The following is a 72,089-nucleotide window of genomic DNA, read 5'->3' as shown; positions in this document are numbered from 1 at the left end:
TTCAAGGAAGTGATATTCATGAAAGCCTGCATTATCCTGGAATATCATTCTCCCGTTTTTCCTCCATTCCATACAATGAGGAAATCTAAGGCACATCTGTTTAGACCCCATTTGTTACCCCATCTTCTCTAAATATCTAAGATTTTTTTTTAGTTTGTCAGACTTTCTAATTTTGCTCTGTAAAACTGCCATTGCCCTCAATCATGTTTAACCTGACCTATCTCTCTGGGGAATCCAGTGGCTGGAAAATGAACTGTGCACAAAGGTTACTTTGTGAATATTTGTTGAATGAATGAATGAATAAACAGTGTATATGGCTTAAATTTACCATCTGTAACAAAGAGACACTGTTCACTGGGCCAGTAGTAATACCTCTTTAAGAATTTAGAAGAGTCTATATTTATTTAAGGCAAATGATCTAAATCAAGCTCATGTGCACCCTCTGTAATTCTTACTCAGAGAGGAAGCCTTCCACCTGCTCTTTAGTAGCTAATGGCATTAACAACCCAGCTGGAACCGCTTACCAAGAGAATGGGGGGAAAAGTAAAACACATTTTAAACCAATCAGGGCTCAAAGGGGAGAAATGGCGTCATGGTTGCTCTTACACGTGTAACTTATTCACGCCGGAAATGTTGAACAGAAGGAAGTGCTAGAATGCAACAAGAGTATGGCTGAACAAGTTAGAGATGCATAAAAAATTACAACCAAAGCATAACCAGGGGTCACATCCAACAGGGCCTTTCTGTCATAGGAAGGAAGGGAAGGGAGGAAAGACGGGGATGGGGAAGAGAAGGAGGAAATGGGGAGGAGAAGGGAATGGAGAGAGAAGAACTATTTTGGTGGGGAAAGTGGGAAGAACCCACTTTGGGCCTTACTTTGTTGTGTTCAAACGGCGAACATTTCTGAGAGGTTGTTGCCAAGGCTCACTGAGCACCAAATCTCTCAGGATCCTGCTCCTCATTGCGAAGTTGCTCACCAGTCTGCAAAAGGTCTCAACTTGGAAGCAACTCCTGCCCGTCCCATCCAAAGCTGTTGAGTCCAGGCAGATTTTCTTTTATAGCGACCCCACAGGTCTGGAGGGCAGGGTGGGAGTGCGTTCCAGCCCTGCACTCGGGGGAAAGCCAATGAAGAGACAGACGATTCCAACTCCCCAACCCGTGCCTCTTGAACCGCTCCAGGTAAAACAGTTGGATTTCGCAAATTAAATTACAGGACGCCCTGTGTGTTGCTTAGCAAACCTAGCCCAAGAAACTCAGAGATAAGGGGCGATAATCATACCGGGGAGTGGCGTGGGCATCCGAGAATGGAGGGGACCGTGGAGGGAGGGCCCGGAAAAAAAATTTTTTAAGCCAGTCCCCAACTCCGAGACCTGTCCCAGACAGGAAGCGGCAGGGAGACTTGGACGGCAGTGCACTTGAAGGTGAGGACGCAGAGCGGCCTGTAGGACTTGCGGCTAGTGTTCTCGGTCGTGCCCTGGACCCAGAAGTCATTGGTGAAGATGCCCCAGCGGAGTGCGGCGTCGGGGTTGTTCACAGTCGTCCACACGTTGTCACGCACGAACTCACCCCGCAGGGAGCCTTAGCAGAGGGAGCTCGCCATCAACACTTCCTCCTTACTCCGAATGCCCAGCTCCCCAAGACCCAACACATCCACGCCCCCCAAACACTGAGAATGCACGCGGGTGCCTTCTGATTACGGCAGCCGCGGGCGCTAGAGTCCCACATCGCGAGAGTTCGCGGTCAGATGGAGCGGGGATCCCAGCGCGCTGCTGCCCAAGAGCAGCGGAAAGGGCACCCCGGGGTCCCGCCTGCGATGCCCTGCTGTGCTCACCCCCACGCCCCCGTCCTCATCTTTCTCCCCCAAATGGGGCTCGGGAGGGACCCATCTGGCGGACCCCTCCCGGGAGAACCAGGACGGATTAGCAGGTGCGCAGCCTGGAACCCACACACCCACTTTCCAGGGAGAAAAGTGCCGCTGCTTCCCTGAAAGTTCTCGGCTTTTCAGCACCTGGGACAACAGCAGCCGCGCCGGGAGAGACGCTGTCCACCCGCCAGGCGCTCGCGTCCAGTAGCAGGCTCCGTGCTCTTCTACCCGGGTTTTCTCTCACCCGCCAGGCCCTGCGTCCCGTAGACCCAGCCTTCCGCAGGGACTGGAAGCACCTTCCCCAGAGCCAGGAAAAGGGGTCTCCCCGGACAAAGACATCCTGCTCGCCCTGCCCGGGTGTGTTCAGAGGCGCCACCTCTGTTTACAGTCCATTTCCTGACCCGCTCTTAAAACAATCCCAGGTTTGACTTTTGGTTTGGGCCTCAGAGCTGAATTGGCTTCTAAAACACTTCTTTCATTTGTATTTATTTCAACTCTTTAGGCCATCCGGGAGATGCCGAGCTAACTACTCTTATGCAAGGCAGTCACTTGGGTTTGATTGTTCATTTCTGGGCTTGCAGGTGTTTGAACTGCTTCTGCTCAGTCAGTATGCAAAGAGCTGGGTAAGGCCTTTGGTTTTGGCTCCTAAATGTCCGTGTCTTCTTCAAAGGTTGTTTTCTTTTTAAAATACTAGCTATAGCCTATCAATAATTATCTGAGAGTGCTGCACACAAAATAAGTTTCTGCATTTGAAAGTCTCCTCTTTTCAGGCCCCTTGCAAATTGTTGCATGTTAGTGGTGGGCCTCTGATGAGCTTTCCAGACACTTCTTCAAAACCAAAGGACTTATCCCAACTCTTGAGAGTTCTTGTTTTTCCAGGATTAGATTAAGTTTTAAATGTGTGTATATGTAAATTTCTATAGCCATTATATTGTGTATGAAACAAAAAATGAAAAACGTTCCAGTATTTTAAAAATTGTTGTTATTGCACTCTGCCAACAAGTCAGTTACATCACTGACAAAGGAGTGAGGTTCCAACGAACACCTTTGTTGTTTCACTTTTGTCTTACTCATTAAAATTGATAGATATAAAGCTATCAGTTGATATTATCAGAACTACATTCATTCATCAGTTGCAATCATAGGTTGGAAATGGATGCAAGAATTTGTCAAAAATCAACGAAAGCATTCTGTAAGAATTTATTGGTGATATGGAATTTTAAATAAATAATAGTTTATTTTATGTTATTTGTAAATAAATCATACATATCCTTCATATCAACAAAATTATAAACTTATGTATGTGCATATATATGTACACACACACACACACACACACTTATTTTGAGAACCAGTGGTTAAACTGGCTAAAGGAACTGTGGACCCTAATGTCATCCACCAATTTTGCACCAGAATTCCACCTGTTTTTCACACCTGTGGCCACTTGGAGGATCCATTTTTACCAAACCCAGAGCTTGGTTCATTCTGAATTATGTTTGGTAGGTAGGTGTCAGCATTACAGCCCCACTCATGAGCAGCTATAAATGAGCCCAAAAGCCTGGGCTTCAACTAATAAAGGTTGATCCAGCTACTGCCAACTCTGAATAGAAAACCTGACAGCAGCAAAGACCAAGGTAAGCTCCCAATATCATACTTCCTCTGGGAAGCCAACTGGCCACATGGTGGTGAGTTTATTGAGCCCCATCTTTCCTAGAAGAGCCCATAGCTTGTTCTTACAGGAATAAACAACTGTTCCACGTATGTGTTTGCCTTTGAAGGCCAAAGAACCTCATCCATCATTACTACCCAGAGGCCTACAGAGTGCTTGATTTCATACAACATAGCATCCAGCCATGTGTCCCATTTCCCCGTGAAGGAGGTGTGGGAATAAACCCATGATTATGGGGTACACTGGTTGCAGCCCATGACACACAATCTGGAATTAGCCAATGTGATAGTGCATTGCAGTGTCTTACTGAATGTGCAGCTCCAGTACCAGCTAAGAGGCCATTCTCTTCTTAAAGTATTAAGTTCTCTCCTCCAAAGACCCCTATAAGGTGCTGTATCTCCAAGAGAACAAACACATGGATTCAGGAAACAATGGGGGGAAGCACGAGTGGCTCCATAATTCCTCACACCCCTCAGGGAATTTTTTGCTTTCTGTCCCCCAAATCCTGGACTCTGCATGCCTAGAGATTTTCAACCTCGAAAGGGCCATACTGTAGCCAAGGGACGATATACAAGGGACCTACTGACCAATGACTGCTCCCTGGCACTTTGAACTCTTTGTGGTCCCAAGACTGGCAGATAAGAAATGGAATCCACCTCTAGTGAGGGGTAATTGACCTTAATTAGCAAGATGAGATAGGCCTTCTCTTAAATGAGGAGGCAGAGGAGAATATGTGTAAACTCAGGGGATCCACTGTAGTGCCTCCTGATATTCCCTTACCCAAATGTAACTAAGCATATGTGCACAGCAGCCCTGGCTTGCTAAGAGTATGATTACTAAGGACCCCAATGACTCAAAAATGAGGGTTTAAGGGTAAACTACCAAGACCTGCAGCAGTGACAGTTGAGGGTGAGAAGAATGGCAAGTGGTGGAGTAAAGATAAATACCAGTTGCAGTACTGAGAGTAGCTGCAAACAGGTGGTTGTTCATCCCACTCACCTTCCACTTTGCGCATTCTCTCAGGAAGATAGGCCAGTGGGAACCATGGAATCTGAATATGCATGGAGACGTGGACCTGCATGATGCAAAGGGTGGCCCTTAGACACTATGTAGGTGTGTTTCTCAGATCTTACTTCAAGCAAGAAATTGCGCTGAAGGATGCATTTGCTGAGGTGCCTCAGGAATCTGTGGCAGCATTCAAGTCAGAGACACATTCTTCCTGGGAAGCTGATGACCAAGCCCAGTTGAAGTTCTAAGGCCTGGCCACTTCTTTCCAGAAAGTCTAGCCTAGACTTTCTCTAGCTGTACAGTCATCTGAGGCTCTTATGCATTCCTCCTTGTTTCCCTCTCTCGATAGGTGGCAGATCATCACAAGGATGAAGGTTTTCCCTCCCTTTTTCTGTATCTTCTTCCATTTATCTCTCTTCCTTTTACCTTTTACCCTCTGTACATTTCTTTTACTTCTAATTCTATCTTGACATCTGCTTCCCAGACAATCAAACCAATTCATATAGTTAATTCATATAGACTAATTCATTGGATTGATGACAAAGATCAAACTGCATTATATGTTTGTTCAAAGAGTTTAAATGATCACTTTTTAAATAAATGGCACTGGGTCAATGAAATATAGGAAAGACATGACTCTTGGCCCCTGCTTCACCCTATACACAGAAATCAATTCTAGATGGATTTTGGACCTAAAAGCTAAAAGTAATAAAGTAAGTTGTTTTAAACAGAACCCCAAAAGCACCAATCAGAAATGAGAAGTCTGGTAAATTAGATTTCATTAAAATAAAGAATATCTATTGTGAAGGCACTGTTTGGGGAAGGAAAAGGCAAGGCCCCAAATATATATATTAGAGATTTTATGTCCAGAATATATAACAATCCCCTGTAAATTAATAAGAAAAAAGATAACCCAATTTTTGCAGAGGAAGTTTTTTAGGTTCCTATGGATACTGTAACAAATTACTACAAACTTAATGGCTTGAAATAAAGAAATTTACTCTCTCACATATTAGGGGGCTAAAGGTATGAAATAATTATCACTTGGCTGAAATCAAGGTGTTGTCAGGGGTTGCTCCAAAGATTGTAGAGGAGATTTCATTCCTTGCTTCTTCTGAAGGTTGCTGGCTTTCCTTGGTTGCGCCCATATTACTTCAATATCTGTTTTGTGGTCACATTGCCTTTTCTTCTGTCTGTGTCAAATCTCCGTCTTTCTCTTATAAAAAGGCATGTGAGCCCACCCAGATAATCCAGTGCTATCTCCCCATTGCAAGATCCTTGATCACATCTTTAAAACCCTATAAATAAGGTAATATTTAGGTTCCAGAGGTATTTTGGTGGGGGGCACAATGTAGCTCACTTTAGGGGAAAAGGGTTTGAATGGCACTTCACAACAAAGATATCCAAGTGGCTGACTGTGAAAACTCTCTAAAGTCCCTTAAAATTCAAAAATTCTATCATTCTGTAAAAGTATTCCTAGAGTTAGATATTGTAAGAAAAATGACATTCTTTCACTGTTATAGTTGTTATTATTGTTTGGGGGATAATGCAGAAAGTTTTAACAATAAAAGTTATTGTTAAAAACTGAGGCAAAGCAAAGAAATAAAAGAAGATTGGAATTAAAAAACATAGACACTCGGAATGAGTAACATAATATGGAATCAGGGGAGCAAGAAAAAGCAAACACAGGTAATATTTTAAAAATTTATACCGTGAGCTGAGATCTACAAGTTTTCTAAGATGGTACTGTGCGTAAATTTATTTCCCTGTGGAAAGTCTCAACACCATCACCCTAGTGTGATTAAGTCCTGAGTAACTGAGCCAGCAAATATAATCTCCCAGTTTTATCCAATGGATGAAGAAACATTCTACCGATCCCAATTAGGCCACTTACAAGGAATGCTTAATTTTATATGATCCCTCAAAACAAAGAACATATTACATGTAAGTTATTCTTAAATACAGGTATCCAGAGGAATACATATCTCTCCTCTGTCTTATTATTACACTGCTGACTTAGTGAAGGAACTGAACAGTTAATCCCAGGACAAGGCAATCTCTCTACCTTTGTAATGGAAAATGGCATATCTCCTTTCTACTTTCCAGCCCTGGTTTCACATGGGGCTATGAGGACTAAGGAAACAATGAACAGGACCTCCCTCGAGGCCCAATAAACTGAAAAAGCAAATTTTCAAATACCCACTGGGATACACTTGAAGGTACTCTAACCATATTTTTTGCACTCGGAAGCATCCTAACTATATAATTGAAGCTCTAGAAGTGTCTCACTTCCTAACAAAGAGAAGTGTAAGCCCAGGAGCATTAGAACATTATTAGAAAATGTGCCTGGTAAGATGGTTATTAAATAAAGTATGACTCATTTAGGTGGCTTTAATCTCTCCTATTATGTGCCAAATAGGGACTGAACGTGGTTTAGCACATAAATCCATTTAATCTAATTTGTAACATAAAACATCGGATTTCACTTCCATATTACCAGCGTGGCAGGAGGCATTTAGGTACAAGACTTCCAGCTGAGCAATGGGCCAATCACCAGAGGAGGAGCCACTCCCTCAAGTAGCATAAATTTTACTTGAGATAAAACACACATTGTTGTACAGGGAAAAAGTGTGTGATCCAGGCAAAAAGACATTGACCTTGGAGTTTGGGGACCCAGGCTCTGCTTCTGGAACTAGCACTAATGAACTGTCACCTCCCCTACTCTGTCCTTACATTTCTAAATCTGATGAGAGAACAGAATAGTACATTTTCTAAGAGCTCTTCCATTTCTAAAATTAAATCATTCTTTTCCATGAATATAAATCAGCTGCTGTAGATTAATCAAGAAAGAAGTAGTAGTAATAGCAACAGCTAATTTTTAGTAAGTTCATATCTACCTACGTGCCAGGCATTGAGGTAAGATCTTTACAGGCATTGAGCCATTTAAACCCTAAAACAACTATTTATGGCAGGCACTAAAACTGGCTCAATTGTTTCGTAGAACTGATGTTTCTGGTTTCTTTTGAATAAACATAGAAATTGGCCCTTAAAACTTGAGAAAGTTACATTTGTCTTTTCTGACTTCCTTTCTCAGAAAAACAACAATCAGGCCTCCCACATAGTATCAAAGAAATGAAAATTACCAGATCATTGCATCTGGACAATGAGGCACCAGATCCCTCACCCATCAGGCCCACCTGCTTCCTGTTGACCAACTCTTCTTCCTTACCCTGCCCTAATTCATGTTTTTCTGCATGTAGTTACAGTTCTTCCCTGATATATAAATCTTGGATTTCAGTTGGTCAAGGAGATAGATTTGAGACTGCTCTGCCATTTCCTCGGCTGCAGCACCTGATTAAACCCTTTTCCCTGGAAGTATTCATTTCTTAAAGCCTTTTTCCCTGGCAGTATTCATTGTCTAAATGATTGGCCTTTTGTGTAGCAAGCAGCAGGACCTAGACTGAACTCCTGGCATTTTGGTAGCAGCACTATTATTATATTGCTTTTATAAATGTCCAAAAGCAAATTTTAAAAAACTTTCTAAGGTAGCACAGCTGGAGTTGTGGGTCACATAACTAGAAAAAGGCCATTCAAGTGGGATTTTGAAACTAGCCCAGTTATCCCATAGAACTGATGTTTATAGTTTCTTTGAATAAACATTGAAATTGACCCTCCCAGTCTTAAAACTTGAGAATGTTACATTTGTCTTACCTGAGTTCCTTTCTCAAGACAGTAATCATCAGTTCCTTCAGATATTGAAACTTATCAGTTCACTGCATCTAGACCATGAAATGCCAAACTCCCCACCTATCATGACTGCCTAACTGACCACCTGCTTGACCACCTGGTCCTTTTGACCAGCTCCTCCTCCCTACACCTCCCTAATTTCTGTTTTCCCACACATGGTTACATTTCTTCCCTGCTGGATAAATAATCCCTAATTTTAGTCTGTCAGGGAGATGAGTTTGAAACTGATCTCCCATCTTGACTGAAGCACCCAGATAAAGCCTTCTTTCTTGGTAATATTTGTTGTCTCAATAGTTGTCCTTCTGTGAGACCTAGACTGAACCCTTGGTGATTGCGAACAATGTGAAGGTAAAAGGACTGGTATAAAAATTAGGGCCAATGTGTTCCTGGTAGGCACAGGGGAAACACAGCCTGTTAAATAGATTGCAAAACCATTTAGTTCACTTCATTTGCACTGCCAAGTTCCTGCTTAAAGTTGTTATCACCTCCCCATAAGGCCCTTGCATTGGCCTCAACAGAAAACTTCACGGCTTTTCTTGGCACACTCAGCCCTGATCCAGAATGATCTTTCCAAAACACTATCTGAAGTTGTCTTTTCCTGAATACATATTCTGACTGAATTCATTTCATTCACGTTAGACAATAAGTATTGAATATGGGTGAAAAGAAGAAAGAAGAGTAGTAGGGATTCCAAAGGCCAGTAGAAGAGTTGAGATTTACATAATAAAACAAGCCTTTATAGACTTTCCACTGAGGAAATGGCATGATAAAACCCATTTGAGAAAATTAGTTCTATCAGTGGATATAGAGCACACTAGCAAGAAAGAAAACAGAGGAGAGGCCAGCCAGGGTGCTGTGGCTGCCTTGCAGGAGGGGGCTGATGAGAGACCTGGATGGGCCTGTGGGCCTGTCAGAGGGAAATGGAGCTTGGGGTCACTCCCTAGAAACTATTGCAACAAAAGAGGGAAAAAAAATTAAGAATGGTTTCATTGGCTTCATGAGACAAGAAGAATGGGAGCCAAAAGGAAATAAAGTCTTTGGGGCTTACTACTTTAGTACCTTAAATATCTGGAGTTTCAAAGAAACTACATTTGTAATTGTATTGAGCTGTTACACATATGATGCTTTGAAAACCCAAATGTATAACTAGAAGTCTTTTCTAGCAACAACAACAAAAAAGAATTTCTTTTAAACTGATAGCTCACTGGTGATGAGCATCTTTAAATATCCATTTCTCTACTGCTTTATTATTCCAATAATGTCAGGTTACACATAACATTTTGTTGTTATATCACATATAGTCTTAGGTAAATATTTTGTGATATGGTAATTAACTCAGAGACCCAATTCTCAGTGTTTTGTCTATATTTTAACTTTCATAAAATTATAGCAATTATAAAATTATAGTTATACCAATACAAATGTTAACAACATCTTAATTTTAAAAGCAATTTTAACATATGAAACATATTCCCTTAATTCTTAACCTGTTCATTGTAAAAACATTATAATTTTTTTTCATTATTGCAATTCTAGGTCAGGACAGAGTTCAGAAACACAGCATTACTTGAATTTCCTATTTAATTTCCAGGAAATCCACACATTTTCCAGTATGTGTTGTTTTGGTTTAGTGAGTTTCATTTCAATTTCTTTTCTGCTGTGTCTGGTTTCACAGTATGATTAATGAACTAACTTGTTTTGGTCTCCCTGCAATTGTCTTGAGAATTTACAATACTGGATTTATCCACTTACTATACCCGCAAAGCAGAAATGCAATTTTCAATGTAAATGTTGCCCTTAAAACACACAGATATTTATCATTGACTGTTTTTTAATCAATTTCTTGGATTTTGCACACAGAAGTGTTCTGTAACCATTAACTTGTAAAAATAGAATACTGTATATGGAAAGTATCAGATTAACAACATTGCAAATTAAACTCCTTTTAACTAAAGAACATGATAGAATCCAGTCCTCACGCTGCATATTCTCTCTGAATTCTGCCTCGGAAAGACCACCTGTAAAACCAAAAATTATTTCCTGAGGGTGAAGAATATTAACTAGAATTTTAATAATAAAGTAGTGTATAAAGTGAATGCCATAAATAAATTGACATCCTGTTATTCCAAATGATCAACCTGAGAAACTAGACATTTCCCCTCTGAATTCTCTTACCAATCCACTGGAATTCAGTTCTCTGAATTGTATTACACAGGTTCCTGTCTAACACCACTGCCATTCCAGAGTGAACAGGATTCAAAACTCATTATCCTAAACTACAGGTCTGCACAGTGGTTCTGACCCCAGTGCCAGCACAGAGTGGCTCAAGTGGTTCCTCTCTGCCTCTAGCTCTGGATTCCAAATACACAAACATGTTTATCAGTTCCTCCTACCTGCCAAGGCCCTTCACACCTCCAAACCTGCTTACCTATTATTTACATTGGAATTCTCTTTTCTGGCTTGGCTAATCCTACTTGCTTTCCAAGTCCCAGCTGAGGGATCACTTATTTAGCAAGGATTTCAATGCCCCTTAGATTAGATTAGCTCTCCCTGATATATGTTTTCATAGTTCCCAGTCTTAGCATAACAACTGTCAGACTCTCCTAATGTCTGGTTTCCCCTTCAAAATGTAAGCTTCGTAACAGCTGGTAGACACTAGGTGACTTGCAGGACATTATAAAGATTAAATGAAATCAAGTATAGAGCACTTAGCCACATGCAGAGTAAAAGGATTTAGTAAGTGGAACCTATTTTTATTATAGCAGTTTACATGCTTGGTTTCAAAATGTTAACATAACAGCAATGCTATGAACCCACTGGAGTCAAACAAAAGCTACCTCAAAGTACCCCAACTTAGGAAGACTGGAGTGACTGTATCTCCAGAAAATCATCAAAGCCAAGCTCAGTTGTCTTGGCATGCACTGATCCTATGTTTGCAGTCACAGTGGTCCTTTAAGACCACTTTTCAAGTCTTACTGTAAATTTCTGCCATTCAATTAGAAAATTGTAAGAAACATAATCAAAATAAAATCAATAAAGATAAATCAGAAATGTTTTGTGTTTCAAAAGATTTAAAAAATGAGTAAATATGTCAATGTAGATGGGAAAGATAATTTTTACCATTGGAAGAATGAGATGCTTTTCAGCAATAAAATAGAACCAGCCACTAAAGACATGACAATACAGATGAATCTTAAAAACATTATGCAAAGTGAAAGAAGATAGACATAAAGTGCACAGTACATGATTCCATTTGTGTGAATTTCTAGATGAGACAAAACTAATCTATGATGACAAAGCCAACTGCTGGTTTTATGGGGCAAAGAGTGAGATAGAATACAAACAGGCATAAGGGAACATTTTGGGGTGATGCAAATATTCTATTTCTTTATTGTGATATGAACAGGAGGCAGGGAAATACTAGGTAGAAAAGGGTGGAAGAGGGTAGAAAAGGGTAGAAAAGCCCCCTGGAGAGGGCTTCACCCTCAAGCCTGCAACTGCCACCATAAGTCTGAACATGCATTCCTGTTTTCCCACCAGAATGTTACCTTTTCCAAAACCATTCTGGCCTACCCTACCCCCCACCCTGTACCCATAAAAACCCCAGGAGGTTCCCCTGACAGAAGGAAAATGGAGTGGCAGAGCAGCAGAGCAGCATGACAGAGAAGGAGAAAAGACAAGCCTCTGAGCGTGAAGAGAAGCAGTAGCTGGACATCAGAGACTACAGTTGGAGAGGATTTCAGCTGGGGACAGTTGGTTTGGCCAGGGATGGCCAAACTTCAGGGGAAGACCATTTTCCCACTCCATCCCCTTTTCAGCTCCTCATCTGAGAGGCACTTCCACCACTCAATAAAATCCTCCACATTCACCACCCTCCCATTTGTTTGCATGACCTCATTCCTCCTGGATGCCAGACAAGGACCTGGGTGTGGGTGCAAGAGGCTGTCACACTTACCCCTACTGAGCTGTTTAACACTTAAGCTGTCCACCAATGGCAAAGCTAAAGAAGCTCACTGTAACACATACCCTTTGGGGCTCCAGGGGTCACAGCAACCCCCAGAAGCTGCCGTGGGCAGGCAGTCCAGAGTTCTTCTCCTGCAGCTTTCAAACCCCTTGTGTAAGGGGCACATGCAAGTGAGGAGGTGCACTCGTCCAGGCATCTGAACCTCCTCACTTGTGTGTGCCTCTCCCACAGGGGTTTTGAGAGCTGCAGGCTGAGTAAATGAGCCACCCTTCACAAGTCCCACAAAGGGGTCAAGGGAACTATCCTGTCTTAATTGGAGTGGAGTTTACATGGGAATATGCACTGGTCAAAACTCACAGAACTGTACCTTTAAATAGATACATTTTATCATATGTAAATTATAAACCAAAAAGGCTGAAAATTATATTTAGTAAAGAAATTCTCTATGGTGCTGAAAGCATTAGAAAGATAAAAGTTTTTAGGAGCATAGAGGTACTACTAACTTGTATCTTTTAAACATTAATCAATGTGGAATGTTCCTTTTAAAAATTGTGTGTGTGTGTGTGTGTGTGTGTGTGAGTGTGTATGAGTGTATTACAGTTTGCTTTTATTCCCGAATTTCAAAAACCTTGCATCTTGTAAGAAATTAAAAATGAATTATCTCAGTAGGAAGCAAATGGGTTACCTTAATGATTTAGTATCTACTTGGCTGCTTGGATCAAACTCTATTTTAAATTGCAGACCAAGAGTTTCACTTGTTCTACTCTCATTGTTAGATGCATTTGCATGTGACATATGTAATTCATTTTATTATATTCACACTTGATATATTTAATAAATTAGCTTTATTTGTTATGCATATGAGATTAATATAAATGTGTACATATGTACATGATTCATTTTTCTTTGAGATAAATATTTCAGTCTTTAGTGTTGGTCTTAGTCTGAGAGGAGTGTAAGAACCTCAGACTGGTATAAACCATAGACTGGTATAAACCAGACTGTGTAAAATACCACAGACTGGTATAAACAATAGAAGTTTATATTCTCAGTTTTGGAAGCTAGAAGTCTGAGGTCAGGGTATGAGCATGGTGAGATTCTGGTGAAGGCTCTCTTCCTACCTTGCAGACTCTGCCTTCTCATTGTGTCTTCACAGGGCATTTTCTTGGTGCATGCAAGTGGACAGAGAGTGCCCACTCTTCCTCTTCTTTTTCATAAAGCCACCAATTTAGTCAGATTAGGACACCACCCTTCAAACCTCATTTGACATTAATTACTTACCTAAGAACACCGTCTCCAAATACAATATCATTGGGATTTAGAGCTTCAGCATACAAATTTTGGAGAGGGACACAATTCAGTCAATAGCTGCAGGTGGCTGATTCTGAGCAGGAAAATTCACTGGTTTGTGTCTCCAGCAAATATTTATTAAGTACATGGTGAATGGTAGGTTCTGGAGACCTAAAAGTTAAAGAAAACATAGCCCAAGCCCTCACCATATGCATAGCCTTTGAGCGACAGTTGATTATAACGGCAAAGGGAGAATAGCTTCTAAATTTGGAATGTGAGATAAATGAAATGAGCCTTCTGTTTCATTAGACCTCTAACTGAGTAAATGAGAAGGTTTTTTTGTTTTGTTTTGTTTTTTAAGACAGAGTCTCACTCTGTTGCCCTGGGTGGAGTGCAGTGGTGCAATCTTGGCTCACTACAAACTCTGCCTCCCAGGTCCAAGCACTTCTTATGCCTCAGCCTCCAAAGTAGCTGGAATTACAAGTGTGCACCACCACATTTTTGTATTTTTAGTAGAGGCAGGGTTTCATCATGTTGGTCAGGCTGGTCTCAAACTCCTGACCTCAATGATTCACCTGCTTCAGCCTCCCAAAGTGCTGGGATTACAAGCATGGGCCACCATGCCCTGCCACAGAGATTCTTCTGTTTATGCATACAAACATCTTTGACAAGTACTTCTAAATCTGAGACATTTTAAAGTCAGCCAGAAGTGAGGTCATTATTATAGTCAAGTCAGAAAGAAATTTGTGTCAAATTTATTTTTATACTGTGATGTCTTGATTATTTGAATCCACTCTATTTTCCAGTGGGCTTTCATTTCGCTTCCGGTTCTCAATATCCCCTCCTTTTACTATTCCAGGGAGCAGATCTCTCATGTATCTAGATCTTTTATACTTGGGTGTTTTGGAAGAGAAAATCATAAACTGAAACAGGTACACTTGTTTTCAGTATTAGCACTGCTTTTTGTCAGATACAAAGCACTACAGCTGTTGTGACTCATGAATTACTCTAAAACTCTTGTCTTCTGTTTTCATCTGTAATACTACTAGGATTTGATAGCTTCATATCCTTCTAGGGACGGCTGCCATCTTTTAAAACAAAGCAACTGATTGGGAGTTTTACTTAGGACACTGGTTTTAAGAAATGAATATGCACTACCCAACCCCTCCTTATATTAGCCATCTTTATCCAATGCTTTTAGCAAGGTAATTTTTTTAAAGCTAGGAGCTTCATCTCTTGCCCCACTGTCAGCAAGATCCATTAAAAGGAGAATGCTGGGCTTATTAACTGTCGGCACTTACTAATGTATGTAACTTTCACAACTTAATCCTCACAATACATGTTAAGTATTTTAGTACTCAATTTTAGTCCTCATGATGAAACTGAGGCTCAGAGACATAAAGTAATATGCTCAAGATCATACACCTATTATGTGGTAGGAACAAGATTCAAAACTAGGCCTGTGATTCCAAAATCATTGTTTTAAGTCCTATGCTATCTAGGTGCCATGCAGCTCTCTAGTATACTCTTATGCTATACTATACTATTCTAGACTATACCAGTCTATACCATTTCACTCTACAATATACTATGTGACACTACACTGTACCATGCTACACTATACTATATCATACTATATTATAGCACAATATGCCACACTAAATATAATATACTATTCTACAATATATTATTTATATAAACTATATTATATTACACTACACAGCATTACACTCACTATACTAGTTAGCAGATTTAAGTAAGCATCACTATATCTGGAACAGACATACAAGGTCATTATGGAGAAGATATCTAACATTCTGGAATGATTTACTGATCACATGGTATAGCCCACATGATACTTAGCATGCAGTGCTAGTGCAGTAGCTCTGTAGATTCTGTTATCTAGGAAATGTTTAACGGTTTTGCTCAGGCAATTCTACAATGTATGGCTGATGGTAGATCCATTTTCAGTTTAGACTGTAAGCAAAAGGAAAAATTTTTCCCTAAACAGATGTTTAAACACCTCTGATTTTCATAGTTTTGGAAAAACATATTGTAACATGAAACATATGAATATACTGCATAAATAACTTTGTTATGATGTTAAAGGAAATTATCCTAAAATAAAGGCCAGTTTATTCACAATTATTCTTCAACAAGTCAAGCTTTTCTTTTTTCTTTCAGTTAGTGTCCAAATGCTTATTTTCACATGTTAACATGATAGTGCAGATATAATTTTATATCCAGCTTTCATTATACTAAGCTTTTTTGAAAAAACATTTTAATAGGAAAAAGAAGGATACTTCCAGTGATCATGTCCAAGGAGACTGCATGGTAAAGATGAAAAAGTTGTTGATGAGGCTTGCCTGGAATATGAATACTTTCTGTACCTAGCAACCAAGAAATGGGGAAAAAAAGAAAACCAACCAACATCATCTAATGGATTATTTCCTTTTATTTAAACCACAAAATTAGAACCATATTTATACTGAGAGTAAGTGAAGGCCAGCAAGTAAAGCCCAGCAAGCAATCCCTGCTTTTCCTGCCATAAGACCTTTGGCTTGTCCAAAGTTAAATGTTAGCCATCTGTGTTAGATTCCCAGCCATTCAAATCTACTAATATTCATAAAATACCCCCACAGCTGGCCAAGACAGTAGGCTGAAATCAAAAGTTTCTCCCAAGTAGAAAAAGCATATCTGTAGACAAGGGTGATGTTGGAAGAACATAAACGTCACTGTTCTTTGATAAACAAAAGTTAATGAGTCCATCAGCCTGCACTGTGTACTTAGTAAAGGCTGGGATTTCATTTTTATTTAGGTTGTGTCTACACAGCATGTGGCCATCCACCCCTTCCATGCAAAATAGGAGCTGCTTGGGTAAACATTAATATCTGAAACACCCCCCAAAATGTTTAAAAGTGAGATAACAAAATGTGTGTTAAAACTGGCTTGTAATGTTGAAGGAATTTGAAGGGGAGTGAAAAATAACCTCCCATGGGAGCCGTCAGGGCAGCCTGCCCAACAAGCCATGGGAACTGATATTAGGTCCAGTCAGAATTTTGACATCTTCACTAACAATCTTGAAAAGCAAGTGAATGGCTCATTAATAAAATGCACAGATGAAGTGCAATGACATTGGATGCAAAAAAGCAGAAACATTAGTGATGTTAGCAAAATGAGATGCAACTTCAGGAAATGCTCTCATCTATTTAGACAGGAAAATCACCATCTGAAACTCATTTAATGGGAGCAGTCTGTCCGGAGAGCACCACTACCAGCAGAGGCCTGGAGGGGACCCCAGGAAAGTTAGACAGAGATGGAAGGCTGAGCCAACAGGATCAGAGCTTCTCTCTGGAAAAACATCACAATGTTTGGCTGGTGTTCTTGAGCATCCCACAGCTCCGGACACCCAGCCAGAGCCGCTAAAATCCACTCTGCTTCTGCCTGGTGGCCAGCCTGTGCTCTGACTTCTAGCTCCAGCTGGGAAGATGGCTCCAGATGGGCTTCCCATCTCTGCTCTGCACAAGGAGAGGTTGATGGTGATTAATGCTTCACTGCTTTGAGACCAATAACTCAGTCAAGGCCAAAGGTGTGAGTCCAGACCCAGGATCGAAGGCTGGGAGTATTCCTAAATAGGCCAAGGAATTGTGACATATCTCCAGCTTTTAGCTGATTACAAGTTTTCTGGAGTAAAGTTGGATGTAACCAAGACTCAAACCACTTTTTTTTCTGGCATTTATAGGAAGTAGATCATGGATACTCCGCAGTTCAATACTGTGGACTTCCATCAGTTGATAGGCAACTCCTAGTAATTCTAGATGAAATCTGCACTTAGATTCACACTTGCCTTACAACCTTAGGCTGACCGTGCTCTCCTTAGTTCCCTTCTTAGTGGTCACTCCTGCCAGGATCCTACAAATAATGGTTGCTCATTAAGTTACAACCATTTTAGCTATGAGTGGAGGAAGCTGGGAACAAAACTGCTGGTTCCTCATTAATTTGTATAAGTGTTCTCCTCAAAATATCAGTGCCAAAAAAATTATATATTTTGTTTGTTTGTTTGAGTCACCAAGCTGGAATACAGTGCCATGATCTTGGCTCACAGCAACCTCCAACTCCGTGATTTAAGCAATTCTCTCCTGCCTCAGCCTCCCAAGTGGCTAGGATTACAGGCACATGCCACCACACCCAGCTTATTTTTGTAATTTTAGTAGAGAGGGGGTTTCACCATGTTGGTCAGGATGGTCTTCATCTCCTGACCTCCTGATCCGTCCACTTCAGCCTCCCAAAGTGCTGGGATTACAGGTGTGAGCCCCTGCTCCCAGTCGTATTTCCTAATTTTTCTAAATCATGTTAAATCTGCATGCATTAAGAGAAAAGTTGATGTCTTAACTTACAAAAAGCTTGGAGGACATATTCAATTCAGAAAAATTGAAAGAGAGCTTTTGGTTTGAGTTTATCATAATTGCCACCCAAAGGACCACTTCTATAAACTCATATCCTGCCTCAAAGGTGGGTGTCATTGGTGTTCACAGTCCTGCTGCTCATGATACCCACTGCTTCTACAAACATGTGGGTTGGCCACTGGTCCTGCTGAGGTTTTCAGGGTTGCTGTGCTGTGGGTTCAGCACCAGGCATCCATGCACCACACTATTAAAGTCCAGCACCTTTTGGGATTGGAGCAGATCTGTTTCCACTAGTTAAAAACTAGGATTAGAGGAAATAAACTAGTTTGCCTTTTCTCCTTCACCTTCTTGAGCCTGAGTGTTAATAAGCCTCTTAACCCCATTCCACGGTAAAAGGACTTCATGCCTTCTGGGAAAATAGCCTGATGGTCCTTTTGAGTGGGAAAAAGATGCTCCTCTCTCATTGGTTAGTGATGTTCTATCCCCCATAGGGAATTACTACATTATGTTCTGAGCCACTTTGTCATATGTGTTGACCCCAAGTTTATGACTCATGATTTTTTAAAAAATAATTTCAGCCTTTACTTTAGATTCAGGGAGTTGAGGTACAAGTTTGTTACCTAGGTATATTGCGTGATGCAGAGGTTTGGGATATGAATGATCCCATCACCTAGGTAATGAGCATAGTACCTAACAGTAAGTTTTTCAACCCTTGCCTCCCCTCCATCCCCTTCTAGTAGCCCCCATTGTCTATTGTTGCCATCTTTACGTCCGTGAGCACCCAATGTTTAGTTCCCACTTGTAAGTGAGACCATGTAGTCATTGGTTTTCTGTTCCTACAATTATTTGTTTAGGATAATGGCCTCCAGCTGCATCTATGTTGCTGCAGAAGACATGATTTCATTCCTTTTATGGCTAAAGAGTATACCATGGTGTGTATGTACCATATTGTCTTATCTAATCCACCATAATGAGCACCTAGGTTAATTCCACGTCTTTACTATTGTGAATAGTGCTGTGATGAACATATAAGTACATGTGTCTTTTTGGTAGAACAAATTAATTTTGGCTATATACCCAGTAATGGTATACATCCAATAAATGTCAACATATATGACAAATGGATATATATGGTATACATTCAATAAATGTCAACATATATGACAAAGTGGCTCAGAACAGTAATGTAGTTGTTGTATTAAATGATAGAATTGTAGTTCTGTTTAAAGATTTTTTTTTTTGAGACAGTCTTACTCTGCTACCCAGGCTGGAGTGCAGTGGGAAGATCTGGCTCACTGCAACCTCCATCTCCCAGGTTCAAGTGATTCCCCTGCCTCAGCCTCCCTAGTAGCAGGGATTACAGGTGCCTGCCACCATGCCAAGCTTATTTTTGTATTTTTTGTAGAAATGGGGTTTCACCATGTTGGCTAAGCTGGTCCCGAACTCCTGACCTCAAATGCCAGGTGACCTGGCCCCCTCAGCCTTCCAAAGTGCTGGGATTATAGATATGAGCCACCACACCCAGTCCTGTTTTAAATTCTTTAAGAAATCTCTAAACTGCTTTCCACAGTGACTGAACTAGTTTACGTCAACGCCAATGGTCTATTAGCATTCCGTTTTCTCCTCAGCCTTGCTAACATCTGTTCTATTTTGACTTTTTAATAATAAGGCTCATGATTTTCAAATCCTGAAAAAATAGGATATTTAGGAGTAGGATCCAGTTTATTATTTAAAACCAAATTTCCACTAAAATAAATTGCTTCATTACTATTTTTAAATGTATGTCAGATAGCTTATTTTAAATTCATGGTTATTTAACACTTAGAAGAGGTAAGGATTACTGCATAAGCATAAATATAAAATACTACATGCCAAAGTTGAGTTTCCCAAAGAAGAAATGGCAACAGTAGGCAGAATCAACAGTTCTGTGTGTTTTAAATTAGGAGTATCTGACAGGTCATGGATTTGGATGGGACAACCTGAATCTGTGTTTCTTCAAGATTAGGGTTAATTGATTACTGCTCAAAATCTGACTTGGAGAACCAAGATCATGCTGGTCACATCACTTTAGTCCAAATCTCTTTACCCCACAGTTCTCTTTAGGGCACTGGGTCTACCTCTTCCTGCCCTGTGACATAAAAAGACCAATTTCAAGGTGCAGCCCTCTGAGAATGCAGTGTTGTGGACTACATCCAACGTGAATTTTACACAGTCAGGCCCAGCTCTGATGGACTCAACTCAGGAGAAGCTGTCACTTCTTTCATAGCCCCTGATGGAGCCAGAAGCATTGCTTGTCACATGTCAACTGGATACCACCATGAAGCATGCAAGAGCACATATCTGACATTTCCTAACCCCTGCATCCTTTGCTTCTGTTGTTCCCAACATGAATCCTCCACCTGCTCCACCGGTTTTTCCCTCCAAGCCATTACAGCGACTGATGCTGAGATTACATTTAATGTCACCCTCAATTAACCTGAGAGGACAGGATACAGCCCTCTCAAACCCCTCCTGGGATGAAGAGAAAAGAAGAGACTTAGGGTGGTTAACTGAAAAGGCTTTTATATTCCTGGCTCTTCTGCAGGTAAATCTCTCAGAAAATTGCTGTTTTATTGTATCCAGGCACTGAGCTCACATTACACCAGCCCAAGCCAGGAAGGCTCTGTCAGACCATCCATCAGCTTTTATAGGGTGAGGACCTCTGAGAACATGGAAATCTCTCAACACATTGGAAATGTTAATGACATTGTCCAAGTAAACACCAAATTTTCATGGCTGAACATTTCCTTCCTGTACTTTTCCCCACCTAAAAATGACATGAGTGCTATTGTGAGGGAACTTTTTAAAAAGCACATGTGAGTACATGCATGCATGGGTGCATTTGTGTGCTCAAAAGGGAAGATTGAGCCAAAGCCCTGGGGGATTTCCAAAGAAAATGAAACTTCCTTAGAGAATCAGCCTTTTCTCTCTGGAAATTGGACTATATATAACCCCAAATTATTACAACTTCACTGCAGTAATGAACTGTCAGATATTTCCTGTTATATAAATGGGTCTTATTATTTTATCAGTTAATAGTTTTTGCTCATTTGTTTTGTTTTGTTTTTGTTTTGAGACAGAGTCTCACTCTGTCGCCCAGGCCGGAGTTTAATGGCGTGATCTCAACTCACTGCAACCTCTAATTCCTGGGTTCCAGCGAGTCTCTCACCTCAGCCTCCTGGGTAGCTGGGATTATAGGCATGCACCACCATGCCTGGTTAATTTTTTCATTTTTAGTATAGACAGCATTTCGCCATGTTGGCCAGGCTGGTCTTGAACTCCTGACCTCCAGTAATCTGCCTGCCTCAGCCTCCCAAAGTGCTAGATTACAGGTGTGAGCCACCATGCCTGGCCTCAGTTAATAGTTTTTAACCAACATCAGAATAATGTAAGCTGTCTAGATAATAATGTCAATAATTCCGCTGAAAGATAAACAGGAACCCTCTATGGTGTTAGCCTACAGCTAGTCTAACATCTAATGTCGGAATATGTTGAATACATAAAAACATGTTAAATATTTTCACAAATATTTAATGGGTAATGGACAATTATTCTTCTGAATGAGCTTAACCATTACAAGACATAGATCAAATTCACCTGCAATACTCAAGTGTATATTGCACTACAGCAGTCCTACCTGCCCTGACTCACCATGGAGAAATCAAACTTCTCCTCGACAAGTGATCCAGTACCTTGCATTGCATGAAAGAATGGAACAGGAAAAACTGGAAAAAGACTGACGGGGACTTTGTTGTCACTGCTCTTCCAGATTGTCATGGTCAAGTCACTTTTGCTGCTTGTATTCCTATAAATACATACTTTATCCTAATTCTGTAATGATGTCCCTAAATATTTTTTGTTCCTCTCAATCCATAGCAGACACAGTGAGCACACCGCAGAAAAATATCGAAAGCAAGAATTTAATGCTGACATTTGGAATTGACTCCAGCCATTATAATTGTGACTAAACACTGGTTGTTGATTTTTAAAAATAAGTTGTCCAGATTAAACATTACTGTTTCAGACATTGTTAAGTCAGGTAAGTTGTATTTGATTTGAAGTATTTGTATTTGATGATACATTCACACTCTTCTTGAGAAGTTTTGAGCAGATTGTCCCTAGGCCAAAAAAAATGGATCTTATTTCCACTCAGACAGAATAACATATTTTTTATATTTACAATTATTATTATTAAAATCAGATTCTAAGAAGTTTCTCAGAATATTTTATTTGTTGTGGAACATAAGTTCTACTAGACGATGGGAATCTAAATGCTTCTAGAGAAATAGTATTCAAATATTTTTTCCAGTTCCAATGATTTCCTTCTCTAGATATCCCCCCACACTATTGCAATTTCAATGTGGATTAAAGAGAATGCTTCCTGAAGTTAATGAAAGACTTCTATAAATCAACACATTTCTCAGTGTGCTTAGACAAATCATTGTGCCTCTATGAATGTTTAGGTAGAAAAATAAAAACATCCATAGTTCTTATGTTATAATCCCTGTAGTTTATGCACTCACGACTGGGCTATGTGGTTTTTAAATGGGAAGAGTTGAAAGAATAACCAACCACTGGATGAAATGTGTGGGTGACTCATTAGATAGCTGACTTCCCTTTGGGTTGATAAGAGAGAAGTTCTAACATACATGCCCTAACATAATGAAGGGTCTAAAATGTCCAAAGTAGCAGATCTTTAAGTATTAGAACCAATTCTTTCTAATCATGGTCAACAATATTTGCAAGGTATTCTTCCTAAGAGTAACTGATAGAAACTAATCCAACCCTGTTTCTCCCTAGCCAATCAAAATGTTCAAGGGAAAATCTGAAGACAGACACATTTATAAGCAATCATGAATGGTGGAATGCATTTGAAATATATTTAATACAAATGTAAAAGTGATCAATATCCACAGGGTAATAATCATTTGCATCTTGTTCTAACAAAATTCTTTTATATCTTTAGCAATGAGAATTGTTGTATTACTATACATAATCTACAAATTAGAGAATTGTAAAATATCTCAACTATAACAAAAGACATAAACCCATATAGAATCAAATAACCCCAGTAGGGACCCCTAGACAATGCCCAGCATTCCATTGACAGGACATCCAGTAGCTCTTCGCTTGTTTCAAAATCATTCGCCTTTCTTTCTGAGCATTTTAATTCCCAAATTAAAAGATTTCAAAAGTACACGTGTGGCATATTTTTCAACAGAAACAGGTAACAAGAAAAATGTTTCTACCTCCACAATGCTCTTTTCTCTTCTCATTACCACTATTAAATTTAGGCTACATTTGCAGAGTTCTGTTCACTTAAATTTTAAATTTAACACAATAACAGGATTATCAGTTTTTAAAAGGACCATATTTTAATTTTGTATCACCAGAAAGCTATTTATAATTATACCATTGATAGCCTATGATCTTGAACAAATCTGTACCTCCTTCCAGTGAGTTTTCAACAAATAGAAGTATTACGAGATACAGTACAAGAACAAACGAGTCTTTCTCTACCAATTCTTCTGTCAGAGTCCTTATTCTTCCCTTTTTTCCTGGTATCAAAAGGTATTTTGCAATGTTGGGTAAGGTTCAGCCCCAATAATCCTAACAATATTGGTAGATGTTTTTCTCATAGAGAATCTGGTACCTCACAGAGTTCTTCAAACTGTGTCTGGTTTAAGCACAAGACACAGGTAAGTCTGTGTCCAAATTAGCTCAAATCTGATTATGAACAAAGGAGTCCTCAGGGATTTCAAAGATCATTTAATTTGACAAATGCATTATAAAAATATGTTCCTCCTGATTAATTTGATTGATATAACATCACAGAGGAAGAAATCACATTTCTGAGTCCAAGGACCAAGGGTGCTGGTAGTTGGTTGGGTGACAGTGAATATCTGAGGGCTGTAGGGAACACCTACCAAGGGGGTTGTTTGTTGATTTTGAGGGAGAAGGATAAGCATAGCCACAGTTCACTGTCAAAGAGCAGCATCCCTATCTGGAAGATTGCAATGTCGGCTCTTACAAGTTAATAACAATTCTTAAAGAAAGAAAAGTGAGTTTAAAGAAAGAAGGGTTTGGCGTTACATCTTATTTTTGTTTGGTTCACAAAATCTTACCTTATTTAGGATCTTTGCTCTAAGAAACCTCTAAAAATTTTGGTGAAATACTATATATCTGTTAAAGAAGCTATTTCCTAGTTATTTAATAAATTCCTCTATTTCTCAGTTAAGGACATTCACGAAAAGAGAGAGAGAGAGAGAGAGAGAGAGAGAGAGAGAGAGAGAGAGAGAGAGAGAGAGAGAGAGAGAGAGAGAGAAAGATAAAGCGCAGCAAAGGCATCTGCTATGGATCTAGCCCAGAATGTGACTTGGATTTTTGCTCTCTTAGTAGCTGCTTTTGATGAGCACAAGTTCCTAATTTTAATGAATCCCAACCTACAATTGTTTAAAGTTATTATTTCTGAGTATCTTAAAACAAAATTTGCCTATCTAAAGTTATGAAAATAATCTCTTATGTTGTCATTTAAAAGCTTTAACATTTTACCTTTCACATGTAAGTCTATGATCCATCTAAATTGATTTTTCTGTAAGGTGTGAAGTGGGGGTAAAGATTTCTTTTCCTCCCCACCCTCAATATTCACATCTAATTTACCCAGCATAATTTACTTAAAGATTCAGTCCTTTCCCCATTCCCCATACTGCAGTGGCACCTTTGTAATTAAAAAAAAAAAAAAAACTGTCTGTGTAGGAGCAGGTAGGTTTCTGGACCCTTAATTTGTTTTATTATTCTCTTTGTCTCTCCATGCACCAACACCACATTGCCTCAATTATTATTCAGGGAGGACAAAACACATAACATGGAAATAGAGCTAAGAAGAAGATATATTGCTATCTTGAATCTCAGGGGCTTACATGTTTACAAAGATCATAGATGAGGAGGAGTAAGACAGGGTAGAGTTTGTAACTTCCTGGTATTAGAGTAGGCAGATAGAAATGAGCAGACAAGGGATCCCCTCTGAAAAGAAATTCTGGAGATGCGCCCATTTACACTCAGCAAAATGAACAATGGCTACACTGGCTACTTGTGACCTTGCAGCTCAGCTTTTCTAGTCCACAAGGGGATTTAACAGGCCCTGGTCAGAGACAACCATGGTAGGGACTTTTCCTGCTGAGGAACATGCACACTCCTCCAATAACTCACCCCAGAGTAGCCTTTTCCTCATTATAATAGCAAAAAACACAGCCCCGCATGGACATTTTAAATGCTAATGAGACATTCAAGGTGTGTATTAGCATGTACCACCACAGGGCATGCACACTCAAGGGGACCATCTAAAACATGATTGCACATGACATCCCCTCACATCCCTTCATGAATAATCATGTAAGATTCTCATAGAGTTCCCCAGCACTAGCTGCTGCTGGCTCATTCTCTCTTTTGAGTAGCCCACTGTGACTCACCTTCCAGAGGGTACTGTCTATTTAAATAAACCCTGCTATTGTTAGTTTTCCATCCAGACCACCCCAGAGTTGTTTTCCAGCAGGGTCAACCCATTCCTCTCTTGGAGATACTCTTACCTCCTTAATAAACCTTTTGCTTACATTACTTATTGTCTCTTGGCTGAATTATTTCTCCAAAGTAAGACAAAAACCAAGGATTCTCTGCACCCTTCCTTGTAACACTGGTAACCATTGAAACTCTACCATCAAACTTTTGTGGGTACAGCTGTAACAGATTATGACACACTGATACTTTCTTGGGATTAGGACAGACTTGGTCTGGGCAGCAGCTGATCCATATGGAGTAGATATAAAACTCAAAATTGAAACTCAAGATTGCATATGAGCTCTTGGGCAATAATTTCTAAAGAACTATTCATACCAGACAAATCCTTATCAAAATATGTGAAATATGTATACTGTAGCTGTGAGAGTAATTTAATTTCTTGGGATTGATATTTGACATAATTTTTTTACATAGCAAAGGAAAATGAAAGGCAACCTAGTTAAGAAAAATGTGACTGGTTGATTTAACTATGGTTCATCTACATAATGTGGTACTGTACAGCTGGTAAGTGGCTTGTTATAGCACAATATTTAATTACATGCAAAACTTGTCACTAAGTTTGAAAGAGCTTATTATAGAATAGTATAGTGTAGTCCAAATTTACAATAAATAAGATATATTTATATACATAGATACAAGACTAGAATAAATATATCTATGTATTTAACAGTGGTAATTTCTGCATGACATGTCAGGATATTCTCATTTTCTTTTCACATTCTTCAAAATTTCTTCAAGAGCCATTTTTCTTCAAGAATTATTTATCTTATGTTTATAATAAGAAAAATAATTCCTTTCTTACATTGTGGATTCTATATTCAGGACTTCTTCTTCTGTGACACTGGGATAACATATTTACTAGTGATATAAGACATTCCTCCACTATACACATAACTATGCACAAGAAGCACAAAAGGCAGTAATTTGATAAAATGTTACTAAAGAAAATTTCAAATTTTATAAAAACTTCTTGTTCTGATTTTTTTCTCCATTCTAATTTCCTTCAAGAATTTGGTCCATCCTCATTGGCATGAGTAACTTAATCTGGATAAGCCTTAAAGAAGCACTTCTATGATCATTATCTTGTAAATTGATGTTAGAAGACAAAAGTTGTCTCAGAAGGTTATAAAATAGTACTATAATAACAAATGCTTTAAATGTAAACGTAGACTAAATAACAAGGCTTTCATCTAATTCCTTCACAGTCTCTTTTTTAGGCACACTAAGTGCCCCTACTTTAAGGGAAGATGAGACAGCTTGATGGGTTGGCATATTAGTAGACACCTTCAGACATCAACACTTTTACACTGTTTTTCTGTAACTCAGAAAAGTATTGAATCAGGGAATGATTAAGATTCATTAAAAGTTTCATATTTCAATATTTATTGCTTCATCTCTGAGAGGATGTAAGGTATCTTAATATCATAAATTAAGTCAATCCCAAATGCATCACCTGAACCAGATGGAACAGAGGGGCCAATGAACCTAGAGGAAAGCTTAATGAAACACTGAGTACTCAGAAACCTTGAATCAAGTTTGAGTTTCTTTTATGCCTGTCCCTTTCAGCCATCTCTGTGGAGTTCAAGCTCTTTGCCTCGAAGCATTCTTCTCCACTTCTCTCCACTGGCAGGCAAACCCAGGTTGGTTTCCTCTGAAAAAGTAGACAACTCACATAAGAAGCGGGTGAACATGGATGGCTTTAGGGGTGATTTAAGGGAGAAGAAAAGGCCTGCTCCCTAGAAAAATATGATTAAGGCCACTCTTTGTGTTTAAGACTTTGTCCGTACAATACTTCTGTAAAAATGTTAGCACGTTTCTTGGAAAGATTAACACACTGCCCTGTAATATCCACTAAAATAACGTCAGCATTTTACACACACACACACACACACTTTGAGCATGATTGGTCATCCATCCCATTCCATTGTGCACTGTATGGCAGATTATTCCTCTAATACAAGTCCATTAATCTGACGTGCACAGCAGAGGAGTTATTGCAGCGAGGGTTTCCTGCAAGGAGGCAGGTCCTGTGTGTGTAGACAGACCCAACATCCCAGGAAGAGCTAACACTGTCACAGTGTAAAATAACGTCAATTAAAAGAGGAAAACATGTAAACATTCATGCTCCAAATTTTCGGTTTCATTCTTCAGTCACTAATTTTCAGTTTACCAAAAATGCGCTGCACCTGGATGAAAATGAAGCTTGTCTTAGACCATCTTTGATCCAGAAGAATGTGTCACTCCACTCACTGAGCATTCCACTACTCAAATATTTTGGCTCTGATTCTTTTGTATGGAATAAATTGAGTAGCAAAATTCCAAACCAATGGTGAATTCAACATTAAAATTTACTCTGATTGGATATGTAAAATTTCCCAGGTAACAAATACAATAGCATACAGCAATGGTAATTTACAAGGGGTCTGAAAGAGTTCACAGATTTCCAAACCTCAAAACAATTCAGGTGATCCAGCACTCTGGGATATCTAATTAGGAGCAAAAGCCAGAAGAAGCCTAACACACTTCTCCACACATTGTTAGCAGGAGTATTCAAACTTGTGCAAAAACGAGAAACTAATCATCAGACCCAGTGACCCACTTGGATGAGAAGAAAGAATAATTTGCTTGGCATCTCCTAGAGTGTCTCAGTGGTTTAAATTAAAAAAAAAAAAAAACTTAGAAATTTTTCAGAAACCAACTTAGCCCCCAGGCCCAAACCAAAACTCGAACCTGGGACTTTTTGTAAGTGCGGACCAAGAAATGTGCTGTAAAGTTAAACAGCCGGTGGCGACTCTGAACATCCCCGGGCAGGGAGAGCAGGATGTCGTTGTCTGGGGAGACCCCTTCTCCTGGCTTTGGGGAAGGTGCTCCCTGTCCCCGCAGGTTCCTCCGCCCGAGGCTGGGTCTGCGGGAAGCAGCGCCTGGAGGGTGAGAGAAAGCCCAGGCAGGAGAGCACGAAGCCGGCGACTGGACGAGAGCGCCGGGCGGGTGGACAGCGTTGTTGTCCGGGCGCCGCTGCTGTTGTTCCGGGTGCTGAAAATCCGGAAAGTTCCCAAGAAGCAGCGGCACATTTCTCCCTAGAAGGTGGGTGTGGGGGTTCCCGCTAAACCGTCCGGGGTTCCCGCTAAACCGTTCTGGTTTCCCCTGGAGGGGTCCGCCAAATGTGCCCCACCGCAGCCCCACTCGGGGGAGAACAATGGGGGCGGGGCTTGGGGTGGGCACGGCCGGGCACCGCAGGCGGGACCCCGGGGGTGCCCTTCCCTTCCTCTCCTGGGCAGCCGCGCTCGGGGATCTCCGTTCCACCTGCGCGCAAACTCTGGCCATCTGGGACTCAAGGGCTGGGCAAGCGCTGCTGCAATCAGAAGGTACTCCCGTGGGTTTCCAGTTTTTTGGGGTGTTTGTGTGTTGGGTCTGGGAGAGCACGATAGGGACATTTTGCAGTGGGGAGGAGGAGGTGCTGATGGCCCGGGGCGTGCTGCCTGTGCTACAGCCGCTCCCTGGCTCCCTGCGGGCTGAGTTCGTGCACAACGACTTGTGGGCAACTGTGAACAACTTCGACGTGCGGCCCAGCGCCCCGCTCCACTGGGGCATCTTCACCAGCGACTTCTGGGGCAAGGGAATGGCCGAGAACACCAGCCGCAAGTCCTACCGGCCGCTCCGCATCCTCACCTTCAAGTTCACTCCTGTCTAGGGCTTCCCTTTGACCCATGGGCAGGAGTAGTTGCGGGACTGGCTTGAAAGGAGTTTCTAGTTCTCACTACGCCTTGGTCTCCCGACCTCCCTGCCTCCTCCACTCCAGCTATTCACGCCACCCGGCTCCCACGTCCTCGCCAGGCTAATCTGGGCGCGGGAGGCGCGCGCTGGGGAGTTTCCTCGGAGTTTCCCGAGTTTCCCGAGGTGTCTGCACTCTATGGTGTTGGTTTTCTCTGGACAGATCTGGCAGTGGGCGGGAGGAGCCGCCACCGCACTTCCCTCTCGCCAGCCCCTCTTGGTGAGCAAGACAACGAGTCCTACACAGTTGGCCCCAGAGGTGTGGTGTGAACTGCCTTTCCAGAGGATACATTATCATCCTGGCCAGGAAACAAATCTGGTTTCTGTTCCAAAGGGAGACACTATCTCAATCTTCAAAGACGTCAAAGATGTTTGCTATACAAACATTCTTGAAAAGTCATGCAGAACAAAAGCTGTAAGAAAAGGTATGGAAATGACGTGGAGAATTTCTCAACAGGAAGGAAGAGTGGACTTCCACCTTTGGCTGCTCCAGGTTCCTCCAACCTGGCAAAGCCACCAGCAATCAAAACCCTCCTGGCATCCTGGCTAAGTGGTTTTCCGGTGTAACCTTAAGATGTTTCTGATGTGAATACTTTAAAGTGTAAGGGGGAGTCAAAAAGTATTTTTGGGTGTAGTGTTCAGTTTAAATGATGCCTAGCTTCAGACCTTTTATTTTACAAAGAAAGTAAAACACTGGCCTTTGAAAATTATCTGCAAAACATGTATTATCTCAGTTACACAGAGAAGAAAAGGCTATGAATGAAGGAAGGCTATAACTTCTGCTTTACACTAGGGTGTGAAAGTGTGGGAGGATAACAAAGGGTCATACTCCTGGGCCATGAGAGTTTTGTATATATCACATAGATGAATCCATGAATGAAGCCTGGAGACTTCTTATGAAGAAGTTTATTTTAATCATTAAATTTTTTCTATCTTCTTTTGGAACCACTTGTATATTTTTCCAGCCTATGAGGACACTGTCATCCCAGCTTTAAAACAGGGAATGCCTGATCATGCCAAAGTAAGAGAACTGTGTGTCTTCTAACAGCAGGGGTTTTCTAGCTATCTTTTCAACTCCACCTTACTCACTGACTCCAAGCCAGCACTTGTTTTTCTTGGTCACAGGTAACCCGATGCCACCTTAGGACCTTAGACTCAGCACTTCCTCTTTCTGGAAAGCACTTCCTTAAGATATTCACAAGGCTTGCTCAGGCTTTACTGAAAGTCCCTCCTCAGAGAATCCTTCCCTGTTGTCCTAGCTGAAGCAGCAGCACACCTCACTGACCTCAACAACACTCTCTTATTTTGCTTTTTCTTTAATAACATTCATCACTCTCTGGCATTAGATATTTATTTTTTTATTCTTTCCAGCTACAGAGCAAGCTCCTACCATCTAAAATACCTGCTACACACACTAGGTACTCAGGAAATAAATAAATAAGGGGAATGGTAAGCAACTTTTCACATACTTTTTAAGATGATGCTCTTATTGGGAGAATTGTATCTCTTTTGTTTCATTTTTTCATGTCTTATCTTTTTCTCTCTTGCTGCAAGAGAAAGCAGAGGCAGCCTGAGTTCCCTGGACACACGCAGAGGGTGTGGGTAGGGCCTGATTACCCAAAGACCCTGATGTGGAGAGCAGCTCTGTTCTGAACAATGTTTTTTTCTTTTGTACTCTTACCACTCTTACAGGTGACTTCTGACACCAGATGTACAGGAGAAACAAACTTTTTCTCTTCGCTCACACACTTCTGGTCACCAAAATGTGTAGAGGTTTCTTGCACACTAAACAATTCTCCACTTTTTGACAGACACTAACTGGGTGTCCTGCAATTCAATTCTGACAGTAACCCAAGTTGGCCTGGACTCCCCCTCACACAGGTTAATGGCCACGAGATTGCTCCCAACTTCAGGTGCAAATCACAGGCAGTAGTTCCTAGGTTACCCACAACTTCTGTCTGACTTGGCTGCAAACCAGACAGTCTCATGACTCCCTTCCCAAATTCAAAATTTTCTAAGAGCTGCTCATAGAACTCAGGAAAGCACTTTACTTACTACTACTCATTTTTTTTTAATTTTTTATTGCATTTTAGGTTTTGGGGTACATGAGCAGAACATGCAAGACAGTTGCATAGGTACACACATGGCAGTGTGTTTTGCTTCCTTTCTCCCCTTCACCCACGTTTGGCATTTCTCCCAAGGCTATCCCTCCCCACCTCCCCCTCCCACTGGCCCTCCCCTTTTCCCCCCAATAGACCCCAGTGTTTAGTACTCCCCTCCCTGTGTCCATGTATTCTCATTTTTCATCACCCGCCTATGATGCTGGAGAGGATGTGGAGAAAAAGGAACACTTTTACACTGTTGGTGGGAGTGTAAATTAGTTCAACCATTGTGGAAGACAGTGTGGCGATTCCTCAAGGCCTTAGAAATAGAAATTCCATTTGACCCAGCAATCCCATTACTGGGTATATATCCAAAGGACTATAAATCGTTCTACTATAAGGACACATGCACACGAATGTTCATTACAGCAGTTTACAATAGCAAAGACCTGGAATCAACCCAAATGCCCATTGATGATAGACTGGATTGGAAAAATGTGGCACATATACACCATGGAATATTATGCAGCAATCAGAAATGATGAGGTTGTGTCGTTTGTAGGGACATGGATGAAGCTGGAGAACATCATCCTCAGCAAACTGACACAAGAACAGAAAATGAAACACTGCATATTCATTTATTATCAAAGGAACTCGGGAAAGCACTTTACTTACTACTACTCATTTATTATAAAAGGAACTCAGGAAAGCACTTTATTTACTGCTACTCATTTTTTTTATTATTTATTTTCTTAATTATCTAAAACAGTGGTTTTTATTTTCTTTCTTTTCGTTATTGCATTTTAGGTTTTGGGGTACATGTGCAGAAGATGCAACATAGTTGCATAGGTACACACATGGCAGTGTGTTTTGCTGCCTTCCTCCCCTTCACCCACATTTTGCATTTCTCCCCAGGCTATCTCTCCCCAGCTCCCCCCGCCACTGTCCCTCCCCCATTCCCCGCAATAGACCCCAGTGTGTAGTAAACCCTACCCTGTGTCCATGTGTTCTCACTTTTCATCACCCGCCTATGAGTGAGAACATGTGGTATTTCATTATCTGTACTTGTGTCAGTTTGCTGAGAATGATGTTCTCCAGATTCATCCATGTCCCTACAAAGGACATGAACTCATCAGTTTTGATTGCTGCATAATATTCCATGGTGTATATGTGCCACATTTCCCCAATCTATTCTATCATCGATGGGCATTTGGGTTGGTTCCAGGTCTTTGCTATTGTAAACAGTGCTAAACAAACATTCGTGTGCATGTGTCCTTATAGTACAATGATTTATAGTCCTTTGGATATATACCCACTAATGGGATTGCTGGGTCAAATGGAATTTCTATTTCTAGGTCCTTGAGGAATCGCCACACTGTCTTCCACAATGGTTGAACTAATTTACACTCCCAAAAACAGTGTAAAAGTGTTCCTTTTTCTCCACATCCTCTCCAGCATCTTTTGTCTCCAGATTTTTTAATGATCACCATTCTAACTGGAGTGAGATGGTATTTCAATGTGGTTTTGATTTACATCTGTCTAATGACCAGTGATGACAAGCATTTCTTCATATGTTTGTTGGCCTCATGTATGTCTTCTTTTGTAAAGTGTCTGTTCATATCCTTTGCCCACTTTTGAATGGGCTTGTTTTTTTCTTGTAAATCTGTTTGAGTTCTTTGTAAATTCTGGATATCAGCCGTTTGTCAGATGGGCAAACTGGAAAAAACTTTTTCCCATTCTGTTGGTTGCCGATTCACTCTACTGACTGTTTCTTTTGCCATGCAGAAGCTGTGGAGTTTGATTAGGTCCCATTTGTCTATTTTGGCTTTTGTTGCCAATGCTTTTGGTGTTTTGGTCATGAAGTCCTTGCCTACTCCTATGTCCTGAATGGTTTTGCCTAAATTTTCTTCTAGGGTTTCTATGGTGCCAGGTCTTATGTTTAAGTCTTTAATCCATCTGGAGTTAATTTTAGTGTAAGGTGTCAGGAAGGGGTCCAGTTTCTGCTTTCTGCACATGGCTAGCCAGTTTTCCCAACACCATTTATTAAACAGGGAGTCCTTTCCCCATTGCTTGTTTTTGTCAGGTTTATCAAAGATTGTATGGTTGTAGATATGTTGTGTTGCCTCTGGTGCCTCTGTTTTGTTCCATTGGTCTATATCTCTGTTTTGGTACCAGTATCATGCTGTTTTGATTACTGTAGCCTTGTAGTATAGTTTGAAGTCCGGTAGTGTGATGCCTCCCGCTGTGTTCCTTTTGCTTAGAATTGACCTGGCTATGCAGGCTCTCTTTTGGTTCCATATGAAGTTCATGGTGGTTTTTTCCTGTTCTGTGAAGAAAGTCAATGGTAGCTTGATGGGGATAGCGTTGATTCTGTAAATTACTTTGGGCAGTATAGCCATTTTCACGATATTAATTCTTCCTAACCATGAACATGGAATGTTTCTCCATCTGTTTGTGTCCTCTCTTATTTCATTGAGCTGTGGTTTGTAGTTCTCCTTGAAGAGGTCCTTTATGTTCCTTGTTAGTTGTATTCCTAGGTATTTTATTCTCTTTGTAGCAATTGTGAATGGCAGTTTCTTCTTGATTTGGCTCTCTTTACGTCTGTTATTGGTGTATAGGAATGCTTGTAAAATAATTTTTGCACATTGATTTTATATCCTGAGACTTTGCTGAAGTTGCTTATCAGTTTCAAAAGTTTTTGGGCTGAAGCAATGTGGTCTTCTAGGTATACTATCATGTCATCTGCAAATAGAGAAAATTTGGCTTCCACCTTTCCTATTTGAATACCCTTTATTTCTTTTTCTTGCCTGATTGCTCTGGCTAGAACTTCCAGTACTATATTGAATAGGAGTGGTGAGAGAGGGCATCCTTGTCTAGTGCCGTATTTCAAAGGGAATGCTTCCAGTTTCTGCCCATTCAGTTTTATATTGGCTGTTGGTTTGTCATAAATAGCTTTTATTACTTTGAGATACGTTCCGTCAATACCGAGTGTATTGAGGGTTTTTAGCATAAAGGGCTGTTGAATTTTGTCAAAGGCCTTCTCTGCGTCAATTGAGATAATCATGTGGTTTTTTTTTTTTGGTTCTGTTTATGTGGTGAATTACGTTTATAGACTTGCGTATGTTGAACCAGCCTTGCATCACCAGGATGAATCCTATTTGATCATGATGGATAAGTTTTTTGATGTGCTGTTGCAATTGGCTTGCCAGTATTTTATTGAAGATTTTTGCCTTTATGTTCATCATGGATATTGGCCTGAAGTTTTCTTTTCTTGTTGAGTCTCTGCCGGGTTTTGGTATCAGGATGACGTTGGTCTCATAAAATGATTTGGGAAGGATTCCCTCTTTTTGGATTATTTGGAATAGTTTCAGAAGGAATCATACCAGTTCCTCTTTGTGTGTCTGGTAGAATTTGGCTGTGAACCCATCTGGACCTGGGCTTTTTTTGTGTGGTAGGCTCTTAATTGCTGCCTCAACTTCAGACCTTGTTATTGGTCTATTTGTAGTTTCAGCTTACTCCTGGTTTAGGCCTGGGAGGACACAAGTGTCCAAGAATTTATCCATTTCTTTCAGGTTTACTAGTTTATGTGCATAGAGTTGTTTGTAATATTCTCTGATGATGGTTTGAATTTCTGTGGAATCTGTGGTGATTTCCCCTTTATCATTTTTTATTGCATCTATTTGGTTATTCTCTCTTTACTTTTTTAGACTGGGATAGTGGTCTGTCTATTTTGTTGACCTTTTCAAAAAACCAGCTCTTGGATTTATTGATTTTTTGAAGGGTTTTTCGTGTCTCTATCTCCTTCAGTTCAGCTCTGATCTTAGTTATATCTTGTCTTCTGCTAGGTTTTGAGTTTTTTTGATCTTGCTCCTCTAGTTCTTTCAATTTTGTTGATAGGGTGTCAATTTTGGATCTCTCCACTCTTCTCATATGGGCACTCATTGCTATATATTTTCCTCTAGAGACTGCTTTAAATGTGTCCCAGAGATTCTGGTATGTTATGTCTTCATTCTCGTTGGTTTTGAAGATCTTCTTTATTTCTGCCTTCAATTCATTGTTTATGCAGTCAACATTCAAGAGCCAGTTGTTTAGTTTCCATGAAGCTGTGCGGTTCTGAGTTAGTTTCTGAATTCTCAATTCTAACTTGATTGCACTATGGTCTGAGAGACTCTTTGTTTTGATGTCAGTTCTTTTGCATTTGCTGAGGAGTGATTTACTTCCAATTATGTGGTCAATTTTAGAGTAGGTGTGATGTGGTGCTGAGAAGAATGTATATTCTGTGGATTTGGGGTGGAGAGTTCTGTAAATGTCTATCAGGTTTGCCTGTTCCAGGTCTGAGTTCAAGCCCTGGATATCCTTGTTAATTTTCTGTCTGGTTGATCTGACTTTAACACTGTGGAGTGTTAAAGTCTCTCACTATTATTGTGTGGGAGTCTAAGTCTCTTTGTAAGTCATTAAGAACTTTCCTTATATATCTGGGTGCTCCTGTATTGGGTCCATATATATTTAGGATCGTTAGCTCTTCTTGTTGTATCGATCCTTTTACCATTATGCAATGTCCTTCTTTGTCTCTTTTGATCTTTGTTGCTTTAAAGTCTATTTTATCAGAGATGAGAATTGCAACTCTGCTTTTATTTTGCTCTCCATTTGCTTGGTAAATCTTTCTCCATCCCTTTATTTTGAGCCTTTGTGTATCCTTGCATGTGAGATGGGTTTCGTGGATACAGCACACCGATGGGTTTTGGCTTTTTATCCAATTTGCTAGTCTGTGTCATTTGATTGGTGCATTTAGCCCATCAACCCTAAACCCTATTTACGTTTAGGGTTAATATTGTTATGTGTGAATTTGATACTGCCATTTTGATGCTAGTTGGCTGTTTTGTCCATTAGTTGATGCAGATTCTTCATTTTGTTGATGCTCTTTAGCATTTGGTATGTTTTTGGAATGGCTGGTACTGGTTGTTCTTTTCTATGTGCAGTGCCTCTTTCAGGAGCTCTTGTAAAGCAGGCCTGGTGGTGACAAAATCTCTGAGTACTTGCTTGTTTGCAAAGGATTTTATTTTTTCTTCACTTATGAAGCTCAGTTTGGCTGGATATGAAATTCTGGGTTGAAAGTTCTTTTCTTTAAGGATGTTGAATATTGGCCCCCACCCTTTTTTGGCTTGTAGAGTTTCTGCCGAGAGATCTGCTGTGAGTCTGATGGACTTCCCTTTGTGGGTGACCAGACCTTTCTCTCTGGCTGCCCTTAGTATTTTCTCCTTCATTTCAACCCTGGTGAATCTGATGATTATGTGCCTTGGCATTGCTCTTCTTGCGGAATATCTTTGTGTGTTCTCTGTATTTCCTGGACTTGAATATTGGCTGGCCTTGCTAGGTAGGGGAAATTTTCCTGGATAATATCCTGAAAAGTATTTTCCAGCTTGGATTCATTCTCCTTGTCACATTCTGGTACATCTATCAAACGTAGGTTAGGTCTCTTCACATTGTCCCACATTTCTTGGAGACTTTGTTCATTCCTTTTTGTGTTTTTTTCTCTAAACTTGGTTTCTCATTTTATTTCATTGAGTTGATCTTCCACTTCTGATATTCTTTCTTCTGCTTGGTCAATTCGGCTGTTGAAATTTGTGCATGCTTCACGAATTTCTCATGTTGTGTTTTTCAGCTTATTCACTTCATTCATATTCCTAAGTTGTCCATTCTTGTTATCATTTCCTCGAATCTTTTTTCAAATCTTTTTTCAAGCTTCTTAGTTTCTTTGCATTGATTTAGAACATGTTCTTTTAGCTCACAAAAGTTTCTCATTTCCCACCTTCTAAATCTGATTCCATCATTTCATCACACTTATTCTCCGTCCAGCTTTGTTCCCTTGCTGGTGAGGAGTTTTGGTCCTTTGTAGGAGGTGAGGTGTTTTGGTTTCAGGTGTTTTCCTCCTTTTTCCTCTGGTTTCTTTCCATCTTTGTGGGTTTATCCACCTGTCATCTGAGTAGTTACTGACTTTTCAATTGGTTCTCTGAGTGGACCCCCAGATTGTTGATGATGAAGTATTTCTGTTACTTAGTTTTCCTTCTAACAGTCTAGCCCCTCTGCTGTATGACTGCTGAGGTCCACTCCAGGCCCTGCTTCTCTGGGGTACACCTGTAACAGCTGCAGAACAGTGGTGGATGCTACCAGTTTCTCTTCTGCTGTCTTTGTACCAGAATGATGGCCGCCAAATGTCAGCCTGATCAGTCCTTTTTGAGGTGACTCTTTGGATATACAGGGGTCAGGGAGCTGCTTGAGGAGGCGGTCTGTACTTTATAGGAGCTCAAGTGCTGAGCTGTGAGCTGCATTGATCATTTAGGGCTGTTAGGCAGGTGCATTTAAGTCTGTTGCAGCAGAACTCAAAAAAACCATTTTTTTCCTCAGATGCTCTGTCTCAGGGAGTTAGGGCTTTCTTTATGAGTATCTGTTGTGCTGTCCTGCCCAGCTAGGAGGCAGTCTAGTCACTATTTGCCTGTCGAGGCTCCGCCCTGCTGCCATGGTGTCCGCCCTGCTGTCGTGGGCTCTGCCCTGTTGGCGGAGTGTCTCTGTTATGGCGGGTTGCCTCAGCAATGGCAGGCTGCATCAGCAATGGGAGTGTACCTCAGTAGGGGTGGAATGCCTCGGTAATGGCGGACGCCCCTCCCCCACCATGCTGCACCATCCTGGGTTCAGCTGTGCCCACAGTGAAACTCTCAATCCCAAGCGTTTCGAATCGCCATTTTGTTTGTCCCTGTTTGGGTGGGACCCACTGAGCCTGATCACCTGGCTCCCTGCCTCAGAGCCCTTTTTTGCCTGTTTTAATGTTGAACGGTTGACTCTCTCCCAGATGTTTCAGTCTGTTGATACGGCACTGGGATCTGTGTGATTTCCCATGCAGTGACCCACTGCACCAGCTCAAACGTCATTTCCCAGGAATCTCCTTTTCTGGTTCGCTGTCCAAGTCCCGTTTAATCAGATGGATATGCTAATCTGCCCTCCCAAATCTCAGATTGCCGGGTTAACAGGACACCCAGACCAGTGCGTTTTGTGCGGAGTGCTGCTGTGCTGCAGCACCGGCCAAAACGGCCTCGCCAGCTGCACCAGCTGCGCTGGCATCCCGTGTCTCTCCTACACCTGGGAATTTCCCCGTTCTGTGGGCAACAAAGATCCGTCTGGAAATGCGGGTTTCACTCACCCTCTGCATCTTCACTGAGAGCTGCAATCCTGAGTCGCTACTACCGTGCCATTTTCTTTTGCTATTCATTTATTATAAAAGGAACTCAGGAAAGCACTTTACTTACACTACTCATTTATTATAAAAAGAACTCGGGAAAGCACTTTACTTACTCATTTATTATAAAAGGAACATGGGAACATCCAGATGGAATTGATTCATAGGCCAAGATACAGGGAAGGGCACAGAGCTTCTATGCCCCCTCAGGTTGTGCCACCCTCCATGTATTCAGCAACGTGGAAGCTCTCCAAATCTCTAATTTATGGTTTTTTTAATGAAGATTTTATTACATAGTCATGATTGGTTAAATCATTGGCCATTCATGATTAATTCAACCCTTCATGTCTTTCTCCTTCTCAGAGGTTGAGGTGTAGGGCTGAAAGTTCAACCCCTTTAATCACATGGTTGATTCCCCTGGCAACCAGCCCCCATCTAGAAGTCATGCAGGAGCCCACAGCCATCACTCATTTTATTGAGGCAAAAAGACACTTACCACTTTCGGAGATTCCAAGGGTTTTAGAAACTGTGTGCAGGGACTGGTGATTGACCAAATATATACATTTCTTATTACTTCACAGTCCACTCCCTGGTCTCTGGCTACACACCACTTATGGCAAGATAGACTTATAGAACAATATAGAGCAGCTCTCAGTATGGAACTCGTAGATATGAGCACATTACTAAAGTCCCATTCAGTCATTAACAGTTACTCCAGGGCATCACCACAGCCCATTGCATGAGCGTGTCTCCCAGGGCAAGGCCACTCAGGTTTGCAGGCTTCTATTCAGTCTCTCAGAGTCCAAAACCAGGATTGGTCTCAGCAAATATGTGTCTTCAGCCTTTCAGGAATCTGGTATAATTGAGCTAAGAGACAATGTTATCTCTTGCACCGAACCTCTTTCAAGGCATTAAAATAACATTGTATTTCCCTTATTGCATAACTCATTTATTTATTCCTTTACCCTCAGCTATAATTCCTCCTTCTTTTTATTTGTAACCAAGCTTTTTCACCTTTTAAAGGGATATTAGGTTTGGCAACTGTGATGGTCTAGATTACAGGCATAATACTGATCTAGCAAGAACCTCCCTCTCAGTCCACTCCCATTCTTACAGGGTAGAATTACATAAATACAGAACTAGTAGGATTTTTCTTTACCACCAGACAACAGTTACATTCACAGCACCAATTTGACAGATAAGAGGTGAGTATAAACTGCCCTGTCAGGATTTTAAGGATTTCTATTATAAAGGTTTTAAAGCATGGTTACAGTTTCTTGATTGGAATCACCCTTGCTTCCAGCACCTGTAGTTGCAGCCTTGATTTTGCTTTGAATCACTGACCATTGAATCAAATAGGAAAAAACATCAAATTGGAGTGGTGTGGGGAAGACAGAAAAAAAGGTATAGTCATCATCACCAGCATCCTCCCCATTCCCACTTGACAAGCATTGCAGACTAATCCTAGCACCCTTACCCAACTCCCTTCCCCAGACCCAACAGAAAAAGAAAGAATCAATCTAGTAGGGATGCTAACACTACTTTACTCCCACTCATATTGAGTGTGACCCACACGCAGTAAAGGCAGGTACGCCAGCCATTTGTGGCTTTATCTCCCCTTGCTTCAAACAACCAATGTTTTATTTGCCCATTACACTTCTCTGGCACACTATTATTCTGAGGAGGATGTCTCTGCCCATTGTTAGGCATTATGGGCTATAAAGTCTGTTCCTTGGTCTGAAGAAATATGATTTGTCAGTCCATACTGGTGTAACATCCACTGGGTTCTTTAAAGGACTCTGAGCATTCGCACCTACCACTGGGTAAGCGATGTTGACTCCAGAGACAATGTCTAATCCTGTCAAGACCCAGCTGTATCTCCCCCAGGGCTATCAGCATCAGTTTCATTGCCAGCTGTGTTCAGGGACTTCCCTCCATGGAATTTGCCCCATAGCCACTTGCAATCTCTGTTAGTTTTGCTGGCAGACAGACCATTCTTTTTGGCTTTCTGTGCTTCAGAAGATGCAAAAGGACCATGTCCAGTTTCTACCATCTCTCTATTGCTGCAGTATTCTCATGTCAACTTATTTCACAGACTCAGCTTCTCTTCCTCTTTTCCCATGCCTTCTCCTGATAGTTTTCTTTTCTTTTCTTTTTTTAAAGTTTATTCAAGTCACATTGCTCAATCTTTGTTTTTGTTGCAACTGCTTTTGAAGACGTAGTCATAAATTGTTTGCCACGGCCAATGTCCAAATGGTGTTTTCTAGGTCTTTTTTCCCTAAGGTTTTATTATTATTATTATTATACTTTAAGTTCTGGGGTACATGTGCAGATCATGCAGGATTATTACATAGGTATACACATGCCATGGTGGTTTGCTGCCTCCATCCCACGTCATCTACACTAGGTATTTCTCCTACTGTTATCCCTCCCCAATCCCCCCACACCCTGCTATCCCTCCCTTAGACCCAACAACCCTCAACAGAACCCAGTGTGTGATGTTACCCCCTCATGTCCATGTGTTCTCATTATTCAACACCCACTTATAAGTGAGAACATGTGGTGTTTGGTTTTCTGTTCTTGTGTTAATTTGCTAAGAATGATGGTTTCCAGCTTCATCCATGTCCCTGCAAAGGATATGAACTTATTCTTTCTTATGGCTGCATAGTATTTCATGGTGCATATGTGCCACATTTTCTTTATCCAGTCTATCATTGGTGGACATTTGGGTTGGTTCCAAGTCTTTGCTATTGTAAACAGTGCCACAATAAACACGTGTGCATGCGTCTTTATAATAGAATAATTTATAATCCTTTGGGTATATATCTAGTAATGGGATTGCTGGGTCAAATGGAATTTCTATTTCTAGATCCTTGAGGAATTACCACACTGTTTTCCACAATAGTTGCACTAGTTTACACTCCCACCAACAGTGTAAAAGCATTCCTATTTCTCCACATCCTCTCCAGCATCTGTTGTCTCCAGATTTTTTAATGATCACCATTCTAACTGGCATGAGATGGCATCTCAATGTGGTTTTGATTTGCATTTCTCTAATGACCAGTGATGATGAGCATTTTTTCATATCTCTGTTGGACACATAAATGTCTTCTTTTGTAAAGTGTATGTTCATATCCTTTGCCCACGTTTTAATGGGGTTGTTTTTTTCTTGTAAATTTGTTTTAGTTCTTTGTAGATTCTGGATATTAGCCCTTTGTCAGATGGGTAGCTTGCAAAATGTTTTTCCCATTCTGTTGGTTGCCATTTCACTCTATTGATAGGTTCTTTTGCTGTGCAGAAGCTCTTAAGTTTAATTCAATCCCATTTGTCAATTTTGGCTTTTGTTGCCATTGCTTTTGGTGTTTGGGTCATGAAGTCCTTGCCTACTCCTATGTCCTGGATGGTTTTGCCTTGATTTCCTTCTAGGGTTTTGATGGTGCCAGGTCTTATGTTTAAGTCTTTAATCCATCTGGAGTTAATTTTAGTGTAAGGTGTCAGGAAGGGGTCCAGTTTCTGCTTTCTGCCCATCGCTAGCCTGTTTTCCCAACATCATTGATTAAACAGGGAATTCTTTCTCCATTGCTTGTTTTCATCAAGTTTGTCAAAGATCAGATGGTTGTAGATGTGTGGTTTTCTTTAAAGCTAGGAGATAATGTGCTGAATTAAGCTAGGATCAGAACCATGAACTTTACTTTCACCTCCAAGTGCACCACTGTGTTTGCATTGGTTGCTGGAATTACATCCTTGGGTACTTCAGATACATTGTAATGATGATTGGCTCATTTGCTACTGGTCTTGGTGAGAATGTGCTAAAAGAGAAACTAAAATGATTAAGACTGAAAAGATTCACCTTAGAGGAAAAACAAGAAGAAGCAGATGTTGTTATTGATTAGCTAAATAATCTAGGAAGACTATAGAAACCACTTACGGACATATGAGAGCTATAATTATAGCAAGAGATGGGCAAGAAGAAAGATTATTGGCTAGAGTGGGAGGCAGGAGAATGTGCTGTGTATTGGGCTGTGGAAAACCCACCAGGAAAGTGTTACAGAACCCAACATTTGAGACACCAGAAACAGATGGTAAAGGAGTATATTTAATTCTTTTTCTTCCCTGGATTTTATCTTAAATTGTAAGTGAATGTGTGTTGACTTACCAAAGAGAGCTGGGTTTGGCTAGAAAATGTAGCAGTTGGCCATCTGCACTCTGCCCTAAAATTTTCCTATCTCTGGGCTCCCTCTGGCTCTAATAAATTATAATTTCTGGGGAGTAGGTCAGGAAATCTGCACTGGTAACAAGCACACTAGGCAATTCTTCAATACACAAAAGTTGAGAACCACCAGGTGTGGTAATAACTAACACTTATGTAGCATTTACTGTTTTATATGTGTAATCATTTTAATCTTTATAACAACCCTAAAAATTAAGTGTTGTTATTGCCACTGTTTTGCAAAAAAGAAAACTGCAGCACAGAGAGGTTGTGATTGCCCAACTGACACAACGAAGAAGCACCTGTGCCAGGATTTGCCGCTCACCTGACAGTCTGCTCACAAGTCCACATTCTTAGTGCCCACAGGAGGCTGCCTCTTTGAGAAAAGTTAACTTTGAAGTCCCATTGAACTCATGGGCTAGAACTACTAGGATGTAGGGTTCTACTCCTCTTTTATCCAAAGTGAAATAATCCTTTCTGTTTTGTTTTTAAAGAGAGGTGAGTGAATGATTCAAGGCCTTCTGTGTACATGTGTGAGCACATAGTGATTTGAACACCTTAGATTTGTCCTAGATTTGTGCAAACTTGGCCATGGGGCTTATGTCTTTTTGTATTGAGAATAAAAGCCTGGGAGACATTGAAGTTTGAAAGGAGCTTCTGCATGAGAAACAGGGAGAAGCTTTCATGAGGAATATTTATTGCTTTTCAAAAATTGAGACTGCCTACCTGAAAAAGGAGTTCAACCCAGGCTTAGTAGACTGGACTTCAAGGAAGCATTTTATAGAAGTCTTTCCAAGTTGGTATTCTTTTAATAGTGAATCTTATACTGTAAGTTTCTGGGTTGGTTTTGGTTTGTTTTGCAGTCTGTTATCCAGGATTCTTCTTTCAGCCTTTATGCCCATATTTTTCAACTCATATTATACACCATAGAAAACTAATATTCATGATGGTGCACTGAGACACTTCTACAATATCAAAAATAAAGACTTATCTATGGGGAAGTTGTATTCTAGTAGCAGGTAGAGATAAAAAATAAACAAGCCAGGCACAGTGGCTCACTTTGATAGGACAAGATGGGCAGATCACCTGAGGTCAGGAGTTCAAGACCAGCCTGACCAACATGGGGAAACCCTGTCTCTACTAAAAATACAAAATTAGCTGGACGTGGTGGCACATACCTGTAATCCCAGCTACTCAGGAGGCTGAGGCGGGAGAATCGCTTGAACCTAGGAGGCAGAGGTTGCAGTGAGCTGAGATCTTGCCATTGCACTCCAGCCTTGACAACAAGAGGAAAACTCTGTCTCAAAAAAAAAAAAGAATAAACAAATATAAAAATAAGTTAAACAAAATAAATAAATGGTAATGATAAGCACTAAGTTGAGAATTAAAATAGGCTGATACAATGAAATGGCTATTAATGGTGATCAAGCAAAGCCTCTGTGCAGAGGAGGTGACATTTAAATGAGATCTGAGATCTGAGTGACAAGTGGGAAAGAACATTCCAGGCAAGAAAAGCACCTAGTATAAGGGCTGTGCTGTGGCTTAGATTTGTCTCCATGCCCGATCTCATGTTGAATTGGAAGAGAGGCCTGGTGGGAGGTGATTGGATCATGTGGGTGGATTTCACCCTTGCTATTCTCATGATCATGAGTTTTCACAAGATCTGATGGTTTAAAAGTGTGTGGCACTTCCCCCTTCACTCTCTCCTGACACCATGTGAAGAAGGTGCTTGCTTCCCCTTTGCTTTCCACCATGACTTTAAGTTTCCTGAGGTCTCAGTCATGCTCTTGTTAAGCCTGTGGAACTGTGAGCCAATTAAACTTCTTTCCTTGATAAATTAACCATTCTCAGGTAGTTCTTTGTAGCAGTGTGAGAACGGACTGATACAGGCCACAAGGCGAGGTCAAGTATGACAGGTTTGGAAACGGAAATATCCAATGTGGCTGGAGTGCAAAGGGGGAGAAATGAGAGTGCAGAGATGAGGGGGAGAGGCAGGTTGTAGCCAGGAGCAGAGCTCTGTACACTAGGGCAGGGCACAGAGGCTTTGCTTGATCACCTTATGTTAATAGGTATTGCATTGTATCAGCCTATTTTAATTCTCAACTTAGTGCTTGATTTGCAAGGGGCACAGTGGCTCATCCCTGTAATCCCAGCACTTTGGGAGGCCAAGGCAGGTGGATCACCTGAGGTCAGGAATTCAAGACCAGCCTGGCCAACATTGTAAATCCCTGTCTCTACGAAAAATACAAAAATTAGCCTGGCCTGGTGGTGTGCACATGTAATCCCAGCTACTTGGGGGCTGAGGCAGGAGAATCGTTTGAACCCAGGAGGCAGAGGCTGCCGTGAGCCGAGATCATGCCACTGAATTCCAGCCTTGACGACAGAGTGAGACTCCGTCTCAAAAAAGACAAAAAAGCCAATTAGGCCAGTGCCATGATTCATGCCTATAATCTGAGTACTTTGTGAGGCCAAGGCAGGAGGATTACCTGAGCCCAGGAGTTCAAGACTAGCCTGTGCAGCATGGTGAGACCCCTCCGACCTATCTCTACCAAAAAAAACCTTAAAAATTAGCTAGGCATGGGTAGTGTGGCGGCCTGGGGTCCCGGCTACTGGGGAGGCTGAAGAGAGGGGACAGCTTGAACCTAGGATGTCACAAGATCTGATGGCTTAAAAGTGTGTGGCACCTTCCCCTTCATGCTCTCCTGATGCCATGTGAAGAAGGTGCTTATAAGGGCAGGGCTTGAACTGAGGAGGTCAAGGCTGCTGTGAGCCAGGCTCAAGCCACTATTACTGTCCAGCATGGGTGACAGAGTAAGAGACCTTGTCTCAAAACTTACCAAAAAAAAAATATACCATTTAGATCTATAACTAAATTTGTTGTAATTTTGTCTTTAGCAGTCCTTTTCCATCTTAGGCTACTAAAATATCTTGCAAAATGACTGTGATCGTTGTTTTGTTTTACGATCTTCATTAGTAAAAAAAAAAAAAAAAAAATTAAAGACAACTCATTGTCTTTACCCCAAGTTTTGTTTATGAAATTGTTCTGATTTGGATCAGAGTCTATTGGCCTAATCTTCTAGACCATGGAGAGAATGTACAATATCCTAGAAAAAAAAAAACACTGAAAGAAAGAGTGTGCATAGCATGTTTCTTGAAATGAATGACGAATGCAGCACAGGACAACAGAACAATACAGCATAACCTGAGGATGCATCGAGGCATCGGGCCCTCACTTGGGAATGCCCTGGTCTTCTTTCTTGGTGTCTTTTATTGAAGCTTCCCAGGAACACACCTGTCCTGCCTCTGATTTGGATCTTCTTGATTCCCACCCTCAGCTGTGTTCTCTCCCACAACTTGGACAGAGATTTCTCTAATCATTCACAAAGATGTGAAGGCTCCACTCAGTTTATATTTATGTCCTTTTCCCTGGGATGGAAAGAAATCTGTGTTGATCGGGATCATTAGAAATTTCCCAGAGAGATGTGGACTCATTATGTTCTTCCTTTGTGTTAATATGGATTTACCAGAAGCCACTGGAGAGCCATGTGTTTATACACACAGTTCCTGTTCGAGAAGGGTAGCTACCTGTAGTGTTTACAGTGCTCAGGCTCTTTGGAAATGGTCTCCAAGTGACTTTAAATAAATAGCAGTGGGTTAGAGACAGTGTTCCTGATGCATGCTATTTCTTTTGGACAGGCTCCCTGGGGAAGGCTGAATTGATGCTGTATTGAACCCCCTTGCACAAAGAAGAAAGTTTTCTAAGGAGGAGGAGCCCAAGTGAAGAGCATGGGAGAAGGTGAAGAGGTGGGGAGAGAGGAAGGCATCCTTGACCACCAAATGTGTGGTACTGTGCGGCTTTTACATCTGTCCTTTTTAATAAAGTATCAGGCCTGAAATTAAAATTTAGGTACATCATGATGGCATAGAACATTAATGTGGAGGGATATTCAGAGTATTTTGATCAGAGCTTGTTTTTGGGGGGGGCGGGGATGGAGTCTTGCTCTGTCGCCCAGGCTGGAGTGTAGTGGCACAATCTCGGCTCACTGCCACCTCCACCTCCTCGGTTCAAGCAATTCTCCCGTCCCAGCCTCCTGAGTAGCTGGGACTACAGGCTCCTGCCACCACACTAATTGTGTGTGTGTGTGTGTGTGTGTGTGTGTGTGTGTGTGTGTGTTTAGTAAAGATGGGATTTATCATATTGATCAGGCTTGTCTCAAACTCCTGACCACAGGTAATCCACCCACCTCTACCTCCCAAAGTGCTGGAATAACAAGTGTGAGCCACCATGCCCAGCCTGATCAGAGCTTCTTAACTCAGTGTAACCACAGAACCAATTCAATCTGGTTCAATGTTGTCTGTTACAATATTTAACAAAATGATGAGTTGTTTTTCAATTGCAACAGACCCCCAGGTTGCAAGTCTAGTAACCAGAGCATGCGCAGAGAACCGAGCATACCAGATTTGAGACTGTGGAGCTAATGTGAAGGAAAAAGTCAACCATAAGCAGAACTTAAGTACTCAGATCAAGGGACTCGGCCCAATTAAGAAGTGAGCGGTGCCCTGTTTTGTTGCAGTATGAAGTTAAAAGCCAAAGACCCAACACCACCTCGTTGCACCTTCCTTTCTTCCTCATAGCTAATCTCTGCCCATAAAACCTGTCCCCAGCCCCCAGCTCTGGGAGACTGATTTGAGCACTGCCCCCGTCTCCTGGCCAGCTAACTTGCAATAAAGCTTTTTTTTCCCCTTAAAAGCCAGTACCATATTATTGTTTTCTATATGTTGGAACAGTGAGCTTGGTAACACTGGAGTGTGGGGTCTGGTGTTGGGGTTCAGGGAGCAGGAGATGCAATGGAGCCTTGAATTCCTTGAAAATCCAGGCAAAATGTAGTTAATTTAAGTACATATGCATTTTTCTGAGGAGCATATTCTTAGCTGTTATCACACAAAAGAGCCTATAAAAAACCATATTGCTGTTCTCTCATCCCCATAGGAGTGGCTGCTTTCATGTACCCTGGGATAGGTCTCTCTTCCAGGGCTACGGTTTTTTCTTTTACTTAAATCTGAGCTATTTTTCAATGAGCACTAAAAGAGAAAGAGGTACTCTATCTAAAGCACCTGGCTTCTGAGCATGTGAACAGGACAATCCACATCTCTTTTCCTTTCCCTTGCTACGATCTTCCCATGAGTTTCTTGCTTTCCCAATTGTGAGCCCTTGAGGCCTCTCCTGGGAAGAGTGCCCTCTTTCAGGGATGGTGCTCCCTAGCCCCTGTGAGCTCACCATGGCTCCCCTCCCTCAGGCTGTTTTCAAAGGAGCTAAAGGGAGTTTCATGTGGAGCAATGGTTATTTGCATTCATATTTGCCACGGTCTGGAAGCTTCTCAGCTTATAAGAGATCATTATTAAGATTATTTCAGAAAAAAAGATTGTTTTCTTATTACCTGCTCTATTTTTAATGAGAAATGAAGACTAAACCAAATGAATTAGAGACTCATGACCTGACAGACAATCATTTTCAACTTCCAACTCAATACAGTAAGTATTGATCCACTCAGTGAACTTTCCTTTAAAGCCTACTCTGAGCTGAATGTGGAGGGTATAATGATAAGACAGAGTAAGGAAAAATTATTCAGGATCTATTAAGAGACAGTTAAGGGTGGGCACGGTGGCTCAAGCCTGTAATGCCAGCATTTGGGTAGGCTGAGGCGGGTGGATCACCTGAGGTCAGGAGTTCAAGACCAGCCTGGCCAACATGGTGAAACCCCCATCTCAACTAAAAATACAAAAATATTAGAGGGGCAAGGTGGCAGGTGCCTGTAACCCCAGCTACCTGGGAGGCTGAAGCAAGAGAATCGCTTGAACCCAGGAGGCAGAGGTTGCAGTGAGCAGAGATGGTGCCATTGCACTCCAGCCTGGGCCACAAGAGCAAAACCCTGTTTAAAAAAAAAAAAAAGACAGTTAAGAAATTTTAAAAATTGATTAGGTGCCATAATGGAGACATGTTCAGAATATGAAACCTAAGATACTTTTACTTTTGGATAGTATTTTCTTTTTTTTCTTTTGTAGAAAACATGCTTATATTTGTTTTATTTTTAATTTTTTTAAATTTGCATACATTTAAGGAGTACAAATGCAGTTCTGTTATATCATGGATATGTTACTGGTACGCTGAGTTCTTGTAATCTCCAAGGATGGAAATCAAGAGAGATCACAAGACATAGCAGCAAAGAGGACATTTATTTAGCTTGTGCACAAGGAAGCCAGCACCGTGGAAGGAAAACAGGGTGAGGGGGTTTCCTGGAGGATAGTACGGTGGTTACTTTTATAGGATTTTTCTACAGGGAAGGGTTTTGTCAGGGCGCATGTAGGAGGGGTTTCTCTAGCACCTGTGCAGGGGCTTGATGTGCTTCTTTAGACATTGCACATAGCATTAGCATTTTAAATCTCTACCCCTGGGTGAAATTTTTTGCAATAAAATGAGGAAGGGGGAACTATAAGTTGAAGTTTAACTGCACACACAGGGTCCTGGGGAACTTAGCCCCATAAAGCAAAAACCTGTGGTGAATAGCTTCTTGGGTCTTTTGTTGCTGATTGGCTGGAAATTAGGTAAGCTATAGCTTAAGTAAGGAACTTTTGTGCTTTTTCTCTAGACCACATCAAAACAAAAAGCTAGCCAGCCTCCTTGTCTCAGATACATTGCGCCATGGTGAATCTGGCCTTTTAGGGTAACCATTACATGAATAATGTACATGGACCCGTTAAATAATTTGTCTTCCCTCACCTCACTCCCACCCTTCTGAGTCTCCAAAGTCTGTTCTTCCATACACTATGTCGGTGTGTACAGGTTATTTAGCTTCCACTTATAAGTGAGAACATGCAGCATTTGACTTTCTGTTTCTGACTGTTTCACTTAAAATATGGCCTCCAGTTCCATTGGATGGTGTTCTGGATGGACTATTATCAAGCTTTTGCCCGAACATGTCTGGCAATTCATGTTCTAAAAAGTCAATTCTTTCTCTGACTGGGCTGAAATTGTCTCTTAGTTACTAATATTGTATTTTAAGTATATATGCCCAAAGGGTCAGGCAAGCTTACTAATTGAGTGAAGTGAGTTGGGCTAATTGAGTGAAGTGAGTTGGGTACAAGGTTATATCTATTTGATTCTGGGCACTTTGCATATTAAACATATAAAAATGCTTTCCTCCTTTGGAGGACATTTGCTTTCTTCCATTTTTCTTCTTAAAATGTGCATTTTGGCCTGTGTTTAATATCCCATGCTTAATAGTAATATAAACAAAAAAAATCCACTCTTCTCTTTACCATGAGATAAACAATAATGCACATATAATGATAATGACAGCTTCAGTTTGGAAACACAGTGAGAATTGTCAGGGACTATGGCAGATTGCGAACACTTGCCCCATCTAAATGGATGTCTAAATTATTCATGCAGGCTGGCCCAGTGTGATTAATTCCTCAATATTTCAAGAAAAGCCAACATAAAACTTTCATGTTTGCATATTAAACATGTAACAGCTAATCAAATAAGTACACAGACTAATTCTGGCCAAGGGCAGTCTATTTACTACATATGAATAGATAATGGTCTTCAAAACTCCAAAGAGGAGATTTCTTTGGGTGCTACTCAGAACACATGTACTCCTTCAGTATTTCATTCATTCATTCTTTCTTTCCTTCATCCATCTATTCCTTCCAATATTTATTGAGTGCATATGAGCCAACCATTATGCACTGAGTATAAAGCTAGAAATGTGATAAAGATCCTGACCATGAGGAATTTGCCTTCTTTCCATCTCTCATCTTGGCTACGTTGAACCTTTTACCACAAACTTCAACCTTTGAGATTGGCTGATTCCTCTTCTCGTCACCTGATTTTAAATGAATGACTTAGTTGGTCAGGAAGGCTTAGTCTGAAGAAGTGTGAAACTATGTAAATTTGGCCACCCTGTGGACACTGAGCCTAGATTCTCTTCTCCGAGGACAGAAGCCTTCGTGCCTTTCTCTTCAGGGTCTTTCTAATTTTGGAGGCCATCCCACCACACATGGATCCTCTGATGAGGAACACAGAGGTTTTAGTTGCTCCTCCCAGGGGTCTAGTCCAGTCATCCCCAACGTTTCTGGCATCAGGGACCAGTTTCATGGAAGAAAACTTTCCCACGTACCAGGGTAGCAGGGGAATGGTTTTGGGATGATTCAAGCGCATTACATTTATTGTGTACTTTATTTATATTATTATTATGTTGTAATATATTATGAAATAATTATACAACTCACTATAATGTAGAGTCAATGAAAGCTTTGAACTTGTGTTCCTGCAACTACACAGTCTCAGTTGGGTGGTGATGGGAGATAGTGACAGAGCATCAGGCATTAAATTCTCATAAGGAGCACACAATCTAGATTGCTCACATGTGCAGTTCACAATAGGGTTTGCACTTCAATGAGACTCTAATGTTGCTGCTGATCTGACAGGAGATGGAGCTCAGGCAGGAATGTGAGCAATGAGGAGTGGCTATGAATACCGATGAAGCTTTGCCTGCTCACCCATTGCTCACCTCCTGCTGTGCATCCTGGTTCCTAACAGGCCCTGAACCAGTATCGACCTGTGGCCTGGGGACTAAGGACCCCTGGTCTAGTCCACTGCCCTCTCCCCATTTCCTCTGGGTGGGGCATGTAGCCATTGGACTATTTCACAAGGTCAAGTCTCACCTCAGAGCACCAGAGTCAGATCCCACCCAACATTTTATTTTTCTGGTCTTTGGTGGGAAAAAGATTACTTCAGTTTTTCTTTTCCTGCAGGAATGAAAACAAAGTGGACAACATCTCTTTCCTGTTCCAATTTGATTTGTCATACTATAGTCTGAGATATTTGAAATTCCATAGGTTGTAAGTTGTGTATGTATAAGCTGTTTAGAATTAACATGTCATCACCAAATTACAAATCTGCCATAATTATTTCTGAATATTTCAGTGGGAACAAAAAAGGAATGATCAATAGGTCTGCTCTCTGTTCCTTAGACTGATCTGTCAGAATATACTTAGAACTATTTACAATTCTGTGGTTTATAAATTCTGCATGTAATCAGGTATTGGGAATTCCATAACATCTAGACCAAAATGGCAGCCAATAACCATTTGATTTTTGAGCACTTTAAATGTAGGTAGTTCAAACTGAAATGTGTAGTAAGTATAATATATAAATAAAATTGTTTTAAAAAAGCAAAGAATATAAAATATCTCAATGATTTTTGAATATTGATTACCAATTGAGAAGATAATTTTTGGGACATATTGGCATAATTAAAATGTTATTAAAAATAATTTCACCTATTTTTCCTTTTTTTAAACATGGTACTAAAATATCTAAAATTACATGTGTGGCATGCATTATCTTTCTGTTGTATAGTGTTCAGTTTGCATAGAACTTAATTTTCTCAATTGACTTACCAAAGAGGAAGCATTTGCATAACAAAAGCAAGTTAAGTCATAGGATAAAGACTGACCTAGTATTTTGGTAAAATATTTTAGTTGTGCAGACATCTGCAGGCAATATGTGTTAGGATGTATGCTCCCCCCAACCATGCTGTCTACTCTATTTTTCCCTATAACAAGATTAATTCAATCAGGATTGCTGTAACTCCTTAGTCATTTTAAAATAAAGTTTAGAAACCTGTTTTGTTCTACATTTCTATCTCAGGAAATATTTAAAGAGATTGAACATTTTCTTTCTTTTTGGAGTTTGTTTGGTTTTTGTTTTGTTTTGTTTTGTTTTGTTTAACTATAATAGTCTTATAACCCAGTGTATTAGTTGAATGGGAATTTCTGCAAGAGAAACTTTAGTAAAAACCATGGAAGTTATGCTTTTGCACATTCTATTTATTTCAGCAGCAACTGTGAATAAGCTCTCTGATGCCCAGAAGAATCTTGTATGAGGTGGGGGGAACTAATTGTGCTTCCTAGATACACGTTTGGGAGGTTGGTTCCTGGTGGCACTATGGTAGAGAAAAAACATTCATTCCTGGCTTTTCCCAACTGTGGATATGATCATAAGAGACCATCTCTAGTGGCGGGGACTCTTGCCTCCAGCCCTCTGGGACTTGCCTGTGGATCACCATTAGCTCAGGGAAGAGCCCAGCAGCCAGAAAGACGTATTTTGGGCTTGGATTACCTTCTATGAGGAGTAAAGAGACAAATGGGCTCAGCACCCATCTTCCTGCCTTTTCCATAACACTAAAATTCTAAAAATATATAATTTTACCATGTTTGTGGTTATTTAACCACAATTCTGGAAGAAAGAAAAATGATACAGACTCCAACTTATAGCATAACTGCATGTTGGGACACATTTTTAACTAAGTAATAAAATAGCTTGTCTTTATAAATGACAGATTTTTCTCTACCTTTCCTCATGATATTTTCAGTATTTGTAATCTCTTTATAACTAATGCAGATTCATCACTTTGGGTTTTTTCCCTCCTGGCTGACCATATTTTTGACAGGCATGAACTCATTCTATTTCCATGTAGTAAATATAATTTTATACTGACAAGTGGCTCTTAAGCTGAAGTATACCTGTGACAAAGCTATCTTCAGGAATCAGACTTGCTTTTGTTATGAGCTAGTTTTTGCTGTGCATCCTGTTCACACTGAGGACTCAGATGAAGTAATGAACTGAAAAAGAAGTACAGCCATGTACTGTATAACCACATAGATAAGGGTAGATTTGTAAGATTATAATGGAGATGAAAAATTCCTAATGCCTAGTACATCATATTTGTCCTAACATCATCGAGGCGCAATGCATTATGCATGGGTTTGTGGTGATGCTGGTGTAAACAAACCTACTACACTGCCAGTCTTGCAAATTAGAGCACATATAGTAATATTCAGTACTTAAGACTTGATCATGATAATAAATGACTGTGTTCATGTTTATGTACTTATTATACTTTTTATTGTTATTTTACAGTGTACTCCTACCTTTTTTTTTTTTTTTGAAACAGTCTTGCTCTGTCCCCCAGGCTGTACTGCAATGGCGTGATCTTGGCTCACTACAACCTCCACCTCCTGGGATCAAACAATTCCCTGCTTCAGCCTCCTGAGTTGCTGGGACTACAGGCACCAGCCACCATGCCCAGCTAATTTTTGTATTTTTAGTAGAGATGGGGTTTCACCATGTTGGCCAGGCTGGTCTTGAACTCCTGACCTCAGGTGATATGCCCACCTTGGCCTACCAAAGTGCTGGGATTACAAGTATCAGCCACCATGACCCACCCCTTCTACTTATTAAAAAATAATAATAAAGCTAACTGTAATACAGTACAGGCAGGTCTTTCAGGAGATGTTCTAGAAGAAGGCATTGTTACAGAAGACAGCTGCATGCATGTTATTGCCCCTGAAGACCTTCCAGAGGGAAAAAATATGAAGGTGAAACACATGGATATTAGTGACCCTGACCCCCTGTAGGCCTAGGCTAATATGTGGGATTGTGTCTTCGTTTTTAACAAAAAAGTTTAGAAAGCAAAAAATTAAAAATTATTTTCAAAATTTAAAAAGATTATAGAATAAGAATATAAAAAATGAAAATAATTTTGTGCAGTTGTACAGTGTGTTTATGTTTTAAGCAGTTATTGCAAAAAAGTCAAAACTTTTTAAAACATTTTCAAGTCTATAACATAAGTAAATTATAATAGATAAAGTTAACGTAAGTTCCACAGTAGTGCATGGTAATGTCTTAGACCTTCACATTCACTCACCACCCACTCAGTGACTCACCTAGAGCAACTTCTAGTGCTGCAAGCTCCATTCATATACTTACCACTGTGTTACAATTATCTATAGTATTCAGTGTAGTAACACACTGCGCAGGTTTGTAGCCTACAAACAAGAGGCTAGAACTTGTAGGATATGTGTGTGATAGCCTATACCATCTAGGTCTGTGTAAGTACACTCTAAGATGTTTGCACAGTAACTAAATCACCTAATGACACATTCCTCAGAACCTATTCTTGTTATTAAATGATGCATGACTATATAAGCTAAATTTTCTTCTCACTACTTGAATTCAAATAATAGCTGGTGAGCAGGACTTAAAAAGCCGTTAAAATATGGTCTTTATTTTTATAGCATACACAGTATCTGCATGACAATTTCCCTTTGTGCCTAATCACAAGGGACTTTTTGAACATCCCCATGAACAATTTTTTTAATTATTAAACATCATTGTCGTTATAAATACAAATAAAAACCCACAGTCTTTTATTGCAGTAAATTGATACCTAAGGTTTTTCAAGCAGCAAGCATCATAAGGTACCTATATCATGCTGGCTCTTTATTTTTTTTATATTTTTATTTTTAAAGTCCTTGAGTGAATTTTATTTTTTTGCTTATACCTTGTAACTTAAATACTAGTAAAGTTAACAATGTTTAACTATGCTATAAAGTAGGTACATGTTGTGTTACACAATAAGGAAATAAGAAAGAAAACAAAATTGTTGGCTATACACATACATACACACACACACACACACACACACAGATATTCACTAAAAAATAAGGAGGACTGATTACATTCAGAATGCCTGAATGTAGAAATAAAATAAAAATAGGAGAACATACCATAACAATGACAGTCCTTGTTGTAGTCATTAGTCACGTGGTCATAGCTGGTATTCATCACCACCTTCTTCCATTCCCCATTCTGTATTCCATTTGTCTTCAGCAAGCCCCTCATCTGGTCCTGGCTCTTTACCTGCAGGGGTGATCCAAGCCTTCCCGCTGAAGGGTCTGGGCTACCAGTATTTCTGCCTGGGTGGAGTTGTTGAACTTTCCATTGACCTTAATCACAGGCATGGTAAAACTATGGGACACCCCATGGGATCTCCTATATTCCAGACATCCTCTTCCTTACTTCCCTCGTGGAGTAGCAGTCCAGTTTCCCCTTGGCAGTGAGGATCAGTCACCCACACCAGCACAGGAACTCTTTTCTTTGCTTGTTGATTCAGAGGCCTGAGGAGCGCCAAGTGGTCAGGTGGCAGTCTTCACTTCCCATTCCGTGCAATCACAGCTGTATCTCCTGGTGGAAGCATCCCTCCCTTTGGAACTAGACCTCTATCCCAGGAGAACACAAGGTCATAGGAACAGGAAGCAAAAATGTTCCAATGGGTCACCAGTATAAGAATAAGAGTGCCACTGTCATTATCTCCCCTTGATTTCTGGACTTTGGGAGAACACCAGTATGTATTGGATGCTGATTCAGAGCACATACTGCCTCCTGGAGAACCTTTCCAAGGCCCTTGAGGTACCGCCACCTAGCTGGTGCTGTAACTCAGTCTTTAAAAGGTTGGCTGGCTCTTTATTTTTACTCTAAATTTGTAGTTTACCTTTTCCTCAGTTTGCTTTTCATGCATAGTATTTATAATACAGAACTGTGACTGCTTTGAAAAGACTGTATGAAAGTTAGCATGACATTCTTCAAATTAGAATGACAGGCTATGTGAAAAATATATATGTTTATATATATATTTACATATGCATATTTTTATATATTTATATGTATATTTACACACATACAAATATATATGTGTATAAATTATATTCCAAGTTATTTCATAAGAGTTCAGTGTTTCCATGGGAACAGAATTGAAGTTATTAATTTATAAGGCAGAGATATCCAGACTTTGCACCCCTCTTTTCATGATGTGCAGAGTTGGAACTGTCTGGTCCCCTGTGTCCCAGAAGTTAACCACAGGCAGCCTACGTGGAGTGGGCACCTGTATTTCTCAGGCTAGACAAAGGCTTTCAAGGGGCACATGGGGACAACATTTTCTCAAGAGCTCAGTTCCCAGAGGCTTAACTTCCATCTGTTTACTTTCCTAGAACAGAAATACTTGAGAATGTGCTGTGGCCATAGACCCATGATGATCCTCCTCGCCTCCCTTTCTCATTCACAATGAACTTCTCTTTACAAGCATAATGTGTATTATAATTAACAGAATTTTGACTTTATAACCCATTCTGACTTTACTGAACTAAGCAAAGTGCCTCTAGCTGAAAGAGTAACAAATATAAATAAAAACTCCTTTGATAAAGGGCCAGACTTTTGGTGCATTTTTCAGAGAGAAGGGGAGTAAATAAATGACTCTAATGACTTACAAATCACTTTGCATCGGGTGGGTTCCAGTTATTTGCTTTTAACAAAGGAATTGAGTTTTCAGTTGCTACAGCATTAAAGATAATTCTTGATGATAGATCACTATGTGAATTTCGGCATTCTGAAAGGAATTCAGAGAACTGAGTCACTCCTATGAGACAACTCTTCCTATTATCATGTGAACTATCCATAAAGAAAAAAACTGGGAATACTGTTGATGTTGCTCACTGTTTTGTTCTAGCAATGGGTAATATTCAGATACAAGAACAATAGCCCCCAAAATGCATTTCTACACTTAATATTTAATTGTCCAAATGTGTGTGTGTGTGTGTGTGTGTGTATACACACACATACACATTCTTGTGGTTTGATCAACATTGTATTCATAATGAAGGTAATAACAATGCAAATTAAATTTTGGCATGTAAAACCACACAGTTACAATATATTTTAAAATTTAAATGTAAATACATATTCGAGATGTTGAAGGATCCAACAATTAATAGATTTTTGAAGCATAAATATATATTACAGTAAGTTAAAACGCTGTGGGTAAAATAGAACAGAAATATTTCCTTCAGAAGGAAAGGAAGGATGTAAAATAGCTTTTAAGGAAGAGCTTCTTCATGTTTATATAAACGAAAAATAATGGAGTTTCACATTGCTATGGCATTTAGATTCCACTGGGCACATTTAAAGCAGTGGTATTAAGGTTTTATTTTAAAATGTCAGCATATACAATGAACTTAAAATCGTTTTATTTAAAATTATGATGCAAATTTAAATATTAACCTAAAATATAAAAGAGGACACATAATTTAAAAAATATATTTTATGAGACACAAAGGTAAAATGCCTCTACTGTAAACTCTGTAGAATTCTGACAATAGGTCACTGGCAGTATGTTACATTGCTTTAAATGTCAGCATGATAGTTCTGGTAAGTGATTTTTTTAGTCTGGTTGAAAATCTGTACTTCGAGTACCTTGGAGACAATGATCAGAAGAAGGAACAAATGAGCAAGGCAGGCGACCTTCTTAATTCAATGCTTGTAGAGAGGACGTCCAGGAACCTGCAGGTGACCTTGGGCACAGTGATCAGAAGCTGATAAAGTTTAGGCTGAATTCTAAGGAAACTGAAAAGTTCTATTAGTAAAATGACTTTTTAAAACGTTTCAGCAAGCTTTGATACTAAATGAAAAAAAGCCATGGAAACAAGATAAAGGGGGCAAAGGAGTCTGAAAGTAGACATTCATTTAGGGAAGGATGTTAAAGAAGGCCATTTGCATTCACAGGAAGACAGGAGATGTACAGGAGAAGTCGAGAAAGTTATTTGGTGAAACAAATTACCACAGAAAATGAAAAACAAAAAGACTCGTTTTAAAAAGAAGACCTCACCTTTCTGCAAAGTAGGAAGAGAAAAAGAAGGAGATGTGCTTTGTCCAAAACGTAAGGATAAATTATATTTTTTAAAAATTAAGATTATGCAGTGACATGGTTTTGCTGCATCCCCACAGAAATCTCATCTTTAATTCTGGCTCCCATAATTCCCACGAATTTTGACTTTACATGTTCTGGGAGGGACCTGGTGGGAGATAATTAAATCATGGGGGCCATTTCCCCCATACCGTTGTCATGGTAGTGAAAAAGTCCCATGAGGTCTGATGGTTTTGTGAGGGGTTCCTCCTTTCACTTGGCTGTCATTCCCTCTTGCCTGACGTCATGTAAGATGTGACTTTTGTCTTCCACCACAATTGTGAGACCTCTACAGCCACATGGAACTGTGAGTACATTAAACCTCTTTTCTTCATAAATTATCCAGTCTTAGGTATGTCATTATTAGCAGCATAAGAATGGAGTAACACATGCAGACAGAAGGGTAATGAGAATAGTACACATTCATTGAATTCGGAACAAAATACAGACGGTAATTGATAAAACGAAGGAAAAAAATTGAAACCGCTTTTCTGGCATTAATTTGACTTAGAGTATTTCCTCTGCCATATTAATTACACACAATAAATATTTAATAAGCATATACTGGATATAAGGCACTCTGTAGGTATACACAGACACACCTTGGTCCCTGCTGATGAGTTGTTTAGATCTCATCGGAAAACAAAAGAACATAAAAATAGCTACAAGAACTAATGGTGTGTTTAGATCCAAACAAGAACCTCAGCAAGGAAGGAAATAAATCTTAACTTGGGTAGACAGGAAAGAATTTATGCATTTACTTATTCTTTCTATAAATATTCACATGCGTATTTGGTGCCAGCATAGAATGCTTGGTGATGCTTCCAGGGAACTCCTGAAAATGTTGATGGTATCTGAAGTTCTAGCTCCATTCACCTCCCTGGCATGGCAGCCTGCAGTTTGAAGCTAAAATATATGTTGCCCATTTGCATGCGTGTGTCATTGACCATGAGTTGACCAAGTCGTTTTTAAATTTCTTAGTATCTCCATTTCACATTTCATTATAACAGAATTAAGTCTGCCCACCTTAGTGTGATGATCAAGGCTTTTCATATTCTGGTCCCAATTTCTCCTCCAGGTTCACCTTGCCATCACCCTCCCCTAGCCTGTCTTTTATGTGTTCTCTGCTCTTTTGATGTTATGCCTTCCCCTCTGAAAACACTTCATAGTGTTTTAGACACCTGTTCTTTCACTCTTGTTGGTTCCTCTGCCTCAAATACACTTTTTTCTCTCTGGGTTTGAATGCATGTTTCCTTCACTTCTGCTTCCTGAAATCCTCTTCATCTGTCCTCATATTTTCATTCACAGCCTGGCTCTTCCATGCAGCCTTTCCAGACCCTGCAACAAAATTATTCCCTTTCTCTGACTTCCCATGACAATTATTTCTTCTCTTTGTGACATGTGAAGTTTTCTGGTCTCATATTTAACACCCTCTTTTGATTCTCATCAAAGAGTGAACTCCTTGAGCAAGTTGTATCTTGCATCAGTACAGTACCAGGCATGGGAAAAACTTGGAAGAAGTTTGTTGACTGAAGTAAAACACAATTATTTTAAGTAATGATGCTCATAGCATATAGCTGGTATAAACATAAGCATCATTAGTTAGTTATAAGCATCTTACTTTTCAGAACTCATCCATAAGTCCTCATATAAGGCAGGACATAGGATAGATGCCCAATAGAGGTTTAGTGGTTGTGTCTTAATGTCAGGTACAGCAAGAGGAAAGAAAAACAGATTGTTCTTAGCATAGTCACTAACAGGATAATTAATTGTTTTCAGACCTGTATCAGTGCTTGCACCTCTGACACTGTATTTTCCTCTGTGAGCCTCTGTCACAAGTGACACTAAAGTCTTCATTACAGAAAACATTGGCTGGCATATTCTACAGATGCTGAGGCTTCCCAAGTAGTGTCTCAGTGGGCTGTGGAGTGAGAAGCGGAGCTTCAGCATGACACATTGGCTCAGTTTGTGACTGCATCATGCTAACTTGCTATCTCCAGCAGCAGCCTGCAGGTCAGTGGTGCTGTCCATGTGTGGTAGCTGTCAGTTGTTATGTAATGACATCTTTCAAGGTCCAAGATTCTGGATTTGCCCTAGGATCACACTGCTGATAAGCCTGGTTCTCTATTTTACCTTCAGGAAACCCTGCAGACAATACTGAGGTAAGTGTTCTAGGAACCAGCTGTGTTGACCGAGAAATTCCAGGCTGTGCTCACAGACCTTGCCTTTACAGACTGTGAGTTGAGCTGGTCTTGACACTATGGTGACACTGCACTTCCCTCGCCCACCTCCTTTCAATCATGCCAGGCTTCCTGGCTTCCAAGTTCCTTTTAGATCCATGGATAAATGAACCATGTGGTCTCCACAGTAGCATTATGGCAATAGCTTTTAGCTCTCCCTTCTCAAATGAAAGATTTACCTGTATTCAGAGTTTCTTCGTGAAAGTCAGTAGAGAATTTTATTTTATACATGATTTGGTGTCAGTCTATATGAATGCATATAATTAAATTTTGAAATTTAGATTTATAATAGATTTATCCTATAATATAATAAAGTTCATTTACAACAACATCCTTATGAACTTTAAATTTATAGTCATGTGCTGCATAACAACATTTCTATCAGTGATGAATTATAAGACTATAATGAAGTTGAAAAGCAAATTGCCTAGTGACTTGGTAGTCTTTGTCATTACTTTACTCAACTGTTTGTGGTGATGCTGGTATAAACTTACTGAGCTGCCAGTCATACAAAAGTGTAGCATCTACAAAATACAGTCTATATTACTCTAGAATGATAATAAATGACTATGTTACTGGTTTATGTATTTACTATACTATAATTTTTATTGTTATTTTAGAGTATACACCTTCTATTTATTTTTTTAATTAACTATAAAACAGACTTAGGCTGGTCCTTCAGGAGGTATCCAGAGGCAGCCATTGTTATCATAGGAGATGACAGCTCCATGCATGTTATTGTACCTAAAAACCTCCCAGTGGGACAAGATGTGGAGGTAGGGGACAGTGATATTAATGATACTGACCCCATGTGGGCCGAGGCTAATGTGTGCGTTTGTGTCTTGGTTTTTAACAAAAAAGTTTAGAAAGTAAAAGAATAAATTATTTTAAAAACATAAAATGTTTATAGAATAAAGATATAAAGAAAAATATTTTTGTACAGCTCTACAATGTGTTTGTGTTTTAAGCTAAGTGTTATTTTAAAAGACTCAAAAACTGTAATATATTAGTCTGTTCTCACACTGCTATAAAGAAATACCTGAAACTAAGTAATTTATAAGAAAATAATTTTACAGTTACTCAGGCTGTGTAGGAAGTGTGGCTGTGGAGGCCTCAGGAAACTTACAGTCATGGTAAGGAAGATGAATAGGAAGGAGTTATATCTTACGTGACTGAAGCAGGAGAAAGAGAGAGCAGGAGGAGGTGCTACACAGTTATCAACAAGCATATCCCATAAGAACTTACTCACTATCATAAGAACAAAATGGGAGAAGTCTACACCCATGATCCAATCATCTCTCACCAGGCCCTTCCTCCAATATTGGGGATTACAATTTGAAATGAGATTTGGGTGGGGACACAAATCCAAACCATATCATTCCATTTTTGGTCCCTCCCAAATCTCATGTCCTTCTCAGATTGCAAAATAATCACCTCTTCTCAGCAGTTCCCCATAGTCTTAACTCATTTGAGCATTAACTCAAATGTCTACAGTCCAAAGTCTCATCTCAGACAAGGCAAGTATCCTCTGCCTATGAGCCTATAAAATAATTTTTAAAAGTTAATTACTTTCAAGATACAATAGGAGTACAGACATTGGCTAAACACTCTTATTCCAAAAGGAAGAAATCAGCCAAACAAAAGAGCTATAGGCCCCATGCAAGTCTGAAACCCAGAAAGGCAGTCATCAAATCTTAAAGCTCCAAAATAGTCTCCTTTGACTTCATATCTCACATCCAAGCAACACTGATACAAAGCAGGGGTATCTCAAGGCCTTGGGCAGCTCTTCCCCTGTGGCTCTTCAGGGCTCAACTTCCATGGCTTCTTTCAAGGGTTGGCATTGAGTGCCTGTGGCTCTTGTAGGTGCATGGTGCAAGCTATTGGTGGATCTACCATTCTGGGCTCTGGATGATAGTGGCCCTCTTCTCACAGCTCCAATAGGCAGTGACCCAGTGGGAACTCTGTGTGGGGGCTCCAACCTCACATTTCCCCTCTGTACTGCCTTAGTAGAAGTTCTCCATGAGAGCTCTGCCCTTGCAGCAGACTTCTGCCTGGACATCCAGGTGTTTCCATACATCTTCTGAAATCTAGGCGGAGGCTCCAAAGCCTCAACTCTTATGCTCTGCATACCACAGATTTATCACCACATGAAGCCACCAAAGCTTATGGCTGGCACCCTCTGGAACAGAAGCCTGAGGCATATCTGAGACCCTTTTAGCCACAGTTGGCTGGAGCTGGAGTGGCTGGGACATAGGCAGCAGTGTCCTAAGGGTGCACAGGCAGCAGGGTCATGGGCTTGGACCACAAAACCATTCTTATCTCCTAGATCCCTGGGACTGTGATGGGAGGGGCTAAAACAAAGTTCTCTGAACTGCCTTCCAGGCATTTTCCCTATTGTCTTGACTATATTAACATTTGACTCCTCTTTACTTATGCAAACTGAATTCCTCCCCAGAAAATGGGTTTTTCTTTACTACAGCATGGCTGGGCTGAAAATTTTTCAAACTTATACTCTGCATCCCTTTTAAGTGTCAATTCCAGTTTCAGACCATCTCTTTGCTCATGCATATTAGCCTAGGATGTTAGAAGCATCCAGTTCACTTCTTGAACACTTTGCTGCTTAGAAATTTCTTCTGCCAGTTATGCTAAATCATCTTTCTCAAGTTTAAAGTTCCACAGATCCCTAGAGCAGAGGCACAATGCTTCCAGTCACTTTATTAAAGCATAGCAAGAGTGACCTTTACTCCAGTTCACAATAAGTTCCTCATCTCCATCTCAGGACTTCTCAGCCTGCACTTGACTGTCTATATAACTATCAGCATGTTGGTCACAACCATTCAATTCTCTAGGAAGTTCAAAACTTTCCCTCATCTTCTTGTCTACTTCTGAGCCCTTGAAAATTTCCAAACTCTGTCCATTACCCAAAGTTCCAAAGCTGCTTCCACACTTTTAGGTATCTTTATAGCAATACCCCACTCTTCCTACCAATTTTCTGTGTTAATTTGTTCTTGTGCTGCTGTTTTTTAAAAATGCCTGAAACTGGGTAATTTATAAGAAAAGAGGTTTAAATGGTTTTGATTGGTTCATGGTTCCACAGACTGTATAGGAAGCATGGCTGGGGAGGCCTCAGGAAACTTACAATTATAGCAGAAGGTAAAGAGGTAGGAGTCATGTCTTACATGGCAGGAGCAGGAGGAAAAGAGCATATGGGTAGGTAATATACCCTTTTTAAACGACCAGATGGTATGAGAACTCACTCACTATCATGAGAACAGCAAAGGGGGAAGTCTGTAATCATGATCTAATCACCTCCCACCAGGTCCCTCCATCAACACTGGGGATTACAATTTGACATGAGATTTGGGTGGGGACCCAAATCCAAACCATATCAGTTTATAAATGTAAAAGTTACAGTAAATGAAGAGCAATTTATTACCTGAAATATTGCAATGTAAATTTAGAATAGTTTAAGTGCATAGTGTTTATAAAGTCTGTAGTAGTATGCAATAACCTTTTTGGCCTTCACATTCACTAACTACTCACTGACTGACAACCAGAGCAACTTCCAGTCTTGCAAGCTCCATTCATGGTAAGTGCCCTGTACAGGTATAACATTCATGCTAAATACCATGAATGTATGTTTACTGTACTTTTTGTTCAAATATACAAATATTGCATTACAATTGTCTACAGTATTCAGTTCAGTGATGTGCTATATACATTTCTAGCCTAGGAGCAATAGGCTATCTTATATAGCCTAGATGTGTAGTAGGGTACACCATCCAGGTGTTTGTAAGTACACTGTATGATGTTTTTACAATGACAAAATCACTTAATGATGCATTTTTCAAAACATATCCTTGTTATTCACCAATGCATGACTATAAAATGATTTCCCCAAACACTCAGAATATCAGGTTCAATGTTTTATGGCACCACCTTTTTCCTCTGATATAAAAAAGAAGAGAGAGAAAGCCATCAAGATTTATGGAGCATCTACTTTACATATGTCTCTTACTAAACATAACAATCATGTGAGGTTGGGGTGGTTTTGTTGATTTCAAAATGACAAGCTGAAGTTCAGAAAGTTTAAGAAGCAACTTGTCCATGCATGGGAAACCAGCAGGTGAATGAGCATGGGTTCAAACTCTGGTAATCCAGTTCCAACACCCATGCTCACTAAACTGCCTCTTTTTTATAACTGCAAAATGGGTTTATCTCATGAGAATAGTTGCCAACATAATTTCCCAGAAAGTTACTGTCTGCTAGTAATTGATCATTGAGCCTCTGTTCCAGCTCTTTTTTCTGCTTGACATATCACCCCTGCTGCTTCTGTGTGAACTCTGGAGCACCCTTTTAGAGTTCACTCAAAATGTGACTTCATCTTTGAAGCATTCCCTGAACTATCTTCCACTCTTTGCTCTTGACAGAAGTATTTCACTCTTTCTCTATGTAGTGCTTTGTAACTGTGCCTTAATTTTAGCTCTGCATTGTAGCTGTAATTTGTGTCTCTTTTCTCCATCATTTATTTTGCTAATCATCCTGATACCCCAGAGTCCAACACAGTGACTGTACTCAGTGTTTGTTTGAAATATACTTTTGAAAAAAATAATTGGATGAATGAATTTTGATGATGTAAATGTGTTCTCCATAGAAAGATATTATACTAGTTCATTTTCACATTGCTATAAAGAAATTCCTGAGAATGGATAATTTATAAAGAAAAAAGGTTTAATTGGCTCAGGATTCCTTGGGCTGTACAGGAAGCATAGAGGCTTCTGCCTCTTGGAAGCCCTCAGGAAACTTACAATCGTGGTGGAAGTTGAAAAGGAAGCAGGCACATTTTATGTGGCTGAGAGGTAGGTGGGGGGTAGGTTCTATGCACTTTTAAACAACCAGATCTCCTGATAACTCACTCACTACCATGAGAACAGCACCAAAGGAAAGTTTGCCCCCATGATTCAATCTCCTCCTACCAGGCCCCAACTCCAACATTGGTGATTACAATTTGACATGAGATTTGGGTGGGGACACAGACCCAAACCCTATCATAGAACAGAAATTAAATTATACATGAAAATCTTTCCCTGTCTTTCCTCAACCTCTCCTTTTGTCAAATCACTGTTATATTTACATGACCTTGAATATCTGCCGAAGTGAGGTATGTGGCTCCTCTGGAAAGAGAAGCTCAGGTAGCTTTCTGGGGGCTAGGGAGCACACACACCTCAGTGAGTGATGCTGTTGTGATTTCTAGAGGGATGCCTGATTGAAGTTTATGAATGTCAATCTTTGGCTCCATTTATTGACTTGCCTTTGAAGAACTGACAAGTGACTCTCTTTAGAACCCACGTGTGCACTTAATACAAGGAAGTAAGGCTAAACAATTAGTTTAGACTACTATTCTAAACTAGTTAAGACCTTTAACTAAGAGAGGAGTAAATGAGATCTTATAATGGGTTTAGGTCTTGTTTTGTTTATAAAGGAAAGAGGCATTTATTTTAGTCTTTGTGTTATGCCATTATGTTCCTGATTACATGACGTAGTGCTAAGGCAATCTTAAAATGAATAAGGCTAAAATCATTGATCATGAAAATGGAAAAATCTGTACTTTTTAGTGTACCCTTGTTTCATCAGGCTTCTCAGTAGTTGTTATATTCCAGAGGAGGGATGAGGTCTGAACTGTCCAGATCTGTGTAATAACAGGCTGTGTGATTACAACTGTCTATTGTGTAAACATGTCATTCTCACTTTTAGAAGTGAAAACACTTCTCACTCAGCTGTTTTTCAACATTTTCATTGAAACTGTGCAACATATCTTTATAAAAAATGCCTATCTATTCAACATTATAAATATAGCTATAAGGATTTATGGAACTGTACCAGGTAAAAAAGAACAAGAACAAGATGTCACAAGTACAAAACTATTAGCCTCCACTTCAGAATAGTGGGAGCAGATGAATTTGGTCTCTATTGATGGGAATGCACTGTTTCTTGACATGAAAACAATTCTATATTATAAGACAAAAGAAAGTTTTTGAAGTTCTGAAGAGATCTTGTAAGTGCCACTTGGAAAACATACTTTGATATATAATTTTTACCAAACTAATAAATGTTCATTGAAAATAATTATAAAATACAGACAAGCTCACAAATAAAATCTCTACATTCTCAAAATCGAAGGGGACTGTTGTTAATATTTTATTATGTGTCTTTACTAAATTTCTCTATGTATATACACATTTATAGTAAAATAATTATAGTGATAATAATTACTAATAGTTATTGAGCATTTAATATGTTCTAATCACTTTAGATGCAACTAGCTCAGTAAAGAACCTCAAACAAACTTCTATGGCCATTTAATTATTCAATCAATGTTACACATGATGGGATTGAGGCACAGAGAGATCAAGTAACTTGCCCCAAGTACACAACTAGTAAATGCCAGAACTATGACATGAACCCAGGCAACCTGGCTCCAGAGACCAATCCCTTATATTGTGAATACCATTTTGAAATCTGCATTAGTCACTTAAAAATGTATTGGGAATGTCTCCCCATGTCACTAAGTATCATATATCTGCATAATTTTTAAATGACTATGTAGTGTTTATTTATAAGCATGTATCATAATTTATTCATCTAATGCCCTATTGCAAGATATCGAACTATGTCAACTTTGAACTTTTAAAGAATTCCTTGATATACACCCTTGAAACTAAATCTTTGCTCATATACTTACTTAATGATTAGGTTACAATAGAGTTAAATTATTAACAGATCTTATATTGATAACATGTAACATGTTATTTCTTAATGGCCCACATTCCTCCTTAGAGTATGTGGAACTCAAACTTGTTCTTAGGAGCCTGGATCAGGTCTACATTGAGGAATATTTTTCTCCCAGGGCTTCTCTCTTCTTGTTGCTCAGTTTGTTTCTAGGTATTGATGGAACGTATCATAAAATGATAAAAGCTGTATATGACAAACCTACAGCCAATATCATACTGAACGGGCAAAAGCTGGAAGAATTCCCTTTGAAATCAGGCACTAGACAAGGATGCCCTATCCCACCACTCCTATTCAACATAGTATTGGAAGTTCTGGCCAGAGCAATCAGGCAAGAAAAAGAAATAAAGGGTATTCAAATAGGAAAGGAGAAAGTCAAACTGTCTCTATTTGCAGATGACATGATTGCATATCTAGAAGACCCCATCATCTCAGCCCCAAATCTTCTCAAACTGATAAGCAACTTCAGCAAAGTCTCAGGATACAAAATCAATGTGCAAAAATCACAAGCATTCCTATATACCAATAACAGACAGAGAGCCAAATCAAGAGCAAATACCCATTCACAATTGCTACAAAGAGAATAAAATACCTAGGAATACAACTAACAAAGGATATAAAGGAACTCTTCAAGAAGAACTATAAACCACTGCTCAATGAAATAAGAGAGGACACAAACAGATGGAGAAACATTCCATGCTCATGGTTAGGAAGAATCAATATCATGAAAATGGCCATACTGCCCAAAGTAATCTATAGATTCAATGCTATCCCCATCAACCTACCAATGAGCTTCTTCCCAGAACTGGAAAAAAACACTTTAAACTTCATATGGAATCACAAGAGATCTAGCATAGCCAAGACAATCCTAAGCAAAAAGAACAAAGCCAGAGGCATCACACTGCCAGACTTCAAACTATACTACAAGGCTATAGTAATCAAAACAGAGATATAGATCAATGGAACAGAACAGAGACCCCAGAAGAAATACCACACATCTACAAACATCTGACCTTTGACAAACCCAGCAAAAACAAGCAATGGGGAAAGGACTCCATGTTTAATAAATGGTGTTGGAAAAACTGGCTAGCAATGTGCAGAAAGCAGAAACTGGACCCCTACCTGTCATCTTACACTAAAATTACCTCCAGATGGATCAAAGATTGAAACCTAAAACCTAACACCATAAAAACACTAGAAGAAAACATAGGCAAAACCATCCAGGACATAGGCATAGGCAAGGACTTCATAACTAAAACACCAAAAGCAATGGCAATAAAAGCCAGGATAGACAAATGGGATCTAATTAAACTCCAGATCTTCTGTACAGCAAAAGAAACCATCATTAGAGTGAATCAGCAACCAACAGAATGGGAAAAATACGTTTTGCAATCTACGCATCTGACAAAGTGCTAATATCCAGAATCTACAAAGAACTAAAACAGATATACAAGAAAAAAACAAATAACCCCATTCAAAAGTGGGTGAAGGATATGAACAGACACTTTTCAAACGAGGATATATATGAAGCTAACAAACATATGAAAGAATGCTCATTATCACTGGTCATTAGAGAAATGCAAATCAAAACTACACTGAGATATCATCTCATGCCAGTTAGAATGGTGACCATTAAAAAAATCTGGAGACAACGGATGCTGGAGAGGATGTGGAGAAATAGGAACACTCTTACATAGTTGGTGGGATTGTAAATTAGTTCAACCATTGTGGAAGACAGTGTAGCAATTTCTCAAGGATCTAGAAATAGAAATTCCATTTGACCTAGCAATCCCATTATTGGGTATATACCCAAAGAACTATAAATTGTTCTACTATAAAGACATATGCACATGTGTGTTCATTGCAGCCCTGTGTACAATAGCAAAGAACTGAAACCAACCCAAATGCCCATCAATGATAGACTGGATAAAGAAAATGTGGTACATATACACCATGGAATACTATGCAGCCATAAAAAATGATGAGTTCATGTCCTTTGTAGGGACTTGGATGAATCTGGAAACTATCATTCTCAGCAAACTGACCCAAGAACACAAAGCCTAGCACCGTATGTTCTCACTCATAGGTGGGTGTTGAACAACAAGAACACGTGGACTCAGGGAGAGGAGCATCACTCACAGGGGACAGTTTGTAGGGGTAGGGGAAAGACAGTGGAGGGTGAGGAGGGAGGGAAGGGTGCAGAGGGATAACATGGGGAGAAATGCCAGATACAGTATGCACCTAAAGTAAAATAAATAAATTTATTAAAAAATTTAGGTTCAGAGTTGTGTACTTAAACAAAAACAACAACAGTAAACATAAGTAAACATAAATGCCACAAGTATTTATAACAATACTATTGAAATGCATCATGCTAATTATTTTGGTTATTTAAAAACCAAATAGAGTTTCTGCAATACAAACATTCATGGAGTACATATGTCTAGTTTTTGGCTGTTGTTCATTGCCATTCAACACACATACGCTGTAGGAATATATTTGCCTGAACAATTTTACATGTACTGACATGGATAGGCTTGAGCCAAACCTCTAACTCGCTCATTTTAATTTACAGTTTACATGAGGATACAGAGATTCTTTGAGGTTAAGTCACTTAAGTTAGACAGTGGCCATGTATGAGTGAATCTCTGGCATTATACTTTGAGTCCTAGCTTCATTTTACCTCTTCATGGTTCCTTCATGTTAATCCTCTGCTTGTTGAATGGTTATTTGTGGTGACAGACTCAGGGACTGTTTGACCGTCTTTATGAGCTCCCCTAAAACTGTTAGCTCTACAGACAGAGTCATCAGAGTAAACAGACAACCCACAGATAGGTAGAAAACATTTGCAAATGATACATCCAACAAATGACTAATATCCAGAATCTACAAGGAACTCAAACAAATCAGCAAGAAAAAAAAACAAATAATTCCATCAAAAAGTGGGCAAAAACATGAACAGACATTTCTCAAAAGAAGATATGCAAACAGCCAAAAAATATATGAAAAGATGCACAACATTACTAATCATGAGGGAAATGCAAATTAAAACCACAATGTGATACAATCTTACTCCTGCAAGAATGGCCATAATTAAAAAGTCAAAAAACAATAGATGTTAACATGGACATGGTGAAAAAGGAACACTTATACATTGCTGGTAGGAATGGAAGGAAATTAATGCAACCTCTCCGAGAAACAAAGTTTCTTAAAGAACAAAAATAGATCTACCATTTGGTCCAGAAATCCCACTACTGGGGATCTAACCAAAGGAAAATAAGTAATTATATCAAAAAGATACCTACCCACGTATAATTATTGCAGCACAATTCACAGTTGCCAAGATATGAAACCAACTTAAGAACCCATCAGCCTATGAGTACATAAAGAAAAGGTGGCATATATACACTGTGGAATACTACTCAGCAAAAAAAAAGAATGAAATAATGTCTTTTGAAGCAACTTGGATGGAGCTGGAGGCTATTATTCTAAGAGAAGTAACTCAGGAATGGAAAACCAAATACCATGTTCTCACTTATAAGTGGGAGCTAAGCTGTGGGTACACGAGGGCATACAGAGTGTTATAATGGACTATGGCAACTCAAAAGGGGGAGGTGTGAAGGGGGCAAAGGAGAAAAAACTAAATATTGAATAAAATGTGCACTATTTGAATGATGAGAGCATTAAAATCTTAGACTTCACCACCATGAAATTCATCCACATAACCAAAAGCTACTCATACCCACAAAGCTCTTGAAATTAAAAAATATATTTTTTAAAAACCTTTTAGCTCTAGAATGTACAATCTCCTGAGTGTGGTTGCCAGTGAACCTTGTCTGGGTCCACAGATGTTGGTAAAAGCTGAGTCACACACAGCCTAAGGAGTGAAGCAGTGGAAAAGAACACTTAGAGCTGGTTCCATTGACAGGAACAGTGGTCTGAGATCATGTGAGGTGAGTAAGGATGATACCCCAAGACTATTACACTGGTGATGCTGGCTCCCAAAAGGTGGACATTGTAAAGATCTGTTGGTGGTAATTCATCATAAGGATTAAGTGTAATCATCTTTCAGAGACCCATCTTGTGTCTTATGTGATTTGGTTTTATGCAAATGACCACAGAATGAAAACTCTTGTGTTCATCACATGCCACAATCACATCCATAAATTTTATAGCCGAAGATATACCAATAAAAAAAGTCACACAACCCTTGCCCTAAGCTCTTTTTCCCCACTCCTAGGCCTTTGCATTTTCCCATAATCTTACCTATATTTTCTTTTTTTAAATTAAATTTTATCTTGTTATTTATTTTATAGATGCATATTTTAGTTGAAAAATAATAATTGTATACATTTATGGAGAACAGTATGGTGTTTTGACAGACGTATACATTGTGGAATGATAAAATCAGATTAATTAGCATACCTGTCACCTCAAATACTTATCGTTTTCTTGTGGTAAGAACATTAAAAATCTTCTTTTTAACTATTTTGAAATATGTAATATATTATTATTAACTGTAGTCATTATGCTGTGCAAC

The 72,089-nt window shown here is 39.9% G+C and overlaps 1 protein-coding gene and 1 long non-coding RNA gene across 2 annotated transcripts; one reads left to right on the top strand and one right to left on the bottom strand.

Annotated features, from left to right (window-relative positions):
* Positions 1 to 26,742: 26,742 nt before the first annotated feature.
* Positions 26,743 to 29,331, bottom strand: LOC118144483 (uncharacterized). The gene is made up of 2 exons (XM_035258571.3): positions 28,293 to 29,331; positions 26,743 to 27,213 (listed from the first exon to the last, which is right to left on the bottom strand). The coding sequence occupies exons 1-2, from the start codon at positions 29,151 to 29,153 to the stop codon at positions 27,079 to 27,081; spliced, it is 996 nt and encodes a 331-aa protein (XP_035114462.3). The 5' UTR covers positions 29,154 to 29,331; the 3' UTR covers positions 26,743 to 27,078.
* On the top strand, positions 28,810 to 48,201 carry LOC144577762 (uncharacterized). Its single transcript, XR_013522308.1, has 3 exons — positions 28,810 to 28,927; positions 29,497 to 29,758; positions 46,573 to 48,201. It is a non-coding gene; the product is annotated as an uncharacterized LOC144577762 (long non-coding RNA).
* Positions 48,202 to 72,089: the final 23,888 nt, after the last annotated feature.

The sequence above is a fragment of the Callithrix jacchus genome, chromosome 9 (genome assembly GCF_049354715.1).
Source record: "Callithrix jacchus isolate 240 chromosome 9, calJac240_pri, whole genome shotgun sequence".
Classification (NCBI taxonomy): domain Eukaryota; kingdom Metazoa; phylum Chordata; class Mammalia; order Primates; family Cebidae; genus Callithrix; species Callithrix jacchus.
The sequence above is the reverse complement of the archived record's forward strand: the minus strand, read 5'-3'. Positions and strand labels throughout refer to the sequence as shown.

Coding starts and splice junctions, on each gene's coding strand:
- LOC118144483 (XM_035258571.3), bottom strand. CDS start 29,153: ATGCCCCAGTGGAGCGGGGCGCTGGGCCGCACGTCGAAGTTGTTCACA. Junction 27,214..28,292: donor GCACTTACAAAAAGTCCCAG/GTTCGAGTTTTG, acceptor CTACTTTTTCAG/AGGAAACCAACCTGGGTTTG.